General features: G+C 38.4%; 1 long non-coding RNA gene across 1 annotated transcript; it reads right to left on the minus strand.

Annotated features, from left to right (window-relative positions):
* Positions 1–21,027: 21,027 nt before the first annotated feature.
* LOC112132768 (uncharacterized) lies at positions 21,028–29,045 on the minus strand. The gene is made up of 3 exons (XR_002914494.1): positions 28,956–29,045; positions 23,099–23,218; positions 21,028–21,388 (listed from the first exon to the last, which is right to left on the minus strand). It is a non-coding gene; the product is annotated as an uncharacterized LOC112132768 (long non-coding RNA).
* Positions 29,046–72,089: the final 43,044 nt, after the last annotated feature.

A 72,089-nucleotide genomic window follows, 5' to 3' on the forward strand; every position in this document is an offset into this window, starting at 1 on the left:
TGAGATTCATACATTTGGAAAGGAGAGCTTTATTTCTCATAAAGGGTTGCTAGTCCGCAGGCTGGTCATCCTGCAGAGAAGCATAGCCTCTGGCAGAAGCCAAGAGCAAGCACTTGGAGGGAGTGATAAAGGGAACAGATATTTATGCTGAGTGGGTTGGGTAAGTATACATACTCAATAGATCATAGGAGGAGCCATGAATATTTTATGAAAGGAGGAACATGAACATGAGCAGTTGCGCTCCATGCCTCTACATGGGTTGCATGTTTAATAAATGGCACCGTCAGCATGATACATTGGTGGAGTTTTTGGCCTTCTGACATCAAAAAGTGAAGCAGAGGATTTGAAAACCCCCACTGTCCCTTTTCCATGAGCCGGCCAAAACTAGTCTAGGGATGGTGGTCAGTTTTTAGTAAGAGGTTCATTGTGAAACAGGTGAGCCGTCAAGCTGACACTGTAAACAGGGAGGTCTGGTCATGGCCTCAGATGATTGTCTAAAGGCAATAAAAGAATAAGTGATTTGTGGCCAAGCACAGTGGCTCACACCTGTAATCCCAGCACTTTGGGAGGCCAAGGCAGGTGGATCACCTGAGGTCAGGAGTTTGAGGCCAACCTAATGTACATGGCAAAACCCTGTCTCTACTAAAAATACAAAAACTAGCAGGGCCTGGTGGCGGGCCCTGTAATCCCAGCTACTTGGGAGACTGAGACATGGGAATAGCTTGAACCTGGGAGGCAGAGGTTGCAGTAAGCCGAGATCACACCATTGCAGTACAGCCTGGGCAACAGAGTGAGACTCCAGCTCAGAAAAAAAAAAAAAAAAAAAAAAAAGAATAAGTAATTGTTTCTTGTCTTCTAGAGCTGGTTTCTGTCTACTTCTTAGGAAAGAATTCTGGTTAAAGGTTAATAAGGAAGGTGCATACTGAGGTGTGTCTAATCTCCCATCCCATCATGGCAAGGAATCAGAACATTTCTCTGCAGTGCCTTGGCCAAGAGGGAGTCTGTTTAGTCAGTTGAAGGGCTTAGGATCTTATTTTTATTTCTCAGCACATAATTTGTGGACTAAAGTATTATGTGGACTTTACTTTTTTGACAATTGTTTTCCACTTCCCTCGTCCTATGTAACTTCTCCCTTTTCATCTTTCTGTCATTGGTAATTAAAAAAGAAAGTTGTAGTACACTTTTGTCTTTTATTGTGTCACCTCAAAGAGTTTGTAAAAGTGTGTGAGCTCTAAATAAGGCACTAGCTTTTATCGATATTTATTTCTCTGTTGATATTAAGTTCATCAAAACATATCTTTATGTCAATTATTGTTATTGGTGTCCCCCCAAAACTAAAATATCTTTTTCCTATGTACATGTCAAATGTTAATTTAATTTTTCATTTATCTTAAGAATTTTATTGAAAAAAATTTTAATTATATAAATTTGAAAAGTATTCAGAATATAGTCAACTGAAAATAGAACATGACAGCAAATAAGTAGCAACAAGTTAGCTGAGGTAAATTACCTTTGGGATTTGAGGTGGATTTTAGGTGGGTTAAGTGGAACTCATGTAAAATAAAAAGGTGTGAGCCTTTTTCTTTTATAAAAATATGCAGCTTTCTCTCTCCGAGGGTTCAACTTAGTGGCTGGAGAAGTCACTTTTTATTATCAGAATGAGAATGAGTAATGCAAGCACTACCTGGAATCAAAACAGTAACGTAGCTAAGCCCTGAGTAGAGAAATGTGGACCAGTTCTTTCCAATTACTTGTTGAAATGTGACAATTGCTCTAAAATAAAAATGTGTGAACTGGGTAAAAATTATGCCATGTGGGGGAAAGCACATTCTACTCTTTAAAACCCCTTAAAGATGCAATCATTTTCCACTCAAAACTGCTTGGTGAGAATTTGCAGGATGTCCCCACACAATTCTCAGTCATAGGGAGGTCGCTCAGGTGTTTGATTTCCATTCGAGATGGAAAAACTGAAACAGAGAAAAAGAATATAATTTCCTCATCTATGAGTCAGCAAGCTCATTGAAAAGATTATGGTAGATTTGTGGACGATACTTACTTCAGTCATAGATGGGGTTGACACAATTTTTTATTGCATTACCACAGTAGACAGATTAAATAATAACTAAATCTAGGGAATCTAGGGTTATGTCAATCTTCCTTCCATTTTACGTATTTTCCAGAAAGTTCTCCTATGAAAGAGTCAGTTTTGTCCTTCTACTCTTGTGTCTCCTTTTATAAAATCATAACAATTTTGTTTTATCCAATAACCTGGACACCTAAGGATTGTACATGTAAATAAACAAAATTGGAATTATATTTTATATATATTTGATCTTACTAATATTATATTGTAAGGATTTTCCACAATTTCTAAGTGAATTTTTCCTATCCTATCCTAACCTGATTGATTAATTAATTGATTGATTTTACAAAACTTAATTTTTTAGAGCAGGTTTAGGTTCTCAGCAAAATTGGGAGGAAGGTACATAGATTTTCCATATACCCTCTGCTCCTGCCCCACATGCATAAATTTATTTTTTCTTATAAACTTGCGATGTTTATCTTCAGACTTAAAAATGTCTTTAGAAGAGGGCACTGTTCCTTGACATTTTGTGCTTTTTTCTGGCTATCTTTTACTGTGTTAATTTATTAGGTAAGTGATTGGAAGAAAAGAGTTTCAGAAATGAGACATCGGATAAGTATATTTTGAAGGATGGGAGAATAGTGAAAGGTACAGAGTGTAGCAGGTCGAATCAGGTGGGTCTTCTACCTAGTTAAGGACACCTTTGAACAATAATTAATGTCATTTGTGGAAAAAGAAAATCCCCAACACTTCTCTTTGTTCTGAAGATAATCAGAAACCTATTCAATTTAAAACTTGTGATGTCCCATATGGTAGTTGCTACCACATGTGGCTTTTCAAATACACACTTAAATTTCATTCAATGAAAACTGAATCAGATTAAAAATCTAGTTCCTCAGTTGCACTAGCCACATTTCAAGTGCTCAGTAGCCACGTGTGGGTAGGGATTACCACATTGCATAGTGCAGATAGGGAACATTTTCATCATAAGCACTGGCACTGTGAAGAACGGGAAAAACTTCATAAACATGTAAATAAGTGCTAAGAGGAGCTGGCCAGGCACTGAAAACAACCTATGACTGCTTCAAATATGATCTTGGCCAAGGCCTGAGACTTTATGAGACATGAACTCTTCTGGCCTTCCAGGATGCTAAGGACTGAACATAACACAAACAGACTTTCCCAAATTAGTCATTTCCTTTTCCATCAATATCTGAGCTCAACGCTGAAGCCTCCTTGGAGTGGGATTGTGCTGTGACTACCTTTTATTTAACAAGATACTGTTTGGTACTTTTTTTATGAGGTGTTAACTCTATCTGCCTATTCTCAAATTACATTCCCTAGCAAATCTCTGCCAAATTTTACCAAATATATTAGATAGGTATATTTCCTATATTCTCCAGGAGAAATTTCTTTCCACCAAACTCTAAACATCATTTGGATAAACATTTAGTGTATTACCATATCACAGGATTTTAATTTTAATGCTGAAGTCTTTCAACTATGGGCTTAAGGTCAGTAGAGAATAGGTTATAGGATCAATGAGTCTTGTTTTGTTTTCTTTTGCTATTTTAGCATATTTTTAATTTTCATAATGTGACAACCTGTAGTATTATATCTTAAATTGAATCTCACTTTTACTTCCATTTTTATGCTCAGTATTAGTGATTAAAAACACCCTTTAAATTCGTTTGTCCTGGCATCCGAAAGTAGAACATTTTGACTCTTATTATAATTGCATATATAAGAGATGATATCATCAGTTGGTTTTTAATACCTTTAAGTTAAAATAATCTCCATATGGTTGAATTAGCCGTGATCTCCACACACATAAAATCCATATGGCTGGAATTATATACACAAGGCTTTAGATAAAATGGAGAGTTGTGTAAATTTTACCACCAACCACATGTAAATTAGCAAGGATGAATGGTTTCCCCAGAGTGTCTAAAATCAAATTGCCAATAACAAAGATGTTGGTAATCAAGATTTGACTTAAAAAATAAAAACAAAAATGAGTGTAATTTGTTAGCACTTACTATGTGCTAGATATTGTATTCTGTGTTTTATATAGTCTACCCAAATTAGGAGTTGGCAAACTTTTTCTCTCAAAAGCCAAATACGAAATACTGTATTTGAGACTTTGTGGGCCATACGGTCTTTGTACAGTTATTCAGCTCTGCCATTGTGCACTGAAGCAGCCAGAGATGATATTGAATGAATGGTTGTGACTCTATTTCAATGAAGCTTTGTTTACAAAAATGAGCAGTGGATCTGATTTGGCCTTTGGGCTGCAGGTCCTTTGATCTAAGTTAAGCGTCATAAATAACCGAGGGAAGCGTCATAAATAACCGAGGGCTATATATTGAGGACATGCCTCCACCATTGAAGACTGCTGCTAACAGAAAGGAGATAATTTAAAAAATCCCTCTAACACCTGGACAAAGGGTCTGCCCCTGCAAACGACTTCCACAGTCCCATAGCTGTTCCTTGTCCTGGTTCCATTTCAATCTCTGAATGTAGGCCAAAGGCTATAGTACAGGACCGTAGATTGTGGGGTCATCGGGCCTCTGCTTCTGCTTGGATTTAGAACCCTGTACTACCTAAGTAAAAAACCATGTCTCAATCAAATTATTTATAATTTGACATGACACTCCTATGTCCATTTTAGCCACCCATAATAATGTGGGCCTCTTTGGCCAGCTCTTTTCTCAGATACCTTCCCAGGGCTTCTTCCCTGCCCTCCTGATCTCCTCCTCAGGCTTTTTGTTGTAACCTGTGGGATCTCATTCCATTAGAAATAAACCCTTCTGTCTTCACAGACTCTCCATGGAATTCTTTTTCCACTTGTTCTGTCTGTATGATGCTTCCTCTTTCCGTCTCAACTTGTGTGAAGATACAGAGAGTAAGCCCTGCCCTCGGACCCTGGAGTGGCCATGCAAGTCCATTATCCTAGAGCCTGTGGGGTAGTGTACTTACCAGCTGCATGCTCTCATCCATTTAGGCCACAATAAGAAAGGGGAACGTAGATCCATGCTACCTCATTCGCTTTCTTGTTTTTAACCACCTGCTCTAGAGGTGACTCGCAAGTCTGTATCTCTAGCGGGAATTTATCTCCTGAGTTCCTCAAATTCAAATACAACTGTTTAGATATATTTTCCATTGGGTTGTCCCACAGCATTTTTTTTATTTTTTATTTTTTTTGAGACGGAGTCTTGCTCCGTCGCCCAGGCTGGAGTGCAGTGGCGCGATCTCGGCTCACTGCAAGCTCTGCCTCCCGAGTTCACGCCATTCTCCTGCCTCAGCCTCCTGAGTAGCTGGGACTACAGGCACCCACCACCATGCCCGGCTAATTTTTTTTGTGTGTTTTAGTAGAGACGGGGTTTCACCGTGTTAGCCAGGATGGTCTCCATCTCCTGACCTAGTGATCAACCCGCCTTGGCCTCCCAAAGGGCTGGGATTACAGACGTGAGCCACCGCATCCAGCCCAGTATCTTAAGCTTAATATGCTTAAAGGTGAATTTATTCATGATCTTCCTTACAAGGTAGCTTTTTCTTATGTTGGTGAATGAAACCTCCTCTATCCTTTCACCAAAACAGAAACCTGCGATACTCCTTGACTGGTCCTTTTGGATGAAGCTGGCTGGTGACCCAGTCTTATAAGCTACAGCTTTCTGACATCTTCACTAGCTATTTGCAGATGGTGAAGACTCCTACTTGTCCCCTAGAATTGCCTTTCCCCTTTCACTTAATACTTGAGTATTTTTAATTACATGGCCATATGGAATAAGCAACACGTTTTCCAGATTCACTTGCATCTAAAGTAACCGTCTAACTAAGCTCCAACAAGGACAAGTAAGCTGAAGTCTCATGTGTAACTTCTAGGAGGTGTTCTTAAGGGAAGGCTGTAGAGCCTTCTTTTCTTTTTCCTTTCCTAATCCTGGAATGGAAACATAATTACTACATTTTGAGTAGCCACCCTGGAATTTGAAGTGAATCTACATTTTTGAGGATGAAGAAGCAAGCAGAATAGAGGATTCATGGATCAATGTGAGAATTTGCCTTACTAGCCATGTAAATGGATCTCATTTACATGGGAAACAGAAAAATCTCCCAAAACCTACGCATGCACGCACAGACACACACACACATGCACCACACAATACACACTTCTATCTTGTTTAAGTCGCTGTTTGTATGTGTGTGTTTCTCTCTCATTCATCTCAACAGTGTTTTATCCACAGAATAATCCTTGCAAAAGCCAAATCTGAACACTTAACACTTCTTACTACATTATAACCTTCCAGTGACTCTTGTTTGTCTTGAGGATAAAGTTCCACTTCCTCAGCAAAGCATACAAGGCTTGCTCATTCTGAAGTTGGCTACTATGTAATGGGATCTTCCATTATGGATGGAGCTAGTAGCAATTATGGTAATAATGGCTATTCTTGGCCTGAACTTCATATCAAATCTCCTAATAAGGAATACAGGTAAATCTGTGTCTCAGGACATCAACCAGAGAGGGGTTTAACATTTAACATTTATTAAAATTTTATTATTTTCTAGGTCCAAGAGCTCTTTATAGATCAACCTATTTAATCCTCAAAACAATTCTGTGAGATAGGTAGTATTACTATTCTTACTTTATAGAAAGAGAGACTGAGGCACAGAAAGACTAAGTCAAATATCCCAGTACTGACCACTTAATAAACATTAGGGCTAGAGTTTAACCCCTAACAATCTAATGCCAGAGCCTGCTTAACTAATATGCTATGTATTACCAGCTGTCTCTATAGAAAGCTAATTCTAACTGGCATGAGATGGTATCTCATTGTGGTTTTGATTTGCATTTCTCTGAAGGCCAGTGATGACGAGCATTTTTTCATGTGTCTATTGGCTACATAAATGTCTTTTTTTAAGAAGTGTTTGTTCATATCCTTCACCCACTTTTTGATGGGGTTGATTTTTTCTTGTAAATTTGTTTAAAGTCTTTGTAGATTCTGGATATTAGCCCTTTGTCAGATGGGTAGATTGCAAAAATTTTCTCCCATTCTGTAAGTTGCCTGTTCACTCTGATGGTAGTTTCTTTTGCTGTGCAGAAGCTCTTTAGTTTAATTAGATCCCATTTGTCAATTTTGGCTTTCGTTGCCATTGCTTTTGGTGTTTTAGTCATGAAGTCCTTGCCCATGCCTATGTCCTGAATGGTATTGCCTAGGTTTTCTTCCAGGGTTTTTATGGATTTAGGTCTAACATTTAAGTCTTTAATCCATCTTGAATTAATTTTTGTATAAGGTGTAAGGAAGGGATCCAGTTTCAGCTTTCTACCTATGGCTAGCCAGTTTTCCCAGCACCATTTATTAAATAGGGAATCCTTTCCCCATTTCTTGTTTTTGTCCAGTTTCTCAAAGATCAGTTGGTTGCAGATGTGTGGCATTATTTCTGAGGCCTCTGTTCTGTTCCATTGGTCTATACCCAAAGGATTATAAATCATGCTGCTATAAAGACACATGCACACATATGTTTATTGTGGCACTATTCACAATAGCAAAGACTTGGAACCAACCCAAATGTCCATCAATGATAGACTGGAAATAAGAAAATGTGGCACATATACACCATGGAATACTATTCAGCCATAAAAAACGATGAGTTCAAATCCTTTGTAGGGACATGGATGAAGCTGGAAACCATCATTCTGAGCAAACTATTGCAAGGACAGAAAACCAAACACTGCATGTTCTCACTCATAGGTGGGAATTGAACAATGAGAACAGTTGGACACAGGGCAGGGAACGTCACACAGTGGGGCCTGTCGTGGGGTGGGGGGAGGGAGGAGGGATAGCATTAGGGGATATAACTAACGTAAATGACAAGTTAATGGGTGCAGCACACCAACATGGCACATGTATACATATGTAACAAACCTGCACATTGTGCATATGTACCCTAGAACTTGAAGTATAATGATAATAATAATAATAAAAAATAAGTTTTAAAAAAAAAGAAAGAAAGCTAATTCTAACAGCCCAAAGATTTTCCAGGGCTGTTACATGTTTCCTTCCCATATCTGTTATCAGAAGCGGAGGCCTGTGCTGTTTCCATCTTTCCCAGGATTATTTCAGTAAAAGGAACGGGGAGCTTTTTTATGATTCACTCATTCATGCCTAAGTTATTAGAAGTGTGAGCTCATTTCTGGTTGACTCAGATACTTTATATAGTCATAGGCAACATCTAACACTTATTCTAGTATACTCTTACAGTTAATAAATAGTAAGAAATACAAACTCATCTGTAATGTAATAACTTCAAACTTCTAAATATTTTAAATTTAACCTTACTTTCCCAAAGTGAACTAAATCATGGTGACATTTATTAAGGATTTCCTCATCCTATAGCAAAGTATAATGCATGACTGGGTGAAAAGAGGGAATTTGCACTGTGTAAATGTCCGAAGGGCCAGAAAGATTTAAATGAAATCCAGGGGTTCTATAATTTTTATATTATTTGTATGCTTATGCATGCACAAGCGAGGAAGATTAAGTGAAAAGAAAGGAGAATTAAAATCGTGGGACATTTTCTGAATTCCTTCCTCAATAGTTCTTTGGAAATGCACAAGCCCTATTATTTTCTCCTATGTTCACTGATATGCCAAGTCACAGAATGTAGTTAGACCGGTTATTGGTGTCAAAAGTTGAAATCCTATCCAATTAATTGCTTACAACATTGCTAGAATTTCTTCACACAGTTCTGTGCAAAAGCATATATAATACACTGGCGGGGGCTACGTCTTTGCTTTTAAGGTATTTCACTGATGGACTGAACTTGTTGAATGTCTGGTACGTGTTAATAATTGGAATACAGTTGACTATTTATACCCAGGCTTGTTCCAGAAGGGATTTAAAAAACCATTTAATAAAATACATATGAAATAGCAAATAAATGATAAAAAAAAAAAAAGACTCAGGAAATTTCAGTGAAAGTAAAAGTGAGTCAGGACACAAAAATCACACAATGAAGTCACACATATTTTCTAGAAGTGTGCCAAAAACTTGTAAGTTTCTGCTAGCCAATGAGAAGAAGGAAACACTAGAGGTGAGTGAATCACGCTACTTATAGTGTTAAATCTATCTGGTTGCTGAAGAGATGAACGATTCTATCTGATTATGAGATCAGAATTTTCTCCCAAGTCTTTACAGACAGGATACCATATATTGTCATACACATAATCTCAACAGTAAACACAGACACAAGTTGTTCAGTGAAGTTTATATAAAAGACCTCAGTATTGGCTGCTGGCATCTCACCAAAGTGCAATTAAATAAAAAAAGAGCTACTGAGGCTAATGTGAAGAGCTGTGAGCCCATGACTCCCAGATGATTTGACTCAAACTAGGGAAGATTAGAGAACTTGTAATAGTAGTTCTTGAACATTTATATCCATAAAAATATCCCAAAACATAAAGAATGGGTTGCTGTGCTTCTTCCTCAGTGATTCAGGTTTAGTCCATCTGGAGAGAGACCCACAAATATCTGTTTTCAATTATTAGCCCTCTTTCCTTGAAGTTATTCCGATGTAGAAGGTAAGCAGACCATCATGGAAAAACCAGAGATTAAAAGCAACAAGTAGCATTATTTGATATCAATTAATGAACTATCAGAGGATACCAGCAAGAAATGATCATTTTAATTTGAGATTAATTGATTTGTAACAAGTTTTGGGGCTAGTGTTAATATAAACTTGTTGAGCTGCCCTACTAGAGAGGATGCTGTACTAGAAAATATTTTTTCCTTTTCTCCACAAAGTGAAAATACCCACTGCATCAAAGAATGGATGGGGATAGGAAATCACTCAGAATTGTTGAGTGGAGAATTCTTGAAGGTGCCATTTCTTAGATGTGTGGTTGTGGGAAGAGGTTTTATTAGAATTATGTTTTTGGGATGTTGGACACTTTTCAGGAAATTGTGGCCCTCTGTAATGAATGTTATGATGTGGTCTCCACATTCCCACTTCAGTACTTAGGCATTTGATCACCCAGCTGCCAGGAGTCTTTTCTTCTGATGGTTCTTCACAGGAATTGTCCTCCTTACCAAGGTTATATGCTTAATGCAGCTAGCATCCCATGACCCACTGGTGCAGAGAGACAAGACCTGGATGGATATCTCTGAAGGACCATCTTGTATTACAGCTTCTCCTGAGATTAGCTGAAGTCTTTGTAGGACCCGCATCACAGTTTGACTTCTTCCTCCTTCCAATCCTTTGTTCCTTACCCCTTATAGATGTAGATCCCTAGACGATTCTCCCCAAACTTCCTGCTCACAACCATCTCAGAGTCCACTTCCTAGAGAATCTGACCTAAGATGTGGATACAAATCTCCTGATCTTCACCTCACTGATGCTACTACCTATGTTCCTTTGCAATTTGATTTCAATTATTCACCCACCTTTCCTTTCTGTATCTGTCTTTTATTTTTCTTCAGCTCTGTTCTTGATATTTAAGGGCTTCTTAGTGTGGACACCTTTTTACTTCCTCATTGATTTTTTTTTTTTTTTGAGATAGAGTCTCACTGTGTTGCCTAGGCTGGAGTGCAGTGGAACGATCTCAACTTGCTGCAACCTTCAACTGCCAGGTTCAAGCAATTCTCCTACCTCATCTTCCCGAGTAGCTGGGATTACAGACATGTGCCACCATGCCTGGCTAATTTTTTTGTATTTTTGATAGAAAATCCAAATTTTTTTTTTTTTTTGTATTTTTGGTAGAGACGGGGTTTCGCCGTGTTGGTCAGGCTGGTCTCAAACTTCTGACCTCAGGTAATCCACCCATCTCGGCCTCCCAAAGTGCTGGGATTACAGGTGTGAGCCGCCACTGCACCCGGCCTCTTCCTCACTGATCTTAAAGGATTTATTTGTTCTGTACTTTGTTATCTCTCTTTGTGAGTCTGACTCAAAACAGGTCTGCTAAGCCTTAAAGATGAGGCATATGAGGTACTAGTTAAGCAAACACATGTGCAAATGTGTGCAGGAGTGTGTGTAGGCGTATGTGCACACGTACATATACACAGAACAAGGAGGTTTTTGTAATCCAATGCATTTGAGAAATATGACTTAAATGGGTAAGTTACTGCAGGAGTTCTCAGAGTCTGTAAAGTGCTAGTGTGAATTGTGAATCTCCACATTATACATTATAGAACCCACCTCTTTTCCTTTTTTATTGATGTAAAATTTTTTTTTTGAGATGGAGTCTTGCTCCGTCGCCCAGCCTGGAGTGCAGTGGCGCGATCTCTACTCACTGCAAGCTCCGCCTCCCGGGTTCACACCATTCTCCTGCCTCAGACTCCTGAGTAGCTGGGACTACAGGCGCCCACCACCATGCCTGGCTAATTTTTTGTATTATTTTAGTACAGACGGGCTTTCACCGTGTAAGCCAGGATGGTCTCGATCTCCTGACCTCATGATCCACCCACCTCGGCCTCCCAAAGTGCTGGGATTACAGGTGTGAGCCACCACGCCCGGCCATATTGATGTAAAATTTACACAACACAGTTAACCATTTTAAGGTGTACAATTCAGTGGCATTTATCACATTTACAGTGTTGTGTAACCACCCCCTCCATCTAGTTCCACAACATTTTCGTCACCTCAAAAGGGAACTCTGTATCCATTAAGTCCTTACTTCCCACTGTACCTCCCTCAAGCCTGTGCAACCATTAATCTGCTGTCTCTACAGATTTACCTAATCTCAATATTTTATACAAAGGGACTCATTTAACGTAACATGTGACTTTTTGTGTTTGAATTCTTTCACTTAGCATAATTTTTTTGAGGTTCAGTCATGTAGCATGTATCGGTAGTTCATTCCTTTTTATGGCTGAATGATATTCTATTATATGAATATACTGCATTTGATATACACTCATTAGTTCTTAGATTTAGGCAGTTAATGGATACCTTTTGGCTATTTTGAATAATGGCGTTATGAACATTTGTGTATATGTTTTGTTTGAATACCAATTTTCATTTCTTTTTGCTATGTACCTAGGAGTAGAATTACTAGATTAGATGATATTTCCATGTTTAATTTTTTGAGGAACTGAAACACTTTTTAAGTGTATTGATACTAGCATACTGAGGAATAATATATTTTGAAAAGTGTTCTGTACGAATTCACTTTACAATATTAATGTTAATTATGGGTTAATAATGTTTAAATCTTTACAACTGATGGTTTCAGAAAACTTTCACCAACAGCCTTGAATATAGAATAATAAAACTTTAAAGTTCAGATCTAAAAAGGAGAGCTATTTTTGAGAAGAAATATCTTTTAGCATTCTTGCTCATATCATGCCATGCCGAGAACTTTTTTCTATGTTTTATAACACTTTTCCATTAAGGAATAAAAGCAAGTTTGATGGTCACTTGAGGACAATGTGAATAACATCTGTATCATAAATACTTGTTGATTCTCTATTGAAAATCAAGTGACTGTTCTGATGTGAATGATTCAGCCTGGAAGTAAAGTTATAAAAACAAAATAAATTCTTTCTGGAATAAGAGTTCGATTTTTAAAAAATAGTTTATAAACTGGTAAATTTAAATTAAATTTTTTGTTTTTTAATTTCTAACTCTTATTCCAGAAAGAATTTATTGAAGAGGAAAAACAATTTTGGCTTTATATTTTTTCTGCAGTGTTTAGACATTGATAGAAGAATGTACCCCTTCAGTCTCTGGGGGTATTTTAGGGGAATAAAAATATAAACATTGCTATGATGCACAAAAATCAACTCTAATAATATTTGTGCTTATTTGAAAAATTTTATCTTGTAGATAGTATGTAACAGATTACATATGTATAAGTAATATATTGTATATCACATACACTATTTTCAATTTTCATATATATTTGGATATAATACATATATTTTATATTGAATATATATTTCAAATCTTAAAAAATTTTTTTGCTTATTTATAGGCCAATTGTAAGAATACTTTTTTAAAAAATTTAAAATACCGCAACAAAACTGTTTAATTACAATTTGATAGCAGCATTGTATACTTTATAAAACCTGGTTTCTGGAATGATCACATCAAATATCTCATAATTACAGCATACTGGGCAGATATGAAAGGCTTCTTATTTTACTTTGAATAGTTAGAAATGCTGGCCGGGCACAGTGGCTCATGCCTGTAATCCCAGCACTTTGGGAGGCTGAGGTGGGCAGATCACCTGAGGTTGGCAGTTCGAGACCAGCCTGACCAACATGGAGAAACCCCATCTCTACTAAAAATACAAAATTAGCCGGGCGTGGTGGCTCATGCCTGTAATCCCAGCTACTCGGGAGGCTGAGGCAGGAGAATCGCTTGAACCTGGGAGGCGGAGGTTGCTGTGAGCTGAGATCGTGCTATTGCACTTCAGCCTGGGCAACAAGACAACAAGAGCAAAATTCTGTCAAAAAAAAAAAAAAAGAAAAGAAAAGAAATGCTAAACAAATATATTTTCCTGTGTGTGTGTGTGTGTGTGTGTGTGTAACGTTTCAACTACACAATCGAAACAAAGAATGGGAAATCTCCAGATACTGAAACTGAAGAGAGAACTTAAAGGTAGAGTGTGAGAGACTGAATTGAAGAATTGCAGCCCATATGCATATAGAGGATGCTTTTCCAATACCTTCATAGGACATGAGTGAATGCACTGTAATCCGGAAGTAACTTTGAAAGTACCAATGAACTGAGATTAGAAAAATCTGCCCATAAGCCAAGGACATAGTCTGAAAGTGGTTCAACTTCCATGGCCTGTGGATGAAAAAGCAGGTACTTATAAGTAACTGGGACTCAAGAATGTTACAAGGCACTCATCTGTGACTCCTTCATTTGTATAACCCTTGCTTTACAGATATTTCTTATATAGTAACCTAACATTTATAGATACGTTTTATTGGGAGATTTATTCCAAAATAGTGTAGTCTATTACTGCACCTTAGAATCAGTGAAAATAGCAAATATAAATGAATTCAACTTTCCTGTTAAAAGACAAAGATTCTCACATTGCAGTAAACACAGATAATTTGCTATGAATTAACTCTATACATCAACATGGATAGTTTTTCCCATCACATTTATTAGAAATTAGTGAATTATAGCTGTATGTATCAATATTAATCAATGTCTAAAATAAAATGTTGAAAAGAAAAAGCAGAAATGATGAAGAATGTGTTCTGCATGATTTCATTTATATAAAGTGCAAAAGCAAGCAGAAGTAATTAATGTATTTGTAGAAATTCAGTCATATGTGATACAAGTTTTAAGAAAATTGGGAGAATTTTTTTTTTTTTTGAGACAGAGTCTCGCTCTGTCACCTAGGCTGGAGTGCAGTGGTGCGATCTCTACTCACCGCAAACTCCGCCTCCCGGGTTCACGCCATTCTCCTGCCTCGGCCTCCCGAGTAGCTGGAACTACTCGGCGCCCGCCACCACGCCCGGCTAATTTTTTGTATTTTTAGTAGAGACTGGGTTTCACCGTGTTAACTAGGATGGTCTCGATCTCCTGACCTTGTGATCAGCCCCCCTTGGCCTCCCAAAGTGCTGGAATTACAGGCGCGAGCCACCGCGCCCGGCCGGGAGAATTTTTAATATAAAATTCAGGATCATAGTTACATCCAGGGAAAGGAGAAGAAGGAGATAGCTAAGGGCACATATAAGGCTTCTTTATAAAGGATTGTCTAATTGTGGGCACGTGGGCGGCCATGTCATTGATTTTCTTTAACTTTACTAATATATTATTTTATAGCAAACACTATTTTTCTCTATACTCACACTCAACTCTTCAATACTTCACTCTGATACTAGATGTGTGGGATTTTTTTCCCTACACATCCATTCTCCAGCCAACACCAACTGGCTGTGCTACAATTCCATTCAATTTTCACACTAACGGTCGTTAGCCCGGACCCCCACAGGCTTAGGGCTCAGTCCTACAAGATTGCTCTCCACTTCAGATGCCAGTTGCAAGTAGTAGGTTTTCAGTTTACCCATACTTCTGTTCTCACTTAGCTACAAATTGGAGGTTCTCATGACCTCCTTGGGTTCTATCATTTGCTAGAACAGCTCATGAAATTCAAGGAAATACTTACTTATGCTTGCGGTTTATCATAAGCGCTATTACACAGGATGCAGATGAACAGTCAGCTGAAGTATACTGTGCAAAGCATGCGGGAAGGGAGCGGGAGCTTCCATGCTCTCTCCGGGCACAGCTCCTTCCCAGTGCCTCCGTGTGTTCAGCAACCCAGAAGCTCTCCAAACTCTGTCCTTTGGGTTTTTATGGAGGCTTCATTATGTAGACACAGTTAATTACATCATTGGCTGTTGGTTCTCACCTTAACTTTCAGTCCCTCTCATCTCCCCAGAGGTTGGGGAGTGGGTAGAGCTATAATTCCAACGTGCTTTCACAGGGTTGGTCCCCAACCCTCCCAACCAGCCCCTGTGCTGAGGCTGTCCAGGAGCCCCCAGCCACCAGTCACCTCATTAGAAATTATTGCCTCTGAGAATCAAAGGTTACTAGGAGCTATGTGCTAGAAAACAGGAATGAAGCCCAAAATATATGTTTCTTATTATATATCACAGTATCAGAAGTATATATAATATACAATCTGAGTTTTAAAAGGCGAATAAAAAAATTTTTAGATTGATACATTTAATATGATGTCATTTATGTAAATTTTAATAGCACAGCAATTTACTTCATATTGTGATTGGATAAATAGATACGTAAGAAAAATATTTAAAAATACACTGCAAAGATCAATGCCAAATTCATGACAGTGGTTGCTTCAAAAATGGAAGTTTGGAAATGAAATTTGAAAGGGGGTTGGAAAAGGACTTTAATGGTATCAGTAATGTTTTAAATTCTTTTAAGTTGAAAGAAATGGAAAAACAATATTATCAAAAGTTCTTGTATGGTGAAATAATGACAACCACTCAAAATAGTTCACTACCGTGGAGTTATTTCTTTTCATGACAATATAGAAAGCAGTTGAACCATCAAGCTACATGTCAAGGTTAAATTTTTAGTGGTATATCAGATTTCATATTGTCGATGTAGCCCACATCTGAAGAAAGACAATAGGAAAAGAAATGTGTGTGAGGGGAAAAGACTGCATGTCTAGTGAACACCAAATCCATACTGTGAAACCTCATGGTGTGATCAAAACTATTTCATGATTTTCAAATGAAATTTATTTTCACTTTCAATTGGATTTCGTGGCTTAAAAACATCCATACATATGCAAAGTGTACATATATGTAAAATATATGTTTACATAGGCTATATATGATATAACCAGGACTGATAAATTATAATCAATATTTATATAGAAGATGGGCATAGTGGTACGTATCTGTAATTCCAGCTGCTCAGGAATAAGGAGGATGGCCTGAACCCAGGAATTTGAGACCAGCCTGGGCAGCATAGCAAGACCCTGTTTCTTTAAAAAATATTACATATCTATATAAATCTATATCTGCCTACATACACATGTAAATACATATATATATATATATATATTTGACATTTATATGTATAAAGTCAGAGCAGGTACTTAGCCAGCATCCATTCCAACAAGCAGATGAGTAGTCCATGGACGGACACTGTACATTATCTGGGTAATAAGCCAGCTGTGTCTACCCACCCCCTGAGCTGGCCCCCTGAGGGAGGGCCTGAGCTAAGCCCATGCTCACATTCCTATGGGACCAGGGACTTTTTCCTCTGCCAGAGTGGAATGCAATGTCCCATTGACCCTAAGGGCTCCAGGTGCAGGGCAGCCAACATTCCCAGACAGCAGCTGCCATCCAAAATCCAGAACGGATGGCTCTAAGCAGCCTATGTATTCTCTGTGGACCAAACTATGTACAGGTCTCCACACGCAAGTGGAAGAGACCTTTGTACTGAAATGCAGTCCTGCCCTTCAAGACCAACAGTGCCCTAGTCTAGATAAGCCTCCTACAGGATGATGTGAGGATTAAGTGGACCCAAGCAGACATCGACCTGTGTAAATTTTCCCAATAAAAGCTATTCCTTAACCTATGCTGTGGGTAAGGTGGCATGTGTCCTGAACTCTGGAATATAATATATAGAGGCCTGAATGGGACCCAATATGCATAACATAGAGAGACATTGAAAGAGGGGGTACACATGTACTATAAATATGACCATGTATTTCTTGCTTGTAAGAAACAGGAAAATAAGGAAAGCGAGAAAAACATTAGTAATTGAGCAGTAAGTTTCAAAGGGTAATAAAATCTTGTTCTTTGATGATCATGATAGAGCAGCCTTAGTGACCCAGCCATTTTGCCCCTTGGAAGTGTTTCCATTTGCAGTCTGTACTTTATTGCCCCTGCCATTCTCATCACTTCCTCTGCCTGTTTTTACTGTGACTGCTTCTGCTTCTCTAGGTGGACTTCAAGCTCAGAACTCCTGGAAAAAGGATCAATTAATCCCCACCCAATTAAAATCTGATCGCACAGTATTCTTTCACCTCATCAGTGACATGGTCTCTAGCTGAAATAACTACTATTAGAATAAAGTAAGGTCAATTATGGCAATTTTCATAAAAGAGTAAAAGACTAGTTTTCTAGCCAAACCAATTGGTGTGGCAAGCCCTTTGATTTTTATGAGTTCTGATCTAGTAGAGCCAATATGAGTTAGGATGCCATACTATCTGAACCAGGACTCATTTGAGAGTGAAAAAGGGGATATTTTAATAATTAGAACAAGTACTAAGCCAGTACTGTCCTAGGCAAATCAGGATGTATGTCATCTTAATTAGAGCAAAAAATTGATGACTAAGAAATTAAAGTTCAAGCCCTAATACTACCACGAACCAGTGGTGTTCCAGGAGTTAGCCATGTTTTCTCTGTAAGTTGCATTTTCCTGTCTATAAGTGTGGGTGTAATGGTTTCCTCTAATATTCCATGGTTGCAGCATTTTTCTGCCTCTTGATAATTATTTGTTCAATTATCTGGCCTCCCTGTAGGTAGCATGAGGGCAAGATTCTGCTTGTCTTTTCACCCACATGTCTTTGTATCTATCACAGTGTTTGGCATCTAGTGGTCACTCAATTGCCCTTTATTGAGTGAGAAGACATAGGGATTCACCTAAGAGACTCAGGTAATGCCAATACAGTATCTGTCTTATCAGAATATTCTGGAGAAAGTTGTTCCACTCTTGTCTTGCTAATATTGACAGCAGTAGTGTATTTGATATTTATGCCACCCAGCCAATGTTTGGAAGAGCTATTTTCTCTAGATGTATGATGTTAGTTCTCAGGTTGCTGTAAATGTTGAGATCATTAATTTATATATTTTAGCTTCAGGGAATACACATGCACACATACACATTGTTTATTTTATGCAAGTTAAAAGTGAGAAAAAACAATGTTTACCAAGGATATTGAATCTTACAGATACATTTATTTAACTTATTCATCAAATCATCACGTGCTTATATAGTGCCTACTATGTGTCAGGTACTCTTTTAGGCATTGAGGATACATGGGTAATACAAAAAGGGACATGGGCCCTACTAACTTAGATTTATGATAGCTGGGGTGAAAAATAGTAAACTAAGAGGAATTGATACATGTAATTTTTATAGTAATAATTAATGTTTTCAGTAAAAATGTAGCAGATAGACAGCAAAAAGACTGGGGAAGTGAGGAAAGGGGCCTTTCTTGAAGAAGTAACATTTAAGCCAAAACTTGAGAGATGTTAAAAATTAAGCTATGTAAAGAATTGCAGGAAGAGCATTCCAGGGAGAGGAATAACATGTGCAAAGGCACTGAAGTGGGAAGTGCTTGGATGTTCAGGGGATCCAAAGAAAATGAATGTATTTATAGCAGAGCAAGCAAAGCACAGAGTATTAGGAGGTAAGAGCAGAGAAGAAGACAGGAACCAGATCATGTAGAACTTTTGAGGCCCTGATATGGTATTTAAATTTTATTCTAAGAGGAATCACATAATCTGATTTAAAGTCTAAAAAGATAGCTTTGTCGGGTGGGAAGAGAAGACAGATAAGAGAAGAAGCAGGGAAACAAGTTAGCAGGTGATTGCAACAATCCAAGTGAGAAATAATAAAGATTATGAGAGGCAATTGGCTTTGAAATGTATTGGGAAGGTGGAGCAGAGAGTTTGCTAATGGATTGGATGTGGGATATTAGAGAAATAGATGAATCAAGGACGATTGTTAGGATTTTGTCTACAACTGGAAGAATGATGATGCCACTTGCTGAGATAAGAGGGATGTGGGTGGAGTAAGTTTGGGGATAGCAGTAAGTCAAGGGTCTGGCCTGGACACGCCTATTCCTATTAGATATTTAAGTGGAGATGTTGTTAGCTGTTGCTTGTACCAGTATAGATTTTACAGCAAAGATTAGGACTAGTGCTATAATTCTGGGAGCAGTCAGGCTAGAGAGGATAGTTAAAGAATGGATTGGATAAAATTGTTGGGTGTATGAGTAAGAAAGAGAGGAGATAAAGACTGAGTTCTGAGATTTGAGACTGATATCACAAAGAGAAGGACCCAATGAAGAATTCTGAGAAGGAGATAGGAAGAATCACAGCAAAGCATGGTGTCCTGGTCACCAAGGGGGCGGGGGAATTGCATTTTAATAAGGAAGAATGGGGATGAGCCGTATCTAATCCTGTTGATAATTTTACTGAACTCCATCACTTTTAACTTTAGTTCAAAACTGAAGAGATAGCAAATGGCAACAGCTACTTCTAAGGGTAAACTTAACTGTGCAAATAAGTCTGAGAGTAATTTTTCTCGTATCTGAGATGAGAGAAGAAGCATGGTACAATTTTCTCCATCAGCTTTAATATTTGAGGAGACATTTCTTTCAGTTATAACAAATGAGCAAATGGTAGGAAGATGTAGATTGTTTGGTAGAGTTTACAAAGGCTAAGCTAACACTTAAACAGATTTTTCAATTGCATGCCATCATCTGAGTACCTGCAAAGCATATTACATTCCAAATTCTTTAATTTTATAATTGATTTTTAATTTATAATTTTAGTTTATAATTGTTTTCTCTTCCAGTGTCCTACTTAGAGTAATAGGAAAAGCTGTTCTTCTCTAGGCGAGAGGAAGTGTGATGTTCCTAATTTGGCTTCTTTTCTTCAGGCTTACGTGATTCTGTGTTTACTTTGGAGCTCTCTGAATGGAAAATTCAAGGGTCAGTGTCTGTCACTTGACCTGAGGGAAATGGCAGGTTTACTGTGTTTTTCTTTCTGTTTTTCACAGAAAGGAAAAGATGACAGTATATTTTTGCCTTACCCTCTTCAGTTTCAGGTTTTAGGATGACCAGTGAGATGATCAGAACTTCAGAACTTTCCAAGGTGATGGGTCATTCAAGCTCCAGGAACGTCAAGGCCTCAACAGTTTGGACATAATTTTAAGCAACATATATAAGACCCACAGGTCTCCACTGATATAACTGGGGATCTCATGAAGAAACTACTCGACAAAGCCAGATACTGGAGGTATCGTACCCAGTGCCAAAGGCAGATATATTCCCAGAGGGAAGGAAAATCAAGCTCTAAAGGGGATCAGTCTGTTCTCTCATTCTGGTCATGAGTATTGCACCTAGGACTGAGCAAACATATTTCTCTTCGTCCTATTTCTGCGCAGTTGTGGGATTTTGAGCATGCCTCACAATCCCTCCGAGTTCTAATCACTGAGTGAACATATTTCTCTTTGTCCTATTTCTGCGCAGTTGTGGGATTTTGAGGATGCCTCGCAATCCCTCTGAGTTCCAATTACTAGATTTTGTAACCCTGGATTTCTGGTGCCTGCCCTGCCTTTCTTACATAGTACATATAAGAGTCAAAGAGTCTAGTGAGATAATGTATGTACGTGTTTTTGTAAATTAAAAGTTACTGCAAAAATACACGATGTTATTTTTTATCATACATTTAATCCTGGATATCTCAAAGTATTTTATAAAACAATCCCTGTTGTTTTGTTACACTTCGTTCTTTAAGCTTCCCAGGGTTAGTTATCTTTTCTCCAATGTTGATCTTTCGCCTGTGTCCCCTTTTTCATCACCATTCAGTAAGACCCCTCTGTACCCCTCGCCTCCAACAAGATACCTTGGAGGCAACTTAAACTATTCCTTCACCCTATCTGAAATGATGACAAAGGCCGGGTGTGGTGGCTCACACCTGTAATCCCAGCACTTTGGGAGGCCGAGGCGGGCAGATCACGAGGTCAGGAGATCGAGACCATCCTGGCAAACATGGTGAAACCCCATCTCTACTAAAAATACAAAAAAAAAAAAAAGAAAAAAAGAAAGAAAAAAAAAGAAATGATGACAAAGCCCTGACAATTCTAACTTTATAAAATCCCCGGGTTCTTTCCTCTGCATAGTCCATCTTTATTGGTACTCCCCCCAGGTCAACAGCCTCCTCCATGCCCATTGATATATTCTAACTGTCGTTATTGCCATAGCTTCTTATTCTCCCATCCATTCTTCATGCAGCTACTTTGTACTGATCCTTAAAAATAACACAGAGCAACAACCCTGGAAATGTTCATATCATTCCCCAATTAAAAACCCAGAAATGGTTCCTCAATAGTAGCACTATAAAATAAACCTCGATGTGATTTTAAGGTTTTCCATCATCAGGCTTCTCCTGGAATCTTCATGCACAGACTGCCCTTTCCAGTTCTTGTCCCCATATTTCCAGACAGGTTAAACTTCTTGCACTGCCTTGACCAGTCAGTGAGCTTCCATCCACCCCTTTTCATACTGCCTACATGTCCCACACCCTTGATTATCAGGCTTCTCACCTTTTAAATTCCTCTGTTATGACTTTACAAATTCAGCCTTGATCCCTACCTTGGCCGTTCACCCAGCCAAAATTAACAGTCCTGCTTTCATGCTTTTGCTTGCTACCCAGCTTAGCCTCTTATCTCAACTCCTAAAACATTCTTCAGGTAGGTGTTTATGCAACTGTCTCCTTCTTCCTGACTATGAGCTCCTTCAATGTACAACTTTTGTCTTATTAGTTGCTTTACTAGAGTAAGTTTACATTAAGTTACATGCCTAGAACCTTATAACTACTCAACAGGAAGGAAGGAAGGGAAGGAGGGAGGGAGGGAAAGAGGGAGAGAGAGAGGGAGGGGGAGAGGGAAGGACTGTGTATATCAATTTATTTAAAATATTTATGCTACAAGTTACATGTGCTGTTAATATATAAATAGATGATACATACCCACCAATCAAACTTTTGTTGAAAACATTTCTTTACCCACATTCTTTCAAAAATAGACTCTATTTTTAAGTAGCCCTTGATAAAAGGTGTCACAGTTTTTGTAATTTATGTGCTTTTCCCTAACTTTGAGGCTCTACCAGTCTTCTGAAGTTAATACAGAACTTGATGAGGAAGATGCCAGTATCTTACCTGGAATTCACAAAACCCTAGCCAACCCTAACTCACAAGGGCCTGCACACCATTTAATCCAGCAAAATTAACTCAAGAGCATGTGGGACCTGAAACCCAGTCTCTGCATATTACTGCAAGTGCTTCAAGCAAAGAAAAGAACCTGATTTCACATTTGAGATTCATTTTAAACCAAAGGTCTGTTCTGGTACCTCCACAAGGAAGCATCAATCAGACCACAGAAAGTTTACATCCAGGGATTTGTCTTCTGGAGTGGATCTCACTGACCTACAAGAACTGAATTTGCCCATGTCTTCGCAACACCTTGTTAGTGATATCAAATCAGGAGATTGAAGTGAGCTATAGTGAGAGTATGGACACCACAGAAATTGACATACATATCAAGGCTTTTTCTTTATTTCAGGAGAGCCAGTTCAATAGTACAACACTTTTATGATCTTCCCTCTTTTGCTCCCACCTCCCTCCCATTCCTGTTCCCAGTCCATACTTGAATAACTGTGTTGCAAATAAAATCAGTTCAGAAAACTTGTGTCTCCGCAGGAAGATTTATTTGTTCGTTTACCTTAATACAGGAAGTTCCTCTGCAGCATTTTTTAGCTGGAGGTGCTGAAAGACCACATCCTCTTTGGCTATATTCATTTCAGGTTTATGGGAACATCTTTTGCTAAGATTTTGTTGAAATCTTCCTAGAACACAGAGTCTATTATAAATAACCATGAAAAAAATCTCCTTTAGTAGACTACAGTTGTAAGTAAACACACACACACAACCCCCCCTTCCAATAAAAAAAACACAAATCTTAACTGCTTTCCTCTTCTCCCTTTTTCTTCTCCAGATTACCACAGAGCACTCATGTATGAGTGCAAGCACTTTCAGCCTTTGGTTTGAGGGATTTTATCAGTGTTGATGGCACTCTCTCTGAAACAGAGTCTTAGAGGGCTGTTTGCCATGATGCTAATGAGGCTTAGGCGTCAAGACTCTTCACTTTGATAAGATCTCTCCAAAATCACAATGTTCTCATAGTCATATATTTGAAAAATTTACAAAAGTAAGGTTTCTTTTTGCACTGTTTCTTTCTTTTTTTTTTTTTTTCAGGGTCTTGTTCTGTCACCCAGGCTGGAGTGCAGTGGCACAATCTCGGCTCACTGCAACCTCTGCCTACTGGGTTCAACTGATTCTCCTGCCTCAGCCTCTTGAGTAGCTGGGACTACAGGCATCTGCCACCACGCCCAACTAATTTTTGTATTTTTAGTAGAGATGGGGTTTTGCCACATTGGCCAGGCTGGTCTTGAACTCCTGACCTCAAGTGGTCTGCCTGCCTCAGCCTCTGAAAGTGCTGGGATTATGGGCGTGAGCCACTGTGTCCAGCTACATTATTTTTTTCAAAGAGAGCCCTGCAACACTATATAAATTTCAGACTCCATGGAACCTCGATACACTCCTGAGGGTTATTTTACATTGGTTTAGCCTAACTTATTTAAAGTCACAATCTTGCTTCCGGCCCTACCCTTCTCATGAACTAAACTCCTGTCCTCTTTCCCTCATTCTAATAAATTCGCAAAGAAACTTCTATGCAATGAAGTTGCTGTTTTTAAACTTCCATATTATTATCAAGAAAAAGAAAATGGATGGTTATTTAACTTCTGAAGTAATTTAGAGGAACTCAGGTGCTTGACCAGGGAAAATATAAACTTACTGGCAAGAAAGCTTGGCGCTCAGCTGCCTTCTTGACTAACTGAGTCAGAAATGCCTACCCTCCCCAAGCCCCACTTTCCACTGACCACAAACCAGCTTTCTTCCCCAGCCTCATTAACTTCGTGTCCTGCACGCTCAGCTTAAAGATTGTGTCATCTCGGAAGCCTTTCCTAGGTTAGACATCTCTCCTGTTAACTCCCATTGTATCTTGAGTTTAACCCTACAATGGACTTATCACGCCAGTAGATTATGAGCTCTAAAGGGCTAGCATGTGTCGTATACATTACTTCTTACAGTGGCTGGCACAAAACCAGCCTTCAACACATATTTGTTGAATGAATATATGAATGAAGGAAATAATACTTTTCTGAATTAGGAGTTAGAATACCCAAATACCTATTGTATCTCTGCCAGTAATAAGCTTGTTAACACTGAACAAACCTGTACATTCCCTTGACCTCATTTCCACATACATATATATGTATATAGTAAAGAGTCCAGGTGGAACCAAATCTGAGATTATTCTTAGGTTTTTATATAGCTGTAACCAGTCTTTACAAGAAAGAATGAGGAGCCTCTTGAGAAAGATCACATGGTAAGTGAAGACAAACAGCTATAACCTGGTTCAAGAACAGTGGGCTGGTGTTGAACAGAGCTGGGACTCTGAATAGACCTCGGGCCTGTCACTCTGATGGTTCTCTGGCCCAGGCCCAATGGACATACAATATGAATAAGAAAACAAAGTTTGTTTTCCATTTTTTTTTCCTACTAATTGCTTTACTGGGCTTTGGGACCTCAATAAGTCAGCAGCATTAGCATTGGCAACTTGGGCAGAGACAGAAGATAGCACTGGAGTCTTGGGAGATGATGTTGGCAGTTTCAGGAGCAATAGCAATGAAGGCCTATGTGCTGGGTACTGAAGATATGTTAGCAGCCTCTCTTGGTATTATGAAGAGCCAAAAACACCATCACAGTGAGGTAGAGTGAAAGAGGAGGAAAATGACAGACATCCAGTGTCGTAAGAAGATAATTCGCAGCATGCTTACCACAACTTAGACACGTGCCAAACTCCATGGAAGGAATGTAAAGAGGTCTCTATGTCTTACAAAAGCAGAGAGAAACATAGTTTAACTGTTACTGCATAAACCTCTTTTTACTCCGATGTATAGTCTGGAATAAGTTTTGGGGGTTTAACTGGAATTCAAAATTATAAATGATCATCCTTACCCAAAGAATGTGACACCTCAAATATTAGCAAATTGAACAGAGTTAAAAATAAATCTCACTATGGCTGTGAAATTGGGGAAGAGAAGTTCAGAACCTATTTCTTATTTTCTCAGTGCAGTAGAAAGGCTTTGGATTTGGGCTGGTATCCTAACTCTGTTACTCAATAGATTAGTCAAATTAGTAAAATTATTTAGCTTATTGAGCCTCAGCTTCTCTAACTGGATGATGAGAATAATACTATCTACAGTACTGTTTGAAGGGATTAAGTACGTAAGGCATAAGCACATAGCACATATGTGAGTGCCTGACCTTTAGTGGGTGCTTAATAAACATGAGTTCGCCCTCCCTGCCTTCATCTCCATTTATTAATAAAGCTTCTCCTCACACTCCAAGCTATTGGAAGTTCAGCTGACACAGGACATAGGGCAAGAGGAAATAAACTTTACATGGTTCGAGAAATTGCCTTTTGATATTCATTACATTATTTTTCAGGGATAGAAGAGTCTATGAAGTACAGAAAAGAGGAAAGATTTGCAAACAATTCGGTGTCTTCTTTTAACCTGAAACTCATTCTACCCACAGCTACACCTAGGTACTGTGCTCTTGCTCAGATTGCTGGAGGTTTTTGTTGTGATCATCTCCTTCAATACATCAATACTATAAGTTCTATAAGAATCATCTCAGAGCTTGTTTAGAACTCATTTTTTTTCTTTTTCTGGGTTATGCAATTATAATATTCATTTACATGTGAAGGCCCTGGACCATCAATGGATTTTATCAATGTATTAAAATTGCTAACTGTGCCATGCAGATACCAGTGATGTTCCTGATGGAATTACAAGTCTAGGGCCATGGTGTTCTATTCCAAGTAAATCCCATGCAAAGCATATTCTTATATTTAGACATTTCCATAATTATGCACATTTTCCTTCATTAGCAATTTCTCTGATTGTGTTTGGATGAGTGGTATGGAGTGCATATAGGCTAGAGTGTGTACACACACAATAAGGTGAAATGTGCCTTGGTCAATAGGGGATGCTGTTTGGACTGTGGTGGATCTGCATGTGCTTAAGCTCCAGTTTGACACTCCCTATGTGATCTTGGGCAATTTACTTAATACCTCTAAGCTCTTCAGTTTTGTTATCTTTAAAATGGAGTTTGGAGAGCTTATGCATGAACAGAACACTCAAAAAATTTTAGCTATGCTATTAATATTCCAAATATGATGAAGCAATATGTTAGATATTACATTAAAACATTACTATCAAATAGATTTTAGGGGTAAATTTTCAAAAATAATTGTTCAGATCTTTTGGTAATAGAGACCACAGAAAGAGCCAAAAAGCTTTTACAAATTATCCTAATGGAGGGAAAAGGGAGGCAACTTTTGAAAAATAAAGTTATTGCTTTCTCAGTCCTTTCCAATTCAGTCACTGGGAGCTAACAATAAAAACAATATTGATTCCTCATTTTTACTAAAACCTACCCAATAGAAATTCTTCAGGGCTTGCTATATTTCTGAGAGAAACCCTGCCTTAGCACTATTGCCTTTTCCAGAAAGGATCTGGCAGAAAACAATATTCTGCCTGGAATTCGCAACATTTCTTCCTTTGTGAAAACAAACAAACAATAAGTTCATTTCCTCCCAAATCTTCTCAGGATTCTTTCTCCTGGTTTACCTCCTAGAAATCACTTTCTTATGACTTTCTTCACTCACTTTCATAAAAGAGATCAGGCAGATACTCTAAAAGGTGAAAATTAAACATTTCAGGGACAATCTGATGTCATTTTGATTTTTTATGATTAAGTCTGATAGGATTTAATCGAATTCTCAATAATTATTTCTGGCAAGTGATTCTATAAGTGATTAAATAATTCTCATTTTTACTTCTCTATATTTTCTAATTTCCCTGCAGTAGATATTTATTACTCATGAAAGAAAACACATAAAAGTTAAAAAGTATGGTGATCTTAAAGTTGCAGTCAAATATTTGTGTCCATTCTAATCAAATTGCCTTTATGGGCTCTGCTCTTGACTATACTACTTCATTTAATTCTTCCAATCATATCTACTCATCTTGCCTATTTTATCACTGAGGAACCAAAGCCCAGAGATTTTAATAAATGAATCTAATTATCACAGCTAGGAGAGGCAACACCATTAGAACTGACAGCCTTATTTTTTAAAACACCCTACAATAAGTGAAAAGCAGGAATTTAAACTCAGGTCTATCTGATCAAATTTTATAATATTAATCACTGTTATTTCCTCAGATGTCTTCCTGAAGTAAAAAACTCAGAATCTGACCAATGTAATTCCTTTTTGTAGCCACAGTTCTACAGCTAAACTGAAGAAAAAAATTAGTTTTCTCTCTGACAATTGAATGGCTAGTTTTGTTTTGTTTTTGTTTTTGTTTTTTCTGACAGTCTTGCTCTATTGCCCAGGCTGGATTGCAGTGGAGTGATCTCGGCTCACTGCAACCTCCACCTTCCGGGTTCAAATGATTCTCCCGCCTCAGCCTTTCAAGTAGCTAGGACTACAGGTGTGTGCCACCATGCCCAGCTAATTTTTCTATTTTTAGTAGAGATGGGGTTTCACCATGTTGGCCAGGCTGGTCTTGAACTCCTGACCTCAAATGATCTGCCCACCTCGGCCTCCCAAAGTGTTGGGATTACAGGAGTGAGCCACTGGACCCGGGCTTTTTTTTTTTTTTTCCCCAGAACAGATGAATTTTCTGAGAGAAGGTCCTCAGCTACATCTAGACTCTACTGAAATGGCACATTTGGAAACCAGAACATCTATAAGAGTATCTTTGCTTGGAAACTTATAAGAAAGTTCCCAAAATACTAAAGACAAGACACTATGAGGGAAATGAAGGAAAGTTATAATACAGACTGAGGCATTAATTGAACCCCAAGATGAGGCCAGTTAATACAAAAACAAAAGAACTTAAATTCAATACACATTTTCCATTAGCATGTAACTAAAAAAAAGACTTACAGTAACTTTTAGTATTGCCTGGTATTCTACATTTTTGTAGGTGGAACTTAAAACTCTTAATTTTCACTGAGTTACAATTTAATGACCATTAATTAAGTACCTTCTAAGCCAGAAACATTTTGACTTCCTTTAAGTTTTAAAAACTTCTCCCCCAGGCCTTTTCCTACTTTGCTTATGTTTCCCCTCCTCAGACTTTAGTCTTGCTTTGCTTATTATTATTTTTTAATCTTCTATTTAGTTTTTTGCAGTTCAGGGTAAGAGACAAGGTATTACTTCTCTCTTGTGGGGTTCCAGCACCAAGGCTGATCTTAATTGAATGGCTCAGGGAATGAATCTGAGGGAAGCAACTGTGAACCAATCCAACTGCAAAGGAACAGATTATGAAATTAGTCATGTGCTTTTAAAGCAGTCCCAGGTTTCAGTTTTGGAAAGCTGGACTTAAAAACGTAACTAAAATCAATGACTAGGAGTGAATGGGAGAAGAGTAATGTCTTACCTGTTCTGTGTTCATCATATTAAGTTTCAAACATACCATCTCTAGCCACAATTTCAAACAAAATTAGTTTGAGAATGAGACATTCAGGAGACAGGGGAATTGACAAAGAAGGGAGAACCAGACTCATTGGGTCAAACTATACGGAGATGGCCAGAGACGACCTGTTGCCAATTTGATAAGTGATCTCATTCCACTCTGAATCCCATCAGAGTTATGAGCAGAGAGATGCTGGATCTCATTATTATTTATTCTCGACCTGCAGCCAAAAAAACCCTCTGAACTGAATATCCAGCTTTGCATCTAAGGCATTTCAGTGTCTCCACTGTGGTAAAGGAAAACACGTTTTTTTTCCTGTTGCTATGTATATTGGCAAATATCCTATCCAAAGAATTGTGCTCCAAGAACTCTGGAAACACCTGCCAGCAGAAAACTTGGGAGCTTTGTTTAAACAAGTGTACCTGCCAACTTTCCAGTGCTGTTGATTTTGCAGGACTGAAAAACGTGGACTATTTTAAAACTACTTATGGATAACAGGAACTGGGCCATGGAGATGAGGCACGGCATGTGCCTAGAATCATGTTTATCTTTTTATTTTTTAGCATTGTGTAGTCTGAGCCTTGTGCTAGAAAACTGCAGTGTTAATCTCCCTTCAGCACTGGATCCACCATGTGGCTGCGAACAGGAAGAATGCTTGGGCCTGAATTCAAGGTATTTGGCAAAATAGGGTTTCCAAGAAACCCTGTGGAAATATAAAGCTCCAGGCTCTGTGACATGTACTGGCATTAACAAATGTCCCTTAGGTTCTCAAGGGCATTTAGATTCCTTTTGTAATTTCTTCATAGCATTGTAATCAATCACCCAGCTCAAACAGTCTTGAATCTTAGTGAGCAATTCCAAATCCGAGTCCTAATTGGACATGATTATAATAAACAGTTCTACTCTAATTTCCTTCTGTCAGAATTAACTACTGTAGGTAATTGTCCAATAGGCAAGATGTTCTCTTGAGGTATTAAATAAAGGCATTGGGATATATAAATCTTAATGGTTGGCATAAAAGATGCCATGCTCAAGGCAATAAGGCTTAGTGGTATTTGTTTTTAACCCAACAGCTAGTATGTGGTTGTTTGAAAGTAACGGAGCTGAGGTCATTGGAGGAGGTGGAAGGACACCAACCTCCCATCTTACAGACCATAAGGTGGTCCCACTGAACTTCAGCTGTTTCCATGGCTGAGAAGCATGGTGATGTTTTGTGGATGGGAAAGATGCTGCTACTCCAAAGGTGTATCAATCTGAAGATGCTAGCCTACTTCATGTGGTTGGAAGGAAGGATGTTGAAAACCTCTTTATCAGCTGGGCGTGGTGGCCCATGCGTGTAATCCCAGTACTTCGGAAGGCCCAGGCAGGTGGATCACCAGAGGTCAGGAGTTTGAGACCAGCCTGTCCAACATAGTGAAACCCGTCCTGTACTAAAAATACAAAAAAAATTAGCCAGTTATGGTGGCACGTGCCTGTAATCCCAGCTACTCAGGGGGCTGAGGCAGGAGAATCGCTTCAACCCAGGAGGCAGAGGTTGCAGTAGGCCAAGATCGCGCCACTACACTCCATTCTGGGTGACAGAGTGAGACTCCATCTCGAAAAAGGAGAAGAAAACCTCTTTATCAATGTATTCTTCTGGCCTGCTATGGAAGTCCTACCATTTTGAGTTTTTCCTTTGGATTAAGGCTCCATAGGAGTCACTTTGCTTCTTAGTTCCTCAGTTGCCTCCTCCATACTATTAGGGAATTAGTTTATGTATCATTTAGTGATCACTGCAATAACACTATGTAATAAACCACCTCTGAAACTCAGGAACTTAAAATAATAATCATTTGTCTTCATAGAGCTGTGTGTTGTTTGGGGAGGCTCAGCTTCAGGCCATTGTGGCTGGGGTGGCTTTGTTTTACATTGAGGGTCCACTGGTCAGTTTTGGCCAACCTGCCATTGGCTAAGGCAAGTCACATGAGCAATCCCTAAGCCAAGGAGTGTGGAAATATGCTTCATTCATGAGTATTTAGTACCAAGCAGTGTGAAAATATACTTCATTTATGAAGTTACTATGGCAAGGGTGTGATATAGGGAGGAGTAAAAAATTGGGGTCACTAAATCAACCTACCACAGACTAGTTAAGTGGATTCTAAATATTGGGGTCCTTGTAGCTATAACAGAGATTTCTCAAATACAGTATGTTACAGAATCCTAAAATTTTAAAAATGTGAAGACAGAACCATTTTGCAGGTCCACTAGGGAACTCCTAAAGCATTATAAGTATCATGTGTGAAGCTTGTAAAAGTCTTCTGTAGCAGAACTGAGATGGATGGTCTAGGAAACACCATTTTAAATAACATTTCAAGTTATTCTGATGAGAGCTTGGTGGAGCTTGAATTCTCCAGGATCCTAGGATTCTAAGCTGCACCTGTATTTTGACAGCACATGTGGTTATCAAGTACCAGCACCGTTTTACTGAGTCAGGTTACATACGCTAGCTGAAATAAATTACTCTTCCTACGCCAGTTGACACATTTTGGCAGGGACCTCATGTCCACAAGCCAATACAAATAAAGTGGGTAAAAGCAGGAAAGGAGAGCAATGGCATCTTTTCAAGGTTTGAATACTAATATCTCACTTTTATTTACAACAATAATAGTTGACAATAAAGTCAAGTTCTGATTCTAAGCATTATTTACAGAAAGTTAGAGTTAATATTCAGTTACTGTAGGCCAGGAAAACCTTAAGCAAAACTTTAGTCATTGGGTATATCATTCAGGGTTATACCAGAGAAAAAGAACTGGTAGGATATCTATCTACCTATCTGTCTATCTATCTATCTTATCTATCTGTGCAAGGAGTTGGCTTTTATGATTGCGGAGGCTGGTGACAAGTCTGAAATCCACAGAGTACACCCTTGGGAAGGGCAGGCTTGAAGTTAGGCAGAAGTTGATGCTACAGTCCACAGGAAGAATTTCTTCCTTGTCAAGGAAACCTCACCTGTGCTTTCAAGGACTTCCAGTGGACAGAGTCAGGGTCAAGCACATTAGAGATGATAGTCTCCTTTACTTAAAAATAACTAATTATATATGCTATTCATATTTACAAAACACATTCACAGCACCACCTAGATTAGTGTTTGATTGAATCACTGGTGCAACAGCGTTCACAAATTGGCACATAGAACTGACCATCATCATATCTGAGGATTTCTCTTCTTGTTTTGGCTGTTACATTTGTGTGTTACTTGTATCCTTATTTAACATTGTTTTTAAACTAACTTAGTTTTTGAATTTCAGCCTTCTCGTAAGCAACAATAACTATTAAACTATTCATTTCATGTGTTAGTTATATAAATCATAAAAACAATAAAATTAATTATACCTCTTTAAATAGTTTGTCCATATACTACCTTAAATAATTTACCACACCCTCTTGGAAATACTAGACTAATTTATTAAATTAATCGGCTAGATAGTTGGGTTGAAGAGCTTGCTAGAAAGAAGCAATTTTAATAAGGAAAGAGAAAGTCTTACGTCAGGAGCTCAACCTGGGCAGGGAAAAATCCAAAAAGATGCTTTCTGTTACAGAAAGCCCAGGGGAACCTGGGATTGGGAGTGCTACACACCTATGGTGAAAACGACACATGGAGGAGTGTTAAAAGCTGTCTGAAAGTTTCATAGAGTTTTGAGGAATGACTTTAGCCACTTACATTACAACTTTCAGGAAGGCTATACTGCAAAGAACTTAAAATAGTTGAGTTCATCAAGCCAAAGACAAAGAAGGCAAGAAAGAAATTATCTTTGCCCTTAAGACCCTTATAGTCTAATAGAAAAGAGCAATATCAAAATATGATCACAGACCAGTATGGAATACACTGTTAGAGGCCTGCAGAGGTGCCAAGTAAAAGGTGAAGTGCTCAGGAAAGGTTGCTTGGTGGGGAGATGTCTGAGTTGAGGCTCAGAGAATAACAGGTATTAGCCTTGTGAAGATGGCCTGGGTGCATGTGTGGAAGGAGGTGGAGCATTCCACATAATGTGAAAGCGTGAACAAAATCGGCAACTTGAACTTGGATTGTATGTGTATGTGTGTATGGGTATGTGTGGAGTATAGGGTTGGGGTGGATACAATAGAGAAGAGTACAGAAAAATGGCTGAAACAGAGTCACCACACTGCACAACTCCATGGGACACCATTCAAAAAGACTTTGAGGCCCTGTTCATCAATGGCTCACACCTGTAATCCCAGCACTTTGGAAGGCTGAGGTGAAAGGATTGCTTGAGCGCAGGAGTTCCAGACCAGCCACGGCAACATAGAGAGACCCCATCTCAACAAAAAATGAAATAAAATAATTAGCCTGGTGTGGTGGCACACACCTGTAGTCCCAAGTACTTCTTGTAAGGCTGAGGTGGGAAGTTTGCTTGAGCCCTGGAGCTCCAGGCTACAATGAGCTGTGATCGTGCTACTGTACTCCAGCCTGGGTGACAAAGCAAAATCCTGTCCCAAAAAGAAACAAAAAACAAAAAAAGAAAACAAACAAAAAAGACTTAGATTTAATACCCATTACAAACTCTGCATGACTATAGGATTTAAAGTGCAAACATGGAGGGTGGAATGTTGGGAACCTAGTTTGGAAAGGTAGGCATAAAGCAGGTCATCATGAATCCTTAATTCCATGACTAGGAAGTTGGCCTTCATATCACACAGCAGTTCTGAATTTTCCAATAAGAAAAATCAAGTACATGCTTAAGACATCAATGAATCAGAAGGGAAATTATGTTATTTTGAAATTGTTTGTAAATTTTCAAAGTATCAAAGTAGTTATTTTAGGAAAATACCCCAAACAATGAGTTGCTTTTACCCTTGTTTAATGTCTTAGCATTGCTTTTGTTTTTGAGTTTCTTATGGCAGGATGAAGATAGGTAGAAAACAGCATGAGCTCATCAGTGTTTTGGGTAAATAAAAACTTTCAGGTCCTGCTGTTGAATATATGTGGCCTTTGAAGAATGTTAACATGAGCAAATACAGAAGAGAAAACCTGGTGGACAGGGTTAGGTGCCTTATTTTAGTGTTGGACAGAATAAAGTAGCGCATTTTTACATTCACTGACCTCTCTGAAATACATATGATAGATAGCATTTTAGTATTATAAAATTGATATTACAAAATATTTAAAATTGCTCAAGGAAAAATATACTAGATCTGTCAAAGTTCCTGGCAGGAAACAGATGGCACATTCAAGTAGAATAATTCAAAACAATTTACTAAAAGGAATTATTTAGTGAAGTGGGAATAGGAATCACTTTGATTTAAGGGAAATCAACAAGGAATATTCAGGGGCTAGTACATCTGGAAGCTCTAAGCACAACCCATAAGCCTGAAGGGACCAGGGGTGGGAGCAGTAAACAGAACCCTGAGAGCCCAGCTGTAGCTGTAGAGAAGGTCATCAGACTAGAGCTGTGACCTTTTATGGAGGGATATACGCAACCTGTGTTAACCTAGTATGAAGGAAGCTAGACTGTATCTTGTCCCCATTTTCCTTTGGCCTTCTGAGTTTCTAACAATGTCTCCTCTTGGCTGAACTTAAACAGAAGCCAGGGAATTAGATTGTGAAATGATGGGTCCGTATAAGCCAACTTTCCCTACAGAAAGCAGGATGGAGAAGGATGGTAAGTGCATGTGGAGAGTCAAACAGAAAATATCCAGCATAGATATATATATATTGCAAACAAACATCATTTAAATAATCATTTAGCAGCTGGGTGCAATGACAAAATTCTGTCTGTGCAAAAATACAAAAATTAGCTGGGCATGGTGGCACGTGCCCGTAGTCCCAGCTATTTGAGAGAATGAGGTGGGAGGATGGCTTTAGGCCAAAGCGGAGGTTGCAGTGAGTTGAGACCTGGTTGCTGCACCTGATCTCAGAGCAAGACCGTGTCCCTGCCCCCCACCCAAAAAAATTACTTACCTTCTACATCAGGGGCCAGTAAACTATGACCCATAGGCTAAATCCAGCTTGCAACCTGTTTCATGAAATAATGTTTTATTGAAACACTGCCATGCCCATTTATTTACATCTCATCTATGGTTGTTTTTGGCAGAGTCTTTAAATCTGAAAATATTTACTATCTGGCCCTTTACCAAAAGCCTTTACTGACCACTGCTATACATAGTAAAAAAGTAGGCTTTCTCCTTTTAAAAAAGTTTCTTGGTGATAACAACATACTCCAGAGTTATCCTAGTTTTTTGACCTCTGCCATCACCAAATATGTATTACTTTCATGATGCATATTTCATTTCAGCCTTAGTTTTTCCACAGATGAACTGTATTTGTGTATATATGTATATATATATGTGTGTGTGTGTATTTGTGTGTGTGTGTATGTCTGTATAAGGAAACCAGCTTTAATCAGAAACACATCTACAAACTTGGAATGAATAAAAGTGACCAGCAAATAATTTAGGGTGACATATTTAGGTAGCCTTCCAAATTTGCCTGGTTTCTCAGATTTTTAAAAAAATCTAGAATACTGTTTTTAAAATGACCAGACATTTCAAAAATATATCACTTCTCACTCCCCACATTCACCCAGCACATAGTTATCTATGCACTTTGTCCATGGCAAGTATGACTTTTGACTTCATAGCCTCCCCTTATTGATTTTCATTTGATGTTATTTTAATCTTCATATACTCAAAAGTGCATTACGAAGTTTTGCTTCAAGTTGAAGAGGAAGATTTAAAAGTTGAAAATTAATTATGTCCTGTTCTTCAAGTCAGATTTGAAACAATGCAAGGAGGGAAGGAGACAGAGAGAGGGAACAGGAGCAAGAAGGAGAGAGAGGGAGAGAGAGACACACACAGAGGCAGAGAGAAACAGAGAAAGGGAAAAGAATTGTTTGTAAATGAAGAAAGATTGAAATAAATGTTTGAAGATTTTTACTTTATGAATCATATTACTGCCTCCCGTGACTTTGGTTTCCAATGATTTTACCTATTATTTTGTAGTGCATTTATGCTGAAGCTCTCAGATACTGCTCTTGCAGAACTTGGCCTGGATCTTTCTTGGTGCTGTCTCATTCCACATTCCCGAAATGTTGCAATAGGGTGTATTACACAATCTGAGATAGCAAAGAAGAGACTGGACTTGAAGTGAGGAAGCTTGTCATTTAGCCATTCTTCAATATTTGCTGGTGGAAAGAATGAAGAAAGACGTGGGTGGAAGGAAATAGGAGGGAAGGACGTATTTAACCACAGTAATGTACTGTATGCAATAAATGTGTATAAGAATGGCATTCTCGATCGGGTGTGGTGGCTCACGCCTGTAATCCCAGCACTTTGGGAGGCCGAGGCGGGCAGATAACCTGAGGTCAGGAGTTCGAGACCAGGCTGACCAACATGGAGAAACCCCGTCTCTACTAAAAATACAAAAAAAAATGAGCCGGGCGTGGTGGCACATTCCTATAATCCCAGCTACTAGGGAGGCTGAGGCAGGAGAATAGCTTGAACCTGGGAGGTGGAGGTTGCAGTGAGCCGAGATCGTGCCATTGCTCTCCAGCATGGGCAACAAGAGCGAAACTCCACCTCAAAAAAAAAAAAAAAAAAAAGAATGGCATTTTCTTAAACTACATGTAAAACATTACAGGTCACAAAACAGTATTTTCAAAGCACAAATAAAAACTTAATATACGTGTTTGTGTAAATGTGTGTGTTTTTGCAGCACATAACCAAATTTCTATGAATGAATAGAAAAAGGAAAACCCAATAGACAAAAACTGATACTTTAGAGACGAATGAAATACAAGTGATTCTTAAATAATAATAAAATGTGCATTTTTATTTGTAATAAGATAAATTAAAATTAAATTCATCGAGGTAACAATTTTTATCTTTCTTACTAATATAGTTTGACTCTACGCACCTCTTTCACATTGCTGTATAGGAGTGTAAATGGTTAGATCTTTTTATGGAGAAAAATCAGAAGCTTGTTTTTTGTGTTAAAAATGACATAGAGTTTGACCCCATGATGACTCAATTTCTAGAAATAATATACTTCTGTATGTAAGAAATGACATCCATACAATAGCAAACAATATGAACATTGTTGTATTATTTGTCATAGCAGTAGGTTAGTATTATATAATGCAATCTAGAAGATTGCTTAACAAATTAGGAATGCAAAGAACAATATATTAGCCTACAGATCTACGTTCCACTTCTGTAATGCCTCCCTGCTGCGAAAACCTCAGGGGAAAGGGGTCTTCAGTATGTCATTCTTCTTTTGAAGATTACTAACTCTTAAGTTACAAAAAATGCACATAGTGCAAAATTGGGGAGCTATTATAAAGAATGCAGCAGCTCTATATTTTCTGGAATGCAATTGGTTTTAATGATGAAATTTGAAAACATTACAAAATCCAATAATAAATAATTAAATTAAAGATAATACATCTGCCTGAACTTAAAAAAATCAGCAAGAAAAATACCAAATAATCCTATTAAAAAGTGGGCAAAGGACATGAATAGATAATTCTCAAAAGAAGATATACAAAGCCAAGTGCAGTGGCTCACACCTGTAATCCTAGCACTTTGGGAGGCTGAGGCGGGTGGGTCACGAGGTCAGGAGATCGAGGCCATCCTGGCTAACATGGTGAAACCCCATCTCTACTAAAAATACAAAAAATTAGCCAGGTATGGTGGCATGCACCTGTAGTCCCAGCTACTCGGGAGGCTGAGGCAGGAGAATCGCTTGAACCCAGGAGGCAGAGGTTGCAGTGAGCTGAGATCACTCCACTGCACTCCAGCCTGGGCGACAGAGCAAGATTCTGTCTTAAAAAAAAGATATACAAATGGTCAACAAACAAATGAAAAAATGCTCAACATCACTAATCATCAGGGAAATGCAAATTAAAACCACAATGAGATACCACCTTATACTGGTAAGAATAGCCATTTTAAAAAGTCAAAACACATAGATGTTGGTGTGAATTTGGGGAAAAGGAAACATTTATACACTGCTGGTGGGAATGTGTATTAGTATACCCTATTTGGAAAACAGTATGGAGATTCCTTAAAGAGTTAAAAGTAGATCTACCATTGGATTCAGCAATCCCACTACTGGCTATCTACCCAAAGGGAAAGAAGTCATTTTATGAAAAAGACACTTGCACATGTATGTTTATGGCAGGACAATTCACAATCACAAAGATGTGGAACCAATCTAAGTGCCCATCAACTAATGAGTGGATAAGAAAATGTGATATTATATATATCATGTATATGTATAAATGTATCTCATATATGTATATATATATCATATATGTATATAGATAGATATCATATATGTGTATATAGATAGATATATCATATATATGATAGATATCATATATATGTATATAAACAGATAGACACCATGAAATACTACTTGGCCATTAAAAGGAACAAAATAATGTCTTTTGCCATAACTTAGATGGAGCTGGAGGCCATTGTTCTATGTGAAGTAACACAGAAGTGGAAAACCAAAAACTGTATGTTCTCACTTATAAGCAGAAGCTAAGCTACGAGTAATCAAAAACATACAGAGTGATATAATAAACTTTAGAGACTCAGAATGGGGAGAGTGGGAGAGAGGAGAGGGATAACAAACACTGCGTTGGGTACAATGTATTCTACTTCATGGTCAAGTGCAATGAAATATCAGAATTCATCTCTATATGTAGGTGAAAGAAAGTTTGTACCCCAAAAGCTATTGACATAAAAATTAAAGAATTTAAAAATTTTTTTAAAAAGATAATATGTCTAGTCAGTAGATTTTCCTTTTCTCTTAACCTCTCTCGTCTCCTCTTCCAGGCCTCTGGTAACCACCAATCTACTATCTATTTTCATGAGATCTAGTTTTTTAGCATCCACATATGAGTGTGATGTTTGTCTTTCTGTGCTTGGCTTATTTCACTTAACATACTGGCCCCAGTTCTGTCCAGGTTGTTGCAAATGACAGGATTTCATCATTTTTTATGGCTGAAAAATATTCCATTGTGTATATATACCACATGTTTTTTATCCGTTCATTTGTTGATGGGTGCTTAGATTGATTTCATATTTTGGCTATTGTGAATAGTGCTGTAATAAACATGGAAGTGTGGATAGCTCCTTGGGATACATTAATTTCCTTTTTTTTTTTTTTTTTTGGTTATATACACAGAAATGGGATGCTGGATCATATGGTAGTTCTATTTTTAGTTTTTTGAGGAGACTTCCTACTGTTTCCCATAGTGGCCGTACTAATTTACATTCCCAGCAACACTGTATGAGGGTTCCTATTTCTCCACATCCTTGCCAGCATCTGTTACTCTCTGTCTTTTTCACACAAGCCATTTTAACTTGAGTGAAATGATACCTTATTGTGGCTTTGATTTGCATTTCGCTGATGATTAGTGATGCTGAGTATTTTTTATGTACCTATTGACCGTTTGTATTTTTCTTTTGAGAAATATCTGTTCAGATCTTTTGTCCATTTTAAATTGGATTATTTGTGTTTTTTTGCTTGAGGTCCTTATATATTCTTGTTATTAATATTTTGCCAGATAGATGGTGTGCAAATATTTCCCCCCCATTCTGTGGGTAGTTTCTTCACTTTTTTGATTGTTTCCTTTGCTGTGCAGAGTCTTTTTATATGGATATAATCCCAATTGTCTATTTTTGGTTTGGTTGCCCGTGCTTTTGAATTCTTACACGAAAGAAATTTTTGCCTACATCAATGTCCTGAAGCATTTCCCCAATATTGTTGTTTTTTTTTTTCTAGTAGTTTCATAGTTTCAGGTCTTAGATTCTGTAATCCATTTTTATTTTATTTTTGTGTATGGTAAGAGTAGGGACCTAGTTTCATTTTTCTGCATATAGTTATACAGTTTTCAAAGCATCATTTATTGAACAGACTGTTGTTTCTCCGTTGTAGAAGATGAGTTGATTGTAAATGCATGGATTTATAACTGGGTTTTCTATTTTGTTCCATTGCTCTGTGTCTGTTTTTAATGACACTACCATGCTGTTTTGGTTACAATTGCTTTGTAGTAAATTTTGAAGTCAGGTAGTGTGATGCCTCCAGGTTTTTTTTTTCCCCCTCAGGATAGCTTTCAATATTTGGGATCTTTTGTGGTTCTATATAAATTTTAAGATTATTTTCTATTTTTGTGAAGATTATCATTGGTATTTTGATAGAGATTGCATTGAATCTATAAATTGCTTTGGGTAGTATTGCCATTTTAACAGTATTGATTCTTTAAATCTATTAACATATAATATCTTTTCATTTTTTCATGTGTCCTCTTCTATTCTTTCATTAGTGTTAGTTTTCCTTGTATAAATCTTTCACTTCTTTCGTTACATTGCCTCCTAGGTATTTTATATGAATATTCTTATAGCTATTTTAAATGGAATTGCTTTCTTGATGTGCTTCTCAAATTGTTTGCTCTTGGTGTATATAAATGCTACTGATTTTTGTATGTTGATTTTGTGTCCTGTTCAGTTCTTACAGTGTGTTTTTTTTTTTTTTTTTTTTTTTTTTGGTGGAGTCGTGAGGTTTTTCTAAGGATAAAATCATGTTGTCTGAGAACAAGGCTAATTTTACTTCTTCCTTTCCAACATGGATATCTTCTTTTTATTTCTCTTGCCTAATTGCTCTCACCAGGACTTCTAGTATTATGTTGAATAATAGCAGCAAAAGTGGTCATCTTTGTCTTTTTCCAGAATTGTTCCAGAGGAAAGGTCTTCAATTTTTGCCCATTCAGTATGATGTTAGCCATGGGTTTGTCATATATGGCCTTTATTATTTGGAGGCATATTCCTTCTATATCCATTTTGATGAGCATTTTTTTCAAAAAGGAATATTGAATTTTATCAAACGTTTTCTTGGCATCTCTTAAAACAAACATTGATTTTGTTCTTGATTCTGTTAATGTGATGTATTGTGTTTATTGATTTGCATGTGTCGAACCATCCTTGCATCCCCAGGATGAATCTCACTGACTATGGTGAATGATCTTTTTAATGTATTGCTGAATTTGGTTTGCTAGTATTTTGTTGAGGACTCTTGCATCTATGTTCATCAGTAATATTGGCTTGCGGTTTACTTTTTTGTCGTGTAGTCTTGTCTGGTTTTGGTATCAGGGTAATGCTGGCCTCATAGAATGAGTTTGGAAGTATTCTCTTTTCTTCAATATTTTTGAAGCATTTAAGTAGAATTGGTATTAGTCCTTCTTTAAATGTTTGGTAGAATGTGTCAATGAATCCTTCAGATCCTGGGCTTTTCTTTGATGGAAAACTTTATATTATAGCTTCAATCTCTTTACTTGTTATTGATTTGGTGAGATTTTGGATTTCTTCATGGTTCATTCATGGTAGGTTGTACATGTCTAGGAGTTTATCTATGAAATGGAGTAATCTTGAAGAGAGATGCTACAAAACCCAGCAGGAAGCCGTTGCACAAGAGCGCCTGGGCGATGCAGGCCTTAGTACTGAATCACAGAGGAAAGAAGCAGGACAGAAAAGGCTGGAGAATTGATCTGATAAGGCAAGTAGTGCAAAAAAAAAATCACATTATTATTAAACATTTCTTTCACAGTGTCATTGTCATGAGAATCAAATATGGCAAAATACTTTGAAAAGCACAATGTGTGATATGACTGAAAGGCCTATTTATGAACTTTTTTGACCTGTTCATGACTCAAGGTCCTCCCTGGGTCTAGGTGAGATTTATTTCCCTCTATCAGTTAAATGACTGGTGGCACAACTTGGAATGCTTGGAGAGGGGTGAAATGGGATGAGAGATTTAAATAAGAATCCATCCACTGTAGTCACCTAAGCTCTAACAACCATCTTCCCCCATCTTACCGTGTTTCCTTTAAAACTCTGAGCTCCAATAACAGACCTCCAATCAGAAGGGGTGAGGGAATGGTTACAGAAAGACAGAAAAAAAGAACAAAAAACATGAATAAGCGGTGTAATATCCCATTGTTTCTTTGAATTTAGACTATCATGGACAAAAATTATCTACTTTTGCCTTTTTTACCTCAGATCAAATCCTGTGTAGAAACTTTCTCAAATGCTATATTTACCATGAAGCATGTTTTGACCTACTCTCCGAACAGAAAGTCACCTCTCATTTTCCTGAATACCTACTGAACTTTATTCTGTATTTCTTAAGTGCCAAATCTCACCTTATGCCCCATAACATTGTTATGTAGAAACGTGTAGATCCCTTGCAGAGAGGAAGTAAGCCTGATTCATTCACTTTTGTAAGTTATTTTCCAAAATGTTTGGAATTTTCCAAAATGTTTGGAGTGCCAAGTATTTAGTAGGTATTATGGGCTAAACTGTGGATCCCAAATATTAACATGTTGAAGTCCTAACCCCTAGTACCTCGGAATGTGATTGTATTTGGAGACAGGGTCTTTAGAAAGGTAACCAATTAAAATAGGATATTTAGCATAGGCCTTAATTTAATATGACTTGTATTCTTATAAGAAAAGGAGATCAGGACACAGACAGGTACATGCACAGAGAGCCACCATGCAAATGCACAGCAAGAAGGGGGAGATCTGTAAGCCAAGGAGAAAGGCCTCAGGAAAAATGCGTTCTGCCAGCACCTGATCTCAGACTTCTAGCCTCCAGAACCATAAGAAAGCAAATTTCTGTTGTTTAAGCCACCCAGTGGATATTTTGTTATGGCAGCACTAACAGACTAATACAGTAGGTATTCAAAGAAATGTAACTCACAATATTCTATTTACATAGCTCAGCTGCCCCGTTATACCACTTGTCTAAACTTGATTGGAATTTAATTCATTTAACTTTTAGAAAGTGTATATCTGGGGTCAGGAGTTTGAGACCAGCCTGGCCAACATCGCTGCCTCTACTAAAAAAAATACAAAAATTAACCAGGCATGGTGGTGGGTGCCTGTAATCCCAGCTACTCGGGAGGTTGAGGTGACAGAATTGCTTGAACCCGGGAGGCAGAGATTGCAGTGACCCAAGATCACACCACTGCACTCCAGACTGGGTGACAAAGCAAGACTCCATCTCAAAAAAAAAAAAAAAAAAAAAAAAAAAGTGTATGTCTCAAACATTTAGAGCTGAAGAGTGTTCTTACCTTTGAAGAGAAAGTTAATAGAGTTCACTTACAATTGACACTCTGTAAGGTACAAGTGCTAAGAATGTATGTGCCAGAATCAGTTGGCCCCATGATCAAATATCAGCTCCCCTTTTTACCGTTTGACTTTGAGCAAGTGATTTAATCCTCTGCACTATAGCTTTATCAGCTGTAAAACAGGTATAATAGCAGTTTTCTACCTCATGGTTTTGTTGTGAGGACCGAACGAGGTAAGTCCATGAAAATTGCTGAGAATAGTTCTGAGACCACAGTAAACAATCTTTTTTTTTTTTTTCTAAGCTCTTATATAATAAAGCTATCGTAAACTAGGGCAACTACGGCAACCATTACAAAAAGAGCAAATGAATCAGCATCTGTATCAGAAGATCCTATAGTTGACAAACACTGTCTCGTATTCTAATTTACATTTTTAGAATCAGAGAGGTATAACATAGTTTATATCCACAGAATCAGGGACTCAAGAGCTTAGAAAATGGGGTGACATGGGGAGGCCGAGGTGGGTGGATCACGAGGTCAGGAGATCAAGACCATCTTGGCTAACACGGTGAAACCCCGTCTCTACTAAAAATACAAAAACAAATTAGCCGGGCTTGGTGGTGGGCGCCTGTAGTCTCAGCTACTCGGGAGGCTGAAGCAGGAGAATGGCGTGAACCTGGGAGGCGGAGCTTGCAGTGAGTAGAGATCGCACCACTGCACTCCAGCCTGGTGACAGAGCAAGACTCCATCAAAAAAAAGAAAAGAAAATGGGGTGAATGAAAGCAGAGTTCTTGTGGGCCATTTTACATAAGAACAGGTATTTCTTTTTTCCTTAATTCCCAAGACTGTCAGCAAATATATACTCAATACAGGCAAGCAGAGAAATTTTGGTGTGACATATGGCACAAATACCAGTTTTCAAATGACACACACAAAAAGTCACTAAGGAAGTAGAATCTGCCTACTGAAAGAATGAGGAAGATTCTAGGTCATTTGTAGAAAAACATTGACTGGATGTCTGTCAGTCTTATGATGAATCATAACTGAAGGGCAGACAGCTAGATGTCTTGGCATTTGGGGGTTTATGTAGAGAGACCCAAGAACTGAGTCCATTCCCCAGAATCCAGAGGAGGCAGGACTGATTCTGCTCTGTAAGGAGCTGATATTTTCATCTGTTTTCCATGTTGGAATAGCCTTTTCTGGAAAGAGCTAGGTGGATGGGAAATGGGATCAACAAGAACCTCAGATACTGCCTCAACCTAGAATTTGCATTAGTGGGTTTCACTGTAGCTTTGCAAGTATGCAGGAGAGTAAAGAGTGTCATTAATATTCATCAACTGATCTCTACAGAGAAAAAAACAACAAACTATTTCTTGGTCTCTGCTTCTTTAAAGTATAAATAATCATAACATTTCATGTAAAAATTGTTGCATTTCATAAAGTAATAGGTGTTTAAACAGAACAACAATAATTGAGCACTAGTGCACATATTCTCCCCCAACCCTGTCCCTCTGCCACTCCAACTTCAATACCCACTTGAACACCCACCCACCTCTAGTTTTTATTTCTGTAGAAGGAAATCATCTCAGAATGATGACTTTCATTTATTGAGTTCCTACTATGTGCCAGGTGGTGTTTAGTTTCATAACAACATTGCAATGTATGTACTCTCTCTGTTTTATAAATGAGTCTCCAAAAAGTGAGTAACTTGTCCAAGCTATAAGAGCTGATGAGCTATGAAACTAGAATGTAAAACAAAATTTGTCTGGTGATAGCCCCACCCATTTACCACAGTATCACATGAATAGTATGCATGAAAGTTTACACAAAGTTCATCTCATTTACCTATTGAGTCATGAGGAACTAGTCACCTGGTCTAAGCAGGTGCTCAGAGGCCACTGTTCTCCATCCCATAAGGATACACAATCACTCTTCCCATAGTTAACACTCTCATGAAGGGCATAACCAAGTTTCTCCCTCCCATTAATAAAAACTTACTATTTTACTGCTGTCAGGCATAGCTCTTTGTGCAATACAAATACTTAGCAATGTCTCTGCTTTGTGGTTCTAGCTGGGAGTGGTAATGGCAACATCTTAATTTGTTTCTCCCACCTTGCTTCTGACAAAGAACATAGTTGGGTCATGAATCATGATTTTAGCATTCACAAAGAACTATAATATCAGGAAATATCGAAGGTTGGGGTGGAGGGTGAAGGAGAAGAGGCTGCTGGACTGACCAGAGGTTTCCAGAAACAACACACTTCTCCAAGACTTGCAGCTAAAGAAGGTCATAATTAGTTGCCAACAGAAAACAAAGGACCTGTAGTCCCAGCCAAATCTCTGCTCACCTTTTACCAGCAGCTATGAGTGCTTTTGCTAACATCTCACATCTGTAGTCTCATCCAGGGAAGTGTCCTTGGGCAACAGGAGCTGCCTAGCCCAGTAGTGTCAGGAGTTGATGTCCTGACTCCTTCTGTTCCCACCTGGGGCAGCCCTGATCCAATGACTCACCAGCACAGGATTCACTTCTTCATCTTAAGATAGGGCAGCCTCTGTGGTACAGTTTACCCTCCAGAGGGTAAGGATGAAGAATAAAGATATATTTCATCTGAAACCACATCTTTGCCTAGATTTTTTCCCCTTCTCTGTCCTATTTCTCTCACTTTCTTATAGGTTTCTCTTGGAAGTACTCCCTCAATAGATCACGTGCATAAGAATTCCCATCTTGAACCCTGCTTCTAGGGAGTTTTTGGCCTAAAGAATTGTCAGAAGTCAGGTGACAAAACCAGAAGAGCAAAGATGCAAAGACTTAGAGCAGGAACCCAAGGGGAGGAGTGGAAGTGCTCTCTTGGTGAGCTTCTATGACAGGACTTCTCCAGTATGCTTACTGGTGGGCCATAGCCACATATATGGCTGAGAGTATGAAGGCAGGGAAAAGGTGACAAGGAAGAGGAAGAACAGGAAGCTCAAGAATCTCTTTCAGAATTCTCAAATTTCCTAGAAAACTACTCATTTCCTCAACTCTATAAGTTTTATGACATCTCTATTCTTCCCACAAAATATTCCACGTTGACCTTGACCCCTCTAGTATCTGAATTGGTGGCTTATAGGGCATAGTTCAATGTCATTTAAGTCTGGGCTTTAAACCCTACTAGATTTTTCAGTCTTTTGAGAGGGGAGAAGGAGGCATTACTAGAGTAGACTATTCCAAAAGTGTGGGGCCTCCTGCCTCAGCACAGTTCTTTTCTTCTCTTTTTTGCTTGGGCACAAAGGGAAGCACTTGACTATGGCAGCCACACAACACTGGGACACTCAGACTCCGTAAAGAAGAGATGGACCTCAAAGTCTTTGGAAACAACTAGAGAAATTTTCTATCTTTATTCAACTTCCATATACTTAATGAGCATCAGGCAGGGGGACTCAAAGACAGACAGGACAGACTTGAGTTCTGCCTTCATGGAGTAGGCAGTCTGCTGCAGACAAAGAAGTAAACAGACAGACATAATCCAGAGGGGTGTGTGTACCATCAGCGACCATGTGTACCATGGGAACTCAGAGTAGTGGCAGTTCTACCAGATTTGAGGGATGGGGAAGCCGTCCCAAAATATACACTGAAGCCAAGACCTGAGGATGAGTAGGAGCTACTTGGTGCAAAACACAAAACCAAACCAAAACAAACAACGACAACAAAAAGAAAACAAAAAAGATGGAAACTTTTGCATCAAAAGGAGGGAACAGCCTGCCTGGAGATTGAGAAGCAAGAGAGCAGCTGGGGATTTCTCATAGCCAAAGGAAGTTGAAAATGATTAGAGTGCAGAGGCAGAGGTCAGGCTGTGGAGGTGCACAAATCATTTCGAAAGCCAAGTTAAGGAACTGGGGTTTTACCCTATGAGCAAGGGGTGGTCATTAATAAGTTATTAGAATGAGCAACACATATCACTATAAGAATTTTAGACAGATTACTGTTGCTTTTACATGGAGGATAAGATTAGAGGTACAAAAATAAGTTACGAGTTTCTTCCGGCAATTGAGAAAAGAGAGAGAGAGATAGTAGTGGCCTGGACTGGACTAGAAATAAAGAGTTCTTTAGAAGGTCAAATGAACAGGACTTGATTTAGTGTTGGGGTATAGGAAAAAAGTGAGGGAAACTGAGAATTCAAGTGTGACTCTAAGGTCCTGGTTTGATGGTGAGGACATTTACCAGAATAGGAAACAACAAAGAGGAGACGATTCAGGCCGGGCACGATGATTCATGCCTGTAATCCCAGAATTTTGGGAGGCCAAGGCAGTCGGATCACCTGAGGTCAGAAGTTTGAGACCAGCCTGACCAACATGGTGAAACCCTGTCTCTACTAAAAACCCAAAATTAGCCAGGTGTGGTGGCACACGCCTATAATCCCAGCTACTCTGGAGGCTGAGTCAGGAGAATTGCTTGAACCCGGGAGGCGGAGGTTGTGGTGAGCCAAGATCGGGCCATTGCACTCTAGCCTGGGCAACAAGAGTGAACTCCGTCTCAAAAAAAAAAAAGAGATGATTCAAGGAGAAAATGAATTCAGTTTTAGAACACTATGATTTTGAGTGGTCTGTAGAACATCCCAGAGATCAGTTGCATATATAGCTCTGAAACCTAAGAGAGAATTCTAGGCTGGACATCTAAATGTGGGATAGAGACTATAGCTGGTGCATATTTAGGTAAGAATTATAGAACAAGAAGATACAAGGGCCTGGTACAAAAGCCTGAGCTATTACCAGATCTCCATAGAAATATCTGAACTAGGACTCTGCAGGGACTGCATTGGTTGTGGATAAAATGATTGCAGCAATGATAATGATAATGATATTAACAGTTAATAGTTACTGAATACTTCCTATGTGTCATGTGCTATATGCTGTCTATTTTTCTCTCATTTAAACCTACAGCATTACTATGATGTATGGAATGTTATGAGTCCCACTTTACAGATAAGGAATACAGCCTCAGAGAGGTGAAGTGACTTGCTGGAATTCACGTGGTGAGGAAGGAGCAGAGCTGGGGTTTCCATGAAAACCTGTCTTTTTCCTTGTTCATGGCTCTCAACTCTCACGTGTCCAAAAGTAAAATCTAAAATACTTCCTCAAGACCTGCCAAGCTTCATCAAATGTGTTAAATTAAGTTCACTATCCTTTAGGGTGGATGTAAGATAAATCTAATTATTTAAAAATTATTAATGAGCTATTATGCAACTGATATTAACTGTTAATTAGGACATTTGCTCATCAATAAGATATCATTTCCTCATTAGTATAAGGGACACAGAGATTTGGCATCGTGGAATTCCAGAAAAGAAGAGCAAGAGAGGATCTCAGAATATCTAATTAAAACCTTTTGATCTACAATGGAGAAAGTTCAGAGCCCTCGAATTACTCAAGAGCACAAAATAAATGGCAGAGTATCTTGGGGCTCTTTTACTTCTATTCCATTTTTTTTCATTTCTCAGAGCAGGAACATGTCCCTTGTGCCCTAAAGCCCCCTTGGGAAATACAGAGCCATAATTCAGCCCAGGGACAACCCTGGCCCGACTCCTCCAATTCTGGATTTTATCTTCCTCCACCCTGCTGCGATACTCCTGAGTACAAAGCACACACGGCTGGAAGCAGCACGCACTCTGGCTTCCTCTCCCATCTGTCTTGGAGGTCATTTTATTTCATTTCTATTCCTCTTGTGAGCTGCTTGCACTTCTGTGTAAGACAGATTTATTTGGAACCAATTGCAGCTGCCAGTTAGAGGAACCCTCTATGACACATCTCTATGAGACAGCCATCTGAGACTGACCTCCAGGACACCACTGTGCTGTCTCCTGCCAACTTTCAACAGACATATCCAGGAGCAAAGTATATTGTGTAGCCTGGAAAGGCTGCCCTTGTGGTCTCTTCCTTTGTCCCCTCTGACTGTGCTGGGGGGCAGCCTCTATTGACAGTGTGGGAACATGGGAACACAAGATAGAATGCCCTTTGGGCACCTGTTCTTCCTGAATTTAAGTTCCAGGTAATTTCACAAAGTTGGGAGGAAAAGGATGGAAAAGAAGGAAGAAAATGAATATTTCCTACATCTTCTATGGGTTAGCCCTGGAACACCCGCTTTGTATAAATAATCTCTGATTTCTCACAAGATGCAAGGTGACACAGCTGGCAGGGGCAGAGCTGGGCTTTGAACCCAGGCAGAATTGTTCCATGTGCACCATGTTGCCTGTGCCCCATGTACCTTATTAGTGTCTCAAGGATGCTAACATTTTCCTAATTAGCTACATTTGTCTTCTTTAGGAAACCCTGGAACCCCAAAGTGCTTCAAGAACTGCAAAGAGGGTTCTTGCAGTGATAGTAAGATATCTGTGAAGTGAATGAAGGATGGTATGGAGAGGAGCTGGAGTTCATGCAGGAAACATGGATGAGCCTAATAAGCTTTGTTCCCTACAAATGCTAGCTAGGCCTAATTGGGTCTGCAAACACCATGAACCTTATTGGACAAGAGAAATGTTTACTTACTTACATATCCTCATGTGTTTTAAAGCAGAGGAAGGGAGAACTATGCCCCTTCTCAAACATGTCCTCTCTTTTGGTGATCTAATAAATTACTAGGTAAGTGTAATAGAGAAAGGTCAGGCTGGGCACAGTGGCTCACACCTGTAATCCCTACACTTTGGGAGGCCGAGGTGGGTGGATCTCCTGAGGTCAGGAGTTCAAGACCAGCCTGGCCAACATGGTGAAATCCCGTCTCTACTAAAAATAAAAAAAATTAGCTGGGCATGGTGGCATGTGTGACTGTAATCCCAGCTACTTGGAGGCTGAGGCAGGAGAATCACTTGAACCCAGGAGGCAGAGGTTGCAGTGAGCCGAGATCAGGCCACTGCACTCCAGCCTGGGGGACAGAGCAAGATTCTGTCTCAAAAAAATAAATAAATAAAAAATAAAGGTCAGCAAAATACCCCCATAGCAGTAGTGATTCTTACTGATAGCCTCTCTGTGGCTACAATGCAAACTCTTCCACCCTTCTTTCTCATTTCCATCCCTAAAAATATTTGCTGTTATTTCCAAACCTAAAGAGACCAAAGAAATGGGCATAGACCAATGGAAGTCTCCTTAGAGTTACTTTCACTGTGCATGCTTTAGAGAAAGTAGAAAAGTTTTCCAAGAAGGAAAAAAGGGAAAAAGGGGCCACAAATTATAAAATATGTTTGATGCACAACTCCAAATCCTGCCCACTATGTCTTCTCTCATCATTCCTGATACAATTTTAGTTCTTCCTTTTGTTCTCTCAAATATTAACAAGAGTTCATATCCCCTAGTATCACATCAAGTTTATTCTGGAAATACTAAACTCTCCACAGAGACTTGGGACAAAGAAACATAATTAAAGGCTCTTATCAAGTGTTATGTCCTAGTTTTGTCTTAGTTTTACACGCTTTTGATGAACGAAGAAAATGGCGATAAGTAATTTGTTTTTTTTTTTTTTGCTGGAGAATAATATGGGAATAGGAACTTGCACAGCAACAAGCTTGGCAACTAATCTGTCCTATAGTCTCTGAGTCTTAAAAGCTCAGTCTACCTCTAAGAAAGGAGAGGCAACTCTACTTTTATGGGACGTCTATGTGTGTGGAGAGGAGTATGAATGAGGCTAGTTATGCTATAAAATAGCCACATCGTTTCTTGCTACATTTTTGTGCTTCCAGCCCATATACACTTCGTGTGTTTCTTGGCTTCCTTATTCGGATGAGGCACCAGCATTCAAGTGAACTGAGGGTGCAGTTTTAAAAGCTGCTTTTTGCGACAGGGGTGGTGGCCTAGCCCACAGGAAATGAAGAAAACCGATAGGCCCAAATTTTGAGTTCCTGCAGAGGCCTGAAATCAGGACACTTGTTCTTGAGGACAAGAACTACTTTGTAAAGAATAACCAATGTACCCGCAGCTCAGAATGCTCTGTGCCTAAGCAAAGCCAAGCCCCGAAACTCGTTTTTCCATAAACAAGCCTCAGCCGCAGAGACATAACTCTCTTTAGACTCTCTGGATGATTTCATTTACTCGGCATGCCAAAGTGCCCAGATGTATGATTCGCTCAGCCTCATTCACTGGGGAAACTGATCTTTTCTTTTGATTTGGTATTAGCAGAAATGTCATTTATCAAAGCTTTTCGGGGAGGTTGCCTATCTAGAATTTGTCTCCTAAGACCCTGAAGTCATTTTCAGGGTGACTGTCCCTCCCCACCTCCACCCTGCCGTAGTCACATGTACTCTCTTCCTAAAGAATTTAGACTTCCAGTTCTTTCTCATATTGTGTTTTTCTTTTCTGGGTTTTTTTTTTTTTTTTTTGGTCTGATACATCCCTTTTGGTCTCTTGGATATTTCCATGCATAAATGGGTTGACGTTTTTATGATTTGTTATTTAAAAAAAGAAAAAGACTTGCTGTCTTCACTGTAATCTTTTTAATGTAAGATCATTCCAATGACAAACAGCGGTAAAACAAGCTTATTTCTCCGCCAAACATGATTCAAACTTGATGGGCATTTCTTCTTTCTCCTCGCCATTTGAGAGAAATTGGGAGGGTCAGGAGGAAAGCCAGATTTGAGAAGAAAGTGCTTCATTAAATTCCAGGCATGGGTCTGAAGCAAAACAGGCAAGGAAAAACAAAGCACTTCTCTAAATTTTTATATGGCTTGGTGTATTTTTTTTTTTTTTATGGCTTGGTGTATTATTTTTTTTTTTTGCGGTGGTTTCAGACAGATGGCAGAGGTTAGTTCCATCTTCCTGTCAGCTGTCAGCTACTGAGACACTTGTGAACTCCAATCTAGACAGTCTGCCAGGTTTTCCATAAATACAGCCACATATCTCCTGAATTTCCCAGACCATCCTAATTTCAACGGCTCTATCCCATTGTTTTATAAATACCTTGACTTGCTGGGCTTCAACTTTTTGTTCAATTTTGATTCTCTATTAAAGTAGAATATGTTCACAGTAAAGTAGACAAATAAATCTAAGTGTCCATCTTTAGATTTTTACCTATTTACACAGGCATGTGTGTACACATTAAGTCAGAATATTTCCAGTGCCAGTGAGGTTCCCTGTGTCTCTTTCCTGACTCAGAAATAGCCAAACTTCTGACTTTCATCATCATATTTTACTTCGTGTATTGTTTATTCACTCAGTGCGGAGTCTTTTATATCTGGTTTCTTCCATTTAACATAACACTTGTGAGATTCACCTATTTTGTTATGTGTAGCAGTAGCTTGTTCCTCTTTACTTCTATGTAGCATTCCAATTTATAAATATACATACCATCTCTCTATTCTCCTGTTCATGGGCTTTTGGAAACACCCTTACTTTTGATGATGGATGATTTGGTTACCATACCAACAAGATACCAGACATCATCAAAGAGCGATGGGCTTTCAAACCTAATACATGGGATCTCACAGATATTAGCTTAGTGCCCTCAGGCAAGTTACTTAATTTATCATCTGAATTTGCCTTACATATCATTATGAGAAAGACATGGGATACCATATATACATGTCTATACTAATTCTTTACACAAGATAGAAATATAATAAAAGATTACTATCATGATTTTTTTTTAATCTTTGGGGCAAATTAGTTGTTAATATGACATAGGAAGACAAAACACCAATATAATTAGTGCTTCATTATACCACTAGAAAATGACAAGAATGTTTCAAGGAAAATTTTTAAACTTTATCTTGGCAGAAAGTATTTAATTTCTGGTATTATAGAGAATAATTCCAGAATGGGATTTTGGGTGTGGGCTCTAAGGACAAGGGTTCCAAAGATTTGTCATTTTCAGAGAAACATACTAATTCTTCAAAGTTCATCCAACAAATGATTTTGGAGCAATTACAAAATTCCAGTCACTGTTGCAGCAATGAATCAGACAGTTTATCCTCATGACTATTAGTGAAGATGGATCATAAATAAGTAAGCAATTAAATTAATAAGATGTTTGAGAGGCCGAGGTGGGTGGATCCCCTGAAGTCAGGAGTTCGAGACCAGCCTGACCAACATGGAGAAATCCCGTCTCTTCTAAAAATACAAAATTAGCTGGGCATGGTAGCACATGCCTGTAATCCCAACTACTTGGGAGGCTGAGGCAGGAGAATCACTTGAACCTGGAGGTGGAGGTTGCAGTGAGCCAAGATTGTGCCATTGCACTTCAGTCTGGGCAACAAGAGTGAAACCCTGTCTCAGGAAAAAAAAAAAAAAAAAGATGTTTTCATCAATAAGTGCTGAGGTAAAACACAGAACAAGGTAAGGAGAGAGAGTGGTGGGTGTCAGGTGCTGCTTTAGATCAGGATGCCAGGAAAGGCCACACTGAGGAGGGCATATGTAAGCAGAGAACCCTGTGTGGGAGTCATTTATCAAAGTCCCTGGGGAAAGAGACTTCCAGGCAGAGGGAAAAGCAAGTACAAAGGCACTGAGTCACATATGAATTTGGCAAATTTGAATAACAGCAAGGAACCCAAAGTTCCTAAAGGGTAGAAATCTGGGAATTTGGGGAGGAGGAGTGATATTGGTGGAGGTTAGAGACAGGCAGGGGCCAGACCCTCTGTATTTCATCCACTCACTGTTAGTGCTAGAAGCCTCGGAATGTGCCTTATGGGCGGCTGGAGGGTTAAATTACTTCTCCAAGATTACTCAGAACTAGAGTTGAGCAAGAATCCAAGTTTTATGTTTCTGTTTTCCATGCTGCCTAACTTTAAATAATATATCTCAAGTCCATTACCAAGTCTGGGTATGATTTAATACTAATGATTATAATTCAGCCAAAGAGAATAAGAAAATAGGCAATAAAGAAGTGTTATTATGATGAACAAATTCTCAAACTTCACAACTAGAACAATTTTGGAAAGAACTGAATCTTTTGAAACAGATGCCAAACACTGTTTGAAGATACTTTTGATAGTTATTTAGCTATAAACCTCCTGATAACAAAATCACACAGCGTGGCCACTTTCCTGCACTCTAATTTTCCCTGGATCCCAGGCAGCGGCTCACGCCTGTAATCTCAGCACTTTGCGAGACCAAGGTGGGTAGATTGCTTAAGCCCGGGAGTTTGAGACCAGCCTGGGCAACAGAGTGAGACCCTGCCTCTATTAAAAATAAATAAATAAGTCCAAAACGTATGGTGAGACAATGCAGTGAGATTGAGTAGTGCTGAGGATGTGGATATGATTATATAGTGACACAAAGTGTTGTAACAGATGGGGGCCAAGGGGCTGGAATTAGCAGCATTCAGGTAAAGATGTTTCATCATTACATATCCATTAAGGATACAGTATCACAGGAGAATAAGAGCACAGAGTCTGCAGTCGCCCCCAACTTTGTCACTTACGCTAGAGAGGTGACCCGAGCGAGTTACTTAAAATTTGTGTATATCAGTTTCCTTACCTGTAAAATGAGGATAATACTAGCCATGTCTTTGTTCTCATCACTGCCACAACTCCCCTCCCCCTTAACCTCTCAATCACAGCCGCTTTTAATACCATACATTCCCCAAATGAGAGGAATAGGAACACAAGTGAAGAGGGACGTGTGGGTTGTAGATAATGCAAACAACGCAGGCTGAAATAGACTTTAAGTTTGTACATTCCCAATGAGATGACTGTCACTGTGGTGCAACAATTACATCTCAATCACGAACTCTGACACATTCCATTAAACACCCTTATTTTATTTCGATACTCACTAAGCTAATATGTGATCCTCAATTGACCTGACTATAGGGAAAGATGTACAGACTCAATAGGACTTTGTTTCTGATTTCTACGAAGGTACATTCGCATGGTCCGTGTTTGCATTGGCTCTCTGACCTTGAGTAGTATTGTCATGTAGTTTGAGTAAAGGGAGAGATAGTGTTTTACATGCTTACGTGAATATTTCTAGTCTGTGTGACAGACGGTTTATTGTTCTTGGATAAACTGGCTTTCATGAATGAATGAATGCAATTTAGAAATAGGCAGAATGATCCTAACTACAGCATAAAAATGTCACTTCATTCCAATCTTTCTAAATCAAGATTTCCCGGCGTGAACTACTTAGACTGGGGGAATTTCTTCTCAGCTGACAGTCACATTTGCTGTTAGTTAACTCCAAAGAAAGCCTGAAATTTTGGTAGGAAGTGAAAGCTCTGAAAATTGAACTGGGTCAGTTTGGTGTCTACCACACATGGCCAGCCTTCATTCTCAGGTTTGAGTGTCACTAACTTGAGTAGAAGAAAAGAACACAAGCACTTAGGGTTCTTCCTATAGTTTTCCATGGAAATGTCCCTTTTTGCTTAAAGGCACCAAAAATAAAAAATAAAAAATCATAAGCTATACCTCCTAGTAACACTTATTAAAAGAAGGCTCTATTGTGGGGACAACCTTCATTATATATTTTTGCTCCAATATTTTTTATTATTAGTTCATTCAATAATAAATTATTGAGATTTTACTGTATCCTATATCCTAGGCACTGGTTATCTTTAGGGATTTAAAGAGGAATAAGAGAATGTTTGTACCAAAAGCTTTTAGAGCTTATAGGGAAGAATACAAAGAAAAACTTAAGATTTCATTTATTTCCCATCATTCCAATAAGATCATTGGCAAAGATAAATAAAATGGGACTTTGTACAAAGAAGTAACTACCTATAAATTAAAGTGAACCAATTCTTTAGGGGAAGCAGATTGATCTTGATTCTAAAACCTGAAAACGTTGTAATTAGAGAAAGAATAGAGTAATCCCAGCACTTTGGGAGGCCGAGATGGGTGGATGACTTGAGGTCAGGAGTTCAAGACCAGCCTGACTAACCTGGTGAAACTCCGTCTCTACTAAAAATACAAAAAGTTAGCCGGGCATAGTGGCGCTCGTATGTAATCCCAGCTACTCGGGAGGCTGAGGCAGGAGAATTGCTTGAACTTGGGAGGTGGAGGCTGCAGTAAGCTGAGATCACACCACTGTACTCCAGCTTGGGCAACAGAGAGACTCCATCTCAAAAAAAAAAAAAAAAAATAGAGTAGTATTATTAACATCCTCAATAAGATCCTTAGAGTAAACATAACCATATTTTTCATAGGACTGCCTCTCAGTATGTGATGAAGCACAGCTCTCTATAAACCATTTGCATGAGCGGGAGGGAGACAAATAGTGAACTCTGCATTACTGGCTGTTTAATAGTCTGTCATGATAGAAAGAGCAGGATTTTCAAATTGCTGCATGGAAACAGATAGAGTTTGAGATCTCTAAACCTACTCCCAGGTCCCCATCATGGCTTGTGAGTGAGCAGTGGAAAGGGCCAGACAGTGATGTTCCAGTTTCCATCAGAGAAGTGTAGCTTTTATCTGTTTTATAACATGGACTTCCTTGTCAGGTTTTATTGAACAAATGATTCTTATGGCTTAAACCAACTTTAAAATTATTTATCTAAGGGAACGTTTGTGGTAAAATCAAATTTCCACTTTAAAATGTATACAATATCGATAATCCAAGGTTTGATAAATATCAGTAGATATTTCAAGATTATATACCCTTCAACAAATATTTGGGATGCAGTTAATCTGTGATTCCAGAAAAATTTAGATTCTTGACTTAGTAATTAACAGAGTTGGAAGAGTAAATGATATTGGATCATAAAGGTTAGGGAGGCCAAGGCAAACATATGCCTAAACAGAAGACTGACACAGTTCTGCACAGCAGGGTTTCATGAAAGAATCAGTGGGAAACATCTAAATGTTCCTTTTCTTTAATTTTAATTTTTAATTTTATTCAAATTTATATTTGTGTATGGTTTTTAAAGAGTTAAACCACTGACAAGGCTTTTTATGAAAAACCAGTTGTTTACGTCACTCTCTCTCTACTTTAACATTTCCTTTTCTTCAGAAACCGTCTTTCCCCATTCTTTCAGGTAATTTTTTTGGTATTTATCCCCATGTCTAAATGACCAGGTTGAATCACTATCTGTGATTTTTGACTTTTAGACACTATCTATTGACTCCCCAATATGGATAAAGGGAATTTAGCTTTCCTATACTCTTACATTCCCTACCAAAAACATGAACAATTCCTATTATCCTTAACCCCCAAATTTAATTACCTCATAGGTTTTGTTGGATAAATCTTTGGCGTTTATTAGTGATTGGAAAAATTATAATCACAACTAGTCATACGACTTAAATCTGATTACTTTTCTCACTCCAATTTTCTCTGAAGTTACTAGTTTCTTCACACATTTGCTTATTATTCTTTGTACTAATTCAATCCAAACTTCCCCCAACTCAGTTGTGTGAATTTTCTCTCACATTAAAACACATCAAGCATTTTTATAAATGCCATCTTCTTAAAGACTTTTCTCTGGAATTCTCTGTCCTGCTGCAGCCTAGACTGAAGATTTCTCTCTGGGCCAGCTGCACAGCTGTACCTTCGCATCTGACCACGACCCTTTGGATTCTATGTAGCTCTTTCTTATATTGGATCACCTATTTCCTGTGTCCCATTCTCCTGTTGTTTACTATATTGCATTGGAGAAGTATACATTCTAGTAGCTTCCTAGAAATTGTGTATGGGCAGAATAATATTTGATCCCTTGAATATCTGAAAATGTCTTTATTCTATACTCATTACTTGAAAAATTATCTGAACATAGAATTCAAGGTTGAAATAATTTTTGTCTATAGCTTTGAAGGCATTGCTATATAGTCATTTGTAAGTTGTGAGGTTGTGATGTCATTATGATTGCTGATCTTATGTAATTAAATTTATATCTCCTCCATTTGGAAGCTTATAGAATTTTCTTTTGTTGTTAGAGTTTTGAAATTTCTCAATAATTACCCTTCTTGTGGATCTGCTTCAGTCAATCCATTTTTCTAGAAACTCAGTGGACTTTTTAAATCCAAAAATACCTGTCTTTCGGTTTCAGAAAATTTTCCCCAACTGTATTATTTTTATAATTTCTCGTCACCAAATTTTTGGTTACTTTTTAAAAAAATTCCTTCTTTTTCATATATCAGATCTGTTACATTTATCCTCTAATGTTCTTATAGTTTTTCTTCCTCCTCAATCCCTCAAATTCCTTTACTGACATCTACTTTCTGGTATTTTTATTTTCCAAGAATTCCTTTACATTCCCTGAGTGTACCCTTTAAAAAAAAGTTCATGTTTCATGAACTTAATATCTCATCTTCCTAATCACACTGATGATTATTTTTTGATGTTTCTTTATCATTGTAATTTTTTTTCTTTCAAGTGGCTTTATTTATCTTTGGTCTTCACCTCATATGTCAGAGACTGCTCATTTTTTAAGACTGTGGTATTAAGAAGCAGACGCAAAATGTCTGTACTTGCAATGGGCTTTTCTACTAGATGTTTTCTATAGCATGATCAGGATGAGCCATTTTGGGAGGACCTCTTGATATCAGTATTGTTAGAAGGTTTCTCTTTACTGGACTGAGTTCTCCAAGACTTCCAGTCTCTTGCTTTGAGGATAGAATCCTGGCTGCCAGTATTTTGGCATTCTGATCCTTTGTAGAATAAATTTGTAGTAATCTGACAGATAAAGGGATGGTATCTAGAGAGATCAATAATTTTTGAAAGGATTTTCAAAAAATCCTACTCTTTTCACTGTTTTGTTTTTTTAGCAGAGTGTGTTAATTGTGTAGACTTTTTGGGCCCTACCACTTAAGTTGGATTGTTATTCATTTTCCCCAAGTAGTCTTAGGATTAAGCTCTCTTGTATTTGTTAATTTAGTTACCACTTATTGATCTCCTTTTTTTTTGCCTTCAACATTTTTTGCTGTTGTATGTGTGTGTGTCTGTATGTGTGTGTGTGTGTGTGTGAGTTCTCTGTCAGAATCTTCATCCCTATGGGTGTATAGCTTTAAAATACATAGTTCTTTTGTGTGGTTTTGGGAGGGAGCAAATGTCATTGGTCTGCTTAGTCTTCCATCTTTAATTGGAAGACAATATCTTGATTTTCTCAACAAATCATTCAAGGTCAATTCTAACCTGGGGTCATTCTTCTAACCAAGGGACATGAATGAGTGAATCTGAATGGTATTTGGCAGCATCCACTTTAATAATTTCAGAAGCTTAAATTAGCATGGTACTTTCTGTAGAGTAGGCGTTAGCTAGATCCAGCTTACTATCTGTCTTTGTAAGATTCAGGAGCTAAGAATGGTTTTAACACGTTTAAATGAATTTAAAAAAATCAAAATAGAAATAATGTTTTGGGACATGCAATATATAAAACTCAAGATTGTGTCAAAAATATAGTTTTATTGGAATACAGCTATGCTTATATATTTGCTGTGGCTACTTTTGGTTCTATGACAGGACAGTTGATTAGTTGTGACAAAGACCACATGGCCCACAAAACCTAAAATATTTACTATCAGGCCTTTTATAGAAAAAGTTTCTTGATCTCTTCTCTGTAGTGTAAAACCTGGCAGTTCAATAATTGAAATACCTAGCCACAGAATATAACTGAAATATGTAGCCACTTTAAATAATATAATGTTTTGGTAAAACCCTCAGGATAAGCAAGTTAAAAAATGCATTTCTACCTCTGTTAGCTTGCTTTGTAGATTTACTAGTTATAAGCCATTAAAGCAAAACAAAGATTTTGATTTTAGAATATTTGAATTGCATGCATTTTTCCATTGGTATATAGACAGCTGGTCTAGAGTCTTGTAATATATTAAGGCTGCCACTCAGCTGGGCGCAATGGCTCATGCCTGTAATCTCGGCACTTCGGGAGGCCAAAGCAGGTGGATTGCTAGAGCTCAGGAGTTCGAGATCAGCCTGGGCAACATGGCAAAACACTGTCTCTACAAAAATTACAAAAATTAGCCATACATGGTGATGCACACCTGTAGCCCCAGCTACTTGGGAGGCTGAGGTGGGAGGATGGATTGAGCCCAGGAGGTTGAGGCTGCAGTGAGCCACGATTGTGTCACTGCACTCCAGCCTGGGTGACAGCAAGACTCTGTCTCAAAAAGACAAAACAAAATAAAACAAAAGATTACTATTTATATATGGCAAAAAAAATCTTGTTAGCCTATATAATTGTACTTATCTTTCTCTTTCCTATAGCAATGGTGTTTGCTAACTAAATGGATTCTCAAATATTGAGAAGGAGCAAGCAGAGGTGGGATAATGAGGGAGAAGAGAAGAAGTTATGGACTGAATTTTGTGTCCTGCAAAATTCATATATTAAAGCTCTAGCCACCAATATGATGGTATTAGGAGGTGGTGCCTTTGGAAGCTCATTATGCTTAGATGACATCATGAGAATAAAGCCCCCATGATAGGATTAGTAACCCTATAAGAAGAGGAAAAGATCAGAGCTCTCTTTCTCTCTCTTTTCCATGTGAGAATAAAATAAGAAGGCAGCCATCTGCAAGCCAGTAACAGATCCCTCACTAAGAACTGAGTCTGCTGACACCTTGAACTTGGACTTCCCAGCCAACAGAACTGTGAGAAATAAATGTCTTTTGTTTAAGTTACCCACTTGACAGTGTTTTGTTACAGCAGCCTGAGCACACTAAGACAGAGAGTAGGAGGAAGGAGCTAGAGAGAGACAGACCACATTCTTATTTAACTCATTGGTAATTATTTCTAATCTTATAACTCTGACTCTTGGGTAGTATTAAAATATAGGTTTTATATTAACATTACTACCCTAAATCCATGCTGACTTTTTATGGTTTATCACTTTAATTGTGTCTGTTAAATAAAGGCCAATAAATCCTGAGAACCATCTCAAGTATTCCTGACAGATACTGCTAGGTGATAAAAATATGATAAAAGTACCCCCAATACAGAAAGGAAGAAATAAACTATCACTTGTTGAGAGCCTGTACCTAGTCCACATTTTTTCATATGCTATCTCTGTAATGCCGTTAACAACAATATAAAATAGGTACCATTATTATCCTCATTTTATACCAAATGAAACTGAGTCTTGGATACATGAGATAAATGCCGCTCAAAGTCTTACAGCTAGTAAGTGGTAGGACTAAACTTCCAGCCAAGGCTTTCTGTTGACCAAGTCTCTGCTCTTTAAAACCAGACATGCCACTTTGTAGCAGTCCCAAGAAAATGTTTTCACTCTAAGTTCCAGGAAAGGGAAGAGACATCCCTAAAATATTCTAGCTCATCTGCTGGAAGACAGACTTAAAAAGCTTTAGACTGAGGTCAAGAAATTCCCTACAACAACTTTATTTATGACTATAGAGAGTCCTTCATCTGTCTGAAACATTAATGGGTCAGAATAATCATTCAATGAGATGCCTGCAATAGTCACTTCAATTGGAGATGGCACTAAAGGGATAAACTTTTCCGCACACTTTCTCCACTGCCTGGGCCCCACTGCTGGTGGGATACCAATTCTGTATGCTTTTGGTATCTAGAACAAATGAAGGTCAGTGTGAAAAGACTATTTTCAGATATTCTTTTGTTAATTGTTCTTTGGAGGAAAGATCATAAAGAAGTGAGTTATTTCCAAAACTCTGCCACAATCCTTCTCTGTAAGATACTAGGGAATCTACCTGCTTTTGATGATTCAGCTTGTCTATTAGGAGAGTGAAGTGTTTTAAATTCTCTTTTTTCCTTCCTTCTTTCCCTTGTTTGTAACTCCTGATCCTTCTAATACTTTTCAACCACTTTGAATTTTTTGTTGAGCACCTACTAAATGCATGGCCTTGTGCTTTGTTGTTGCAACAAACACGAATGTGAACTAAAAAACAGCCACTCTACCCCTAATCCCAATCACATTTTAGAATACAGTAAAATAATCTGAAGACATCTTTTATGAATGTCTTCTCCCCTTCCTTAAACTGATTACCCATCCTGAGTCTTGCTTCTTGCTTTCCAGGTAAGATAAGTTGCTGCATCAACAAGTGAACTTGGAGTTCATCTGTCAAATACAGTGCAGATCACACAATTGCTTATAGACATAGTGTCTGTCTGGATCCAGAGTTTGATTTGGCTTTTTTGTTTCTCTCCCTATGACTGACTTTATTCAGTGGCTAACTCCATAGTGAGATGGTCCATTTGACAATGATTTGCCCATAATGCACTAGAACACTGATCCATTGTATGGCCTAACAAGGAACTGCAGGTTCTTGTTTCATCTCCTGATCTGGGGTCAGAAGATTCCAAAGTTGTTAATAAAGGAATGATTTTCTAGCCCCCAAAAGATGAGATGGGAGATGGACAGGAATTGATTTTGAAAAGGATTTTTGAATAATCCCATAATTTTGCATAAATGTGTCTTAGGGGATGCTTTATGATTAGGGCATTTGAAAGGCTAGACTGCATTCCTTCCTTTAAGACTTTCAAGTGCTCTCATTTTTTTTTGTTTGATTTTTAAACAGTCTGGCTAAAGGTTTATACATTTTATTGATCTTTTTAAGGAACTAGCTTCTAATTTTATTGATTTTTTTCTATTTTTTTCCTCTGTGTGGTTATTTTATTTATTTATTTTTATTTCACGTTTTTTTCTTTTTCAACTTTTACTTTAGATTCAGGGGATACATGCACAAATTTGTTACCTGGGTATACTTGTGATGCTTAGGTTTGAGGTATGAATGATCCCTTCACCCAAGTACTGAGCATAATACTCAAGAGTTAGTTTTTCAGCCCTTGCCCCCTCCCTCCCTTCCCACTCTAGTAGTCCCCAGTGTCTATTTTTGCCGTCTTTATGTCCATGAGTACCCGATGTTTAGTTCCCATTTATAAGTGAGAACATGTGGTAATTGGTTTTCTGTTTCTGCACTAACTTGCTTAAGACAATGGCCTCCAGCTACATCTATGTTGCTGCAAAAGACATGATTTAATTCATTTTATGACTGTGTGGTATTCCGTGGTGTACATGTACCACATTTTCTTTATTCAATCCACCATTGACGGGTACCTAGGTTGATTCCGTGACTTGGTTATTGTGAAAAGTGTTGGAATTAATGTGTGAGAGCATGTGTTTTTTTGGTAGAACAATTTGGGTTGTTTCACACGCACACACACACACACACACACACACACAGTAAGAGGATTGCTGGGTTCAATGGTAGTTCTGTTTTAAGTTCTTTGAGAAATTTCCAAACTGCTTTCCACAGTGGCTGCACTAATTTACATTGGCACCAACAGCAGATAAGCATTCCCTTTTCTCTGCAGCCTCACCAACATCTGTTGTTTTTTGACTTTTTAATAACAGCCATTCTGACTGGTGTGAGATGGTATCTCATTGTGGTTTTGATTTGCATTCTCTGATGATTAGAGATGCGAAGCATTTTCTCATATACTTGTTGGTCACTTGTATGTCGTCTTTTAAGAAATGTCTGTTTATGTCTTTTGCTCATTTTTTAGGTGGTGTTATTTATTTTTTGCTTGTTTAATTGTTTAAGTTCCTTATAGATTCTGGATATTAGATCTCTGTTAGATGCATAGTTTGCAAATGTTATCTCTCATTCTGAAGGTTGTCTGTTTATTCTGTTAATGCTTTCTTTTGCTGTGTAGAAGCTCTTTAGTTAATTAGGGCTGACTTGTCAATTTTTGTTTTTGTTGTAATTGTTTTTGAGTACTTAGTCATGATGCTTTCCCAAGGCCAATGTACAGAATCATGTTTCCTGGATTTTCTTCTAGGATTCTTAGAGTTTGAAGTCTTACATTTAAATTTTTAATCCATCTTGATTTAATTTTTATATATGATGAAAAGTAGAGGTCCAGCTTCATTCTTCGGCATGGCTAGCTGGCTATTCCAGCACCATTCAATTTATTGAATAGCAAGTTATTTCCCTTTTGCTTATTTTTGTTGACTCTGTCAAATGTTAGACGGCTGTAGGTGTGCAGCTTTGTTTCTGGGTTCTTTATTCTGTTCCCTTGGTCTATGTGTCCGTTTTTGTACTGGCGCTGTGCTGTTTTGGTTAGTGTAGGCTTATGGTACGGTTTGAAGTTGGCTAATGTAATGCCTCCAGCTTTGCTGGAGTTGGCTAATGTGATGCTAATGTGATGCCTCCAGCTTTGCTCTTTTTCCTGAGGATTGCTTTAGGTATTTGGACTCTTTTTTGGTTTCGTATAAATTTTATAATAGTTTTCTTCCAATTCTGTGAACAATGACATCGGTAATTTGATAGGAATAGTGTTGAATCTGTAGACTGCCCCTTGGAGTGCCCTTGTTTTTACAAAATAATAAAAGTTTATCTGGAGGAAAACAGCCTTGGACAAACTCTGACTTGAGTTCAGATAATACGAGCATTTGCTACTATGTCCCTTTGAAGAAGGTGTTTAAATTTCCTAAATCTAAACTGTCTCTTTTAAATGGACATATGGAAGGTAACTTTTTTATTGAATAGTTCTAACTCAAGATGCAGTCTGATGGCCTGTTGCGGAGGAGATAAATATTGGCTAGATGTTGGCTGCAGTTTCTATTCTTCTCTGTCTTAAATTGAACTAATGAATTCTTCAAACAAATGTTATTCTTCACTGGATGATACACTTTGTGTTATTTCCCTTTTGCCTTTCTTTGGTGGAGGGATGCCTAAAAATGATTCAAATGAGATTGGAAAATGAAGGATTAAGAGGATTAAACACTTAAACAGGATTATTTGTCGAAGAACCATTCAGAGCCATTAATGCATTAAAACATTTCTGCATTATAAAATAACAAAGAGGAATATGTGTAGCATTCGGCTTAATGATTTGACCACAAAAATTAAAAAAATTTTTTTTTTGTTTTAAAATAAGGAACTTGTAAATTGAGTGTTCTAAGGAATAAATTTTGGGAAATGTCAGTTTAACAATGGTTGCAGGGAAATTTGGCCCTACTATTAAGGGAAGAAAATAAATTTGTATAACATGTATCACATATGTCAAATAGTTAAATGTAAAAAAAAACCTGAAAATATATTAAGACTAGAGTAAAATATGGAAGTACATTTTTAAATCTTTGCATGCCAAGAACTCTGTGTTCCTGGAATAAATGAAAAAAATTACAAAGGTAAATATTGATGGATTTGATTATATAAATGCCCAAGTATTTCTTGTGCCAAAAAAAAATTACTTGACTTTAAGAGGCAAAAGTCAAACTTGAAGAAATCATTTATTTAAAATGGCAGACTTTGTAAGCAACTTAAATAAGTAGTGAATTAAATATATATATATAAATAGGCCGAGTGTGGTGGCTCACACCTGTAATCCCAGCACTTTGGGAGGCCGAGGCAGGTGGATCACAAGGTCAAGAGATGGAGACCATTCTGGCCAACATGGTGAAACCCCGTCTCTACTAAAAATATAAAAAATTAGCTGGGCCTGGTGGTGCGCGCCTGTAATCCCAGCTACTTGGGAGGCTGAGGCAGGAGAATTGTTTGAGCCTGGGAGGTGGAGGTTGCAATGAGCTGAGATCACCCCACTGTGCTCCAGCCTGGGCAACAGAGTGGGACTCTGTCTAAACAAATAAAAAGAAATAAAAAAAAAAATGATCAAAATATATGAATTGTATATGGATATAAGAGGAAATAAATGGCTGGGCATGGTGGCTCATGCCTGTAATCTCAGCAGTTTGGGAGGCTGAGGCAGGTGGCTCACGAGGTCAGGAGTTTGAGACCAGCTTGCCCAACATGGTGAAAGCCCATCTCTACTAAAAATACAAAAAAATTAGCCAGGTGTGGTGGCAGGCACCTGTAATCCCAACTACTCAGGACGCTGAGGCAGGAAAATTGTTTGAACCCAGGAAGCAGAGGTTGCAGTGAGCTAAGATCATGTCACTGCACTCCAGCCTGGGTGAAAAGAGTGAAACTCCGTCTCAAAAAAAATTATGAATAAATTCATGAAATATAATACTTAAAGAAGTTAAATTAAAATAAAGAACAAATTAAGGACATAACATTTTATTTATAAAGTTTGTAATCATTCAAAAAACTCAATACTCAGTATTCTTAAAGGGGTTTCTCTGTCCCATGGAACACTTACATGAAACTGTGGGAATATTAATTTGTGTCACATTTATAAAGAATAATTTAGTAACATATAATTAAATAATTGCAGGTGTATTAGTCCTTTCTCACACTGCTATGAAGAACTGCCAGAGACTGGGTAATTAATAAAGGAAAGAGTTTTAATTGACTCCCTAGTTCCACATGTTTGTAGAGGCCTCAGGAAACTTCCAGTTCTCTGCCAAACCTAGAGTCATAGCAGAAGGCACCTCTTCACAGGGTGGCAGGAGACAGAATGAGAGCCGAGTGAAGGGGGAAGCCGCTTATAAAACCTTCAGATCTCGTGAGAACTTACTCTCACAAGAATAGCGTGGAGGAACTGCCTCCATGATTCAATTACCTTCCATGAAGTCCCTTTCCCAGTATGTGGGGATTATAATTCAGATTACAATTCAAGATGAGATTTCTGGGTAGAGACACAGTCAAACCATATTATTCCACACCTGGACCCTTCCAAATCCCATGTCCTCACATTTCATAACACAATATCATGCCCTTCCAACAGTTGCCTTAAGTCTTAACTCATTCTGGCATTAACCCAAAAGTCCAAGTCCAAAGTGCCTTATCTGAGACAAGGAAAGTCCCTTCTGCCTATGAGCCTGTAAAATCAAAAGAATGTAGTTACTTCCTAGATACAATGGGGTTACAGGCAATGGTTAAATACATCCGTTCCAAATGGGAGAAATTGGCCAAAACAAAGGGGCTACAGGTCCCATGCAAGTCCAAAATCCAATAAGACAGTCCTTAAAACTTAAACTTCCAAAATGATCTTCTTAGGCTCACTGTCTCATATCCAGATCATGCTGATGCAAGAGGTGGGCTTCCACAGCCTTTGGGAAGCTCCATCCCTGTGGCTTTGCAAGGTACAGCTCCCCTCCTGGCTGCTTTTACAGCTGATGTTGAACACCTGTGGCTTTTTCGGAACACAGTGCAAGCTATCAGTGGATCTACCATTCTGGGGACTTCAGGATGGTGGCCCTCTTTTCACAGCTCCATTAGGCAGTGCCCCAGCAGGGACTCTCTGTGGGGGCTTCAACTCCATATTTCCTTTCCACATTGCACTAGCAGAGGTTCTCCATGAGGGCTCTGCCCTTGCAGAAGATTTCTGCCTGGACATCCAGGCATTTCTATACAACTTCTGAAATCCAGGCAGAGGTTCCCAAACCTCAATTCTTGTCAGGCCCACCACCGTGTGTAAGTTGCCAAGGCTTGGGGATTATGACCTCTGAAGCAATGTCCTGAGCTGTACATCAGCCCCTTTTAGCCACAGCTGGAGCTGAAGCAGCTGGGATGCAGGGCACCATGTCCTGAGGCTGCATGGAGCAGGGGGGCCCTGGGCCTTGCCCATAAAACCGTTTTTTCCTCATAGGTCTCCAGGCCTGTGATAGGAGGGGCTGCTGTAAAGGTCTCTGACATGCCCTGGAGACATTTTCCCCATTGTCTTGGTGATTAACATTTGGCTCCTCATTACTTATGCAAATTTATGCAGCCAGCTTGAATTTCTCCCCAGAAAATGGGGTTTTCTTTTCTATCACATCACCAGGCTTCAAGTTTTCCAAACTTTAATGCTCTGCTTCCTCTTGAATGCTTTGCTGCTTAGAAATTTCTTCTGCCAGATACCCTAAATCATCTCTCTCAAGTTCAAAGTTCCACAGATCTCTAGGGCAGAGGCAGAATGCCACCAGTCTCTTTGCATAGTAAGAGTGACTTTTAACTCCAGTTCCCAACAGTGTCCTCATCTCCATCTGAAAACACTTCTGCCTGGACTTTATTGTCCATGTCACTATCAGCATTTTGGTTAAAGCCATTTAAACACATTTCTAGCACATTCCAAATTTTCTCATATCTTCCTGTTCTCTGAGCACTCCAAGTCTCTAGGAAGTTTTAAACTTTCATACATTTTCCTGTCTTCTTCTGAACCTTACAAACTGTTCCAACCTCTGCCTGTTACCCAGTTACAAAGTCACTTCCACATTTTCAGGTGTCTTTACCACAGCACCCCACTCTCTCCTGGTACCAATTTACTATATTAGTCTATTCTCATGCTGCCATAAAGAACTGCCCAAGACTGGGTAATTTATAAAGGAAAGAGGTTTACTTCACTCACAGTTCTGCATTGCTGGGGAGGCCTCATGAAACTTACACTCATGGTGAAAGGCACCTCTTCACAGGCTGGCAGGAGAGAGAATGAGAGCCAAGAGAAGTGCAAAGCCCCTTACAAAACCAGCAGATTTCGTGAGAATTTACACACTATCACAAGAAAAACATGGGGAAACTGCCCCCATGATTCAATTACATCCCATGAGGTCCCTCTCCCAACACCCAGGGATTATAATTCAGATTACAATTCAAGATGAGATTTTTTTGTGAGGACACAGCCAAACCATAACAGCAGGTAACCTAAATACTATGGTCTTAATGTTTGTGTCCCCAAAATTTGTATGTTGAAATCCTAACCCAAAGATGACAGTGCTAGGAAACAGGGCCTTTGGGAGGTGATTAGGTCATGAAGGTGGAGGCCTCATGAATGAGATTAGTGCTGTTATAAAATATATTGCCAATAGATCCTTTATCTCTTCCACTGTATAAGGGCACAGTAAGAAGGCATTTTCTATGAATCAGAAAGCAGGCCCTCACCAGACACTGAATCTGTCAGCATCTTGATCTTGGACCTCGCAGTTTCCAGAGCTGTGAGAATTAAGTTGTTTATAAGCTACCCAGTTTATGGTACTTTTTTATAGTTCTCCCAATGGAGAAATATGCTAATTTTGTTAAAGAATGTAATTAGGGAAATGATAGAGCATGCATAAGAAATAGTGTATTGAAGCCCTTAAAATATTCCTAAAGAGATTTCAGATGTAATATGAGCTCAACTAAAATAAGTTTGTCAATAAGTATACCTGAGAGGAAATAAACCAAAATATTAACCTTGATCATCTCTGACTGGTGGAATTAGCATTTTTTCTTTCTTAAACTTTCTTTTATTTTCTATAAAGGAAAAACCCCAATAAGCTTAAAAATATATAATGACAACTTGGATTGGCATTTCTGATACAGAATTAAGTCCTTGATGGTAGGGCAGGAAGTAGTGTAGACAAGGAGTAGCCTAAAAAAAAATGCCTCCTAATCTACTTACATGTATATTGGACCATTTGATAAGGCAAATAAAGTCATGTCCAAGCTCAACTAATCAGCTGATAAATAAGTTTTTATCTTGGGTTGTGAGAGTCATTGGAAATGAAAGTGAAAATGAAGGATAGAGGCAAAGAAAAGAAAGAAGTAGTTTTGAGCATCCCAAGAGTGAGGGCCGCTATCAAATTTGGAGGATGGTAGCAAGTATGTGTGTTGTAAATTCAAAAAGAACCATCTCGACACTGTTACTTTTAATATCATCTGTAATAATTCTCCAGGGGAAATCAGGAACTAACCAAAGTCACATGTACTAAGCTATTTGGGGTTATGCTAATAAGTTTTATAAATGATGAGCTTAAGTTTGTAATGATAAGCCCATATTAATCCTATTATATTGATAAAATGGCTGGTATATTCACAGTTTGCTGTTCTAGACTCCAAAGTTAAAGCATGGAAATCTGTAAAAACTTACTAAGCTGCTTTTTTATGTACACAGCACAAAGAAAAACACACACACACAAAATACAACCTGCTCTTTTCTTGTTTAGAATTTTTGTTTTTTGGGTTTATTATTTGTTAGATTGTAATGCATTCTGCCAAGACATGAATGATTCATTAGAATAAAACAATTATAAGGTAAATTGAGTCATCATAAAACAAAAAGCATCCCAGCAGATTTATTAACCAATCTCTTGGATGTGGAAAGGAATGGGATGTCTCCATAGCAGCTCTGTATCTACTGAGTATATTCCCAAGTGTGTTCCTCTGCCTCTGAGTCCTATCAAAGTTACAGTTTCTGGTAGCTACTTATTTTGGCTGTCTCTTCAGTCCTCCAGCCGTTTTCCTCCCTGAGAACTACTTCCTTGCATATAGTTATGTGCTCCAGTCAGCTATAATCACTCTGTATGTCCCCATCCTTTCCCATAACTTATGTGGGGAAGGAGTTGTGGTGTGGGGGTATCTAACACAAAGTGGGCCAATGATAATCTTCTTTCTAGGCAGATGGAAGTAACACCAAAAGGCAGGGTATCCATCCCTATATGTGTCTGGGACAGTAACAGGGACTCTTAGAAGCTAAGAGGCCATAGGGACAAGGAAGCAGAGAAAGCCAATTTACAGAGAAAGAAAGTAGAATGAAGTTTTCAGGGGAAGAAAGAAAAAGAAAGTTTTTTGGGTTTTTGCAGAATTCCCTCTCCTAATCTCAGTTCCTCTTTAAAATCTAGCTACATTATGACTTCTGGTTTCTGCAAAGCACCCTTGTATTTTTTAAAGATATCTGACTCTGCTGGCCTGCTCCCCCAACTCCCAATTTTTGGTGTAGCTATTAAGGGAATTTAATTGTCTGCAGTTATTTGCAAATCGGGAGACTTATTTAATATAAACTTTTACCAAAGGCAGGTATTTCATTTATTTTATCTCCTTTAGGTCTCCCTGACAAACCTGTCCTCCTTTGGGGCTGCTTCATTTGATTAGCTTAAACTTGTACAATATTTACATCATTTATAAAATGCCCTTGTATGAGATTGTTTGGGGTCCTCTGGAGTAGTCATGGTCTATTGTGTAAACACAGCATTGATGTGATTTCTACAACTCGCATTATTTACGCAACAGACTGTGTAACTGCTCCAAATGAACCATTATGACTGTCATGTGGCATAAATCTATCTTCAAGCACTTTTGAAAGCATGACTCACTGTAGTCTTTTGTGTAAGGGAATTTATGAAATGTGTATTATCCATTTAATGAAGTCTAATGTCTGTCTGGTGAGCTGAGTTAATCCACTGGGAAAAAATTAAAACCTATGCATAAAGGAGAAATAATTTCTTGTACCAACTAATTCTAGTACTCCTAGTCAAAAAATCTTATTTGTTTTCTTCACTAGACAGAAATTTATGGCCCTGTTTTGTACACTACTTCATCCACAGTGTTGGGCACAGGATCTGGCATAGGGACTAATGCACTTTGCTGAATGAGTGCCTGAATAAACTCATATAAGTTATCTCACTTAATTCTAGAAGCATCCTCATTTTGCAGATAAGGAATGGTGACTAAGGTATGGTAAATAATTTTTTTTAAGTCACATAAATCGATAAGGTAAAACTGGAATCCAATCCATCCTACCCAACGCCATAGCTACTTCAATTATGTGAAAATTACAGAAAAGATACAGAAATAATAAAACATTACTACAATAACCAGCATAAAACAAAAAAATTATGTATCCAAAAGAATACAAAAACAAGTAAAGTAAGTTTTTCCAGACTGGAAGTCAGGAGATCTGTGTTTTACAAGATCTTTTCTTTCAGTTTGCTACATGTGTTAGGCAAATCACTTCATTTTTTCATCTTTCTTTTCCTTCTTGGTGTTACAGCTTATTTTCTAAAAACCACTGTTTTGGATACTCCTGTTTCAGTTGTTTTCATTCTCTCTTGCTGGAAGCACCTGAGAGCAATTGCTTAAATTTTAACTTTTTACTCAAATTTTACCCCCTAAGCACCTGGCTTGCCTCACACCAGTCCTGGCCCTGCTCTCCACAAAAGCCCAGGAAACTCCTAACATTGCTTCCAATCATTAAAAACTTTCACAAGAGTCAGTCATTAACACCTTTCATAAGAGGCCTTAGGCTCACCTCTCCAAGGAGACTGAAAATCAGAAGGAATACATTTCCAGTGGAATTATAAAGGTCCTAATTATTACCTGGGTAAGTGGGATTGTCCACTCCTTCCACTTTTCCTGTTTCTTTTTCTCCTTTTCTTTTTCCTCTCTTTCTTTTCAATTTTGCTGCGTGTGGGGCTCCTTTCATGCTTCTGTATTATATCAGGTATATAC

This window comes from Pongo abelii, chromosome 2 (genome assembly GCF_028885655.2).
Source record: "Pongo abelii isolate AG06213 chromosome 2, NHGRI_mPonAbe1-v2.0_pri, whole genome shotgun sequence".
In the NCBI taxonomy this organism is placed as follows: Eukaryota; Metazoa; Chordata; class Mammalia; order Primates; family Hominidae; genus Pongo; species Pongo abelii.